Below are 60,948 nucleotides of genomic sequence, written 5' to 3' on the forward strand. Positions count from 1 at the left end.
TTTTGCCACCGCACTGTTTACCCCTTTTTCCAGATCATTTATGAATATGTTGAACAGCACTGGATGCAGTACAGACACCTAGGGGTCAGATAGATACAGTAAAGCCACCTAATGTAATAAGAATATGAATTTTCTTTTTTTCTCTTTGAGAGCAGGTCCCAGCCGTACATCCCTCACAGTTGTTACACAGCTGCGACATCTCCAAAAGGCAGAAAAGCGCCAATCTAAATACAGGAAAAACGAGTCCTATAGCACTTTAAAGACTTCATTGCAGTTCGTGAAAGCTTATGCCCACAGAAATTTGTTAGTCTTTAAAGTGCTACAGGACTCTCATTGTTTTTGCTGTATACAGACTAATACGGCTGCCCCTCTGAATCTGAATACAGGTGTGGCTGGATTTTCAAATTATCTCAGCACCCAATGGTCACTGATTTTGGAGACTAAATGGGAACTGAGCTCTTTTGAACATCTGGTCCTCACACCTGTAATCTAATAAAGAGCTATTACTCTGGAATTCAGAGCAAGAACAATGTTATTTGGCAGAAACAAGATTCATTTATTTTTAATGACTGTATTTCACATCTAGCCTGAGGATAGCAATTCCTTACACTGACCTTTAAAAAAATTAATCTGCAACGAAGCACAGTAACTTACTATCTATAGAGCACTTGGATGCATTAATTTAGAGGCCCTAACAAGATCCACATACCCATTTTACAGAATATCAGTATAATTAAAATTATGCAAATGCTCTTGATCTGGTACCAGTGTAATAATCAGGTAAATATTCACTTTCTTTAGAACAAACCAGCAGGGCCTGAGCTACTGAACTCCATCCTCTGTACAGCCTCTCTTGGCATGCACATAATGTGCCTTCATTTTGTACTCTTCAGAACTGGACAAGCACAATTTACAGTGAGGAACTGGATATGTAAGCTCATGGTTAATGTCAGAAAAATCAAAAAATAACTGTCAATTTTCTTACCCCATCAAAATCACTGAATGAACAACATTCTCTTGGTGGGGAATACAATTCATTCATTTAAGATCCAATTAATTAAATGTTCCCTATATCTCTGGTCTTGGAGGAGGCATGAATACTTCATATATACTGGGGCATATCATTTAAATTTCCTAGGGACAACATTTTATCCTTGATTTTCATTAGGGCTTTTATTAAAGCACTCACATGTACATGTAAAGATGATCAACACTGCCAAGGAGCTGAAAACTACATCCTTACGGAGTGGGAGTATTGGTGAGAAAGAGAATATAACACACTAAGTAAATTCAGGAGTCCATCAGTGTACCTGCTTTCTTGATATAGATCCTGCACCACACTCAGTAGGCTACTCTCTGGCTCATCCAGTGTTGCTGCAACAATGCACCAGAAGGCCTTGTTTCCCCACATACATTGTGACTGAGGCAACGATGCAGACAATACTTATGTGATGGAAGAGTGCTCAGCTGAACATCTGGAGAACGGTTTGCAACTCCTAGCTTCCTTTGATACAAAGGCTACCCTCAGGTTACGGAACCTAGACATCAGTGAGAGATTATCACACCACTCCATCTCTAATTTAATTGCCTCTGCTACGTTAGTTATCATATTGTATGTAATGCTCAGTCTACCTTGGAAGGACTTGGGACAATAGATCAACCAGAATGCATAATCTTCAAATTATGAGCCACGATCTCAATGATACACTACAATAATTCTATGAATTTTCAGAGTAGTCCTGAAACAGGTCAGAAAAAAAAAACTTATGCTGTTGTTCATTGCATGGGATTTGAGGATTAGATTTTAAAATAGGCCATAACCAAACCTTTAAATTTGCACACACAGCTTTGTGCAATCAATCATTCTTTTGGGGTCAAAATTTTGAGCAAGCATGTGTTGGCAGCCCCATAATCTCAGATCTGTGAGAACCAAACTTGTGCATGGAATTTTTATTCACATGCACAACTAAGGTTTGGGTTATTTCAATGCCCAAAATGGTGCAAACAGGTGCAAAGTTTACAGGGTTGCTCTTGAAAAATCAGGCTTTGGTGTTTAGCTCATTTAGCCATGGAAATTTCTCATCTTCCCTAGAGAAGAAGGTGGCCGTTCGTAAATTTCTGAGCACAAACAGAGATTTGTGTGGCAACTTAACAAAAGTTAAACTTTACAGCCATTTGCACAGGCAAATAATTGCACTGTACACACAGCCTTGAATACCACACACTGGGCCTGATCCAGCAACCACTTAAGTAAACGAAAGACTCTCTTTTATTTCAGTTGGCACTGGATTGGGCCAAGACATTTGTGTGGACAGAACCAAACTGAAAGCCACTTTTTCCTGGTTTGGGGGGCACTGGGAAGTTCCACTCACACTACAAATTGTAACTATGTTTAACCAAGTCCCCAGGTTCACTTATCCTTGTAATGGATCTTAGACATTATTTTTTGGTTGTCTCCACAAACCAGCTTCCACTATAAGTCACTTTCCTGCCTCTCTGACTGACTTTAAATTATTCTATTGAATGGGAATGTGTGCCAAGCTTTGTGGATAAGTTTAGCAAAGTTTAGTTTTTTGCTAATTTCAAGGATACACTGTTTAATAGTGCTATGTGATGGAAGGTGGTTTCATCATTAAACTAAAAGAACCCTGCAAATATTACAGCAAAATTTTGTAAAACCTACAGCACAATTAAAAATGATTGCAGTTGACTAAAAAATTCAGCACAAGACATGCATCAGAAACCCAGATTTGTTCACCTGAAATAAAATAGCGAATAATTTGAGTTTTGTCCATATTCAGGTTTCAGGAAAATAATAACGGTAATAAGCCATGTGTACTCTGAATATTATCCCAAATATTTCAGTTCTACAGGATACTCTAAAATTGTTTGGCACAAATTTAGAGTCAAGCTGTGAGAAAGAAGAAAGAGCATTCACTTAAACATTTTCAGAAGCCCCTAAAAATGCTGATTTTCACACAGTAAATCCATTGCACTTGAATGTCTGCTTGCTTTCTCAAAGGAATGCTCTTCACTGGGTTGCAGCCTGCTGTGGTCAAGTATGATGGAAATAAAAGTGTTGCTAATGGCAATAGAAAAGGATTCCCATTGCTGCTGGCCAATGTTAGTTTTAGATGGGCCAATTTTGTGGAACAGAGAGCAACAGGAGACAGTAAACTTTCTCTAAGTCTTGCTAAACTTTGAGTCACCTCTGGTACCCTAGCTGTTAACACTGGCACATCTCCATTTATCCACCCACCCCAGCTTTCTATTAACTCTGTCAGGACCGCACTGCTATTAGAAGGCTTAAGATGTAGATTTTCACACAACTCAAAGTTAAACAACTCCCTTTCCCCTCAGTAATAAATAATAACATTGCAACAAGTCAACAAACACAAATACTGTGAATCTTCCTAGGAAGCAGAGCTCTTCATCCAAGAAAAATATTCTCTTCTACTTATTTTTATTTCAGTAGCACATAAGGTATGTCTACAGTTTGAGCTGATGATATAATTCCCAGCACGAGGAAACATATCCACGCTAGCTCAATCGAGCTAGCATGATAAAAATAGAGTGTAGCCAAGGCAGTGTGAGCAGCAGGAGAGGCTACTGGCCAAGAGTATGTGCCTGTCCAAGATGCTGCACCTGTACTCAGGGCAGCTAGCACGTCTTCTCAAGCTTGAACTCACATCTCCATCTTCAAGTGTAGACATACACAGAGACATCTACCTTCATCAGGGTACCATTCTGTTAGATATTACACATCGCTGAGAGACAATTCTTGCACAGAAGAGAGATTGCTATCTACATAGAAAAGACAAAGGATGGGAGAAAGAGATATGATATGCAAGCAGAAGATTGGAGTTGAGGTACAGAGATACCAAATGACAGATCCAAGGTCATGCAGGAGGTCTACAGCAGAGGCAGTAAGTGAACGTATAGCAGGCAAGTCCTAGTCCACTGCCTTCACCCCAAGACCAGTCTTCATCCCTTAATGATAGCCAGTATTCCTAATCCTATATCAGGAAATTCTTTCTGTCTTGCTTCCTTCCAGATACTATATATATTTTTATGCGCACATGGGGCATAAAGATGGAACCAAATCTTATGTGCCCTTTTCAGCAAGTTTTTGATAGCCACAATATCTTTTATATTCAATATGTACAGTCTTATCATCAAGTTAACCATTCCTAAGTTATTTTCAGTATAATAAGAGCATATCAAGGTCTGGGAGGCAGCCTCACATGGTGCTACATAAGTATTGATTGGTCCCTCCTCACATTGCTCTTGCCTAATCAGTGTAGCTTGGCCTTCTTCAGTAAAATGCCAAGTTATTGATCCAAGACGCTGGAGAATACTCAGTTTTCAGCCTAAACTACACACAAATGTGCAGTGATTCTTACCTGCTTTTTTCCTCCCCTCTAAGTATTTATTATTGAGACCCAACAAACAATAGTAACAACTTTGCTTTATCTCATGATCCTTATCATTAAATTCATGGCCTAATACTATGACTTCTGAATCTAACAGATACTATTATTATTATTTTTCAATGTGTACCATAATCTGTGGCTCCCAACCTCGACTGCTTCTAACCTTCTACATGCTGAGCCTGGAATGTTGGTAGTTGCATTCTGTTTGCCTACGCCAACAATATTTTGCCTTTTTATGAAAACAACTTATGGCCATCCAACGTATTGACAGACAAAAGGAAACACGACAAAGTCAGACACTCAGTGAAGCTTGATAGTAGTGTGGGAGAAAAGCCTAATGCATGAGTTGCAGACTTTTTCACAGTGGCTACAGGTCCACTCACCGGATGGAGGTTGGAGCACACTCTGCTTACTGATCCACTTGTGAACCTCAGCCTGGGCTCTCTGATGGCTGTCCGCAATGACTGCACTAGTCTTGTCCCAGCTTCTTCAGGCTTGAGTGGTTGTAGGAAGGATTCTCCCATTTGTCAGTGGGCAAGCCGAATTTCTTGAGACCTTGATTGATCTTCTTGCTGCATTGGACTTTTTGGCCTTCATCTGCATCGCGGGCAGTTCTTGAGTTGGCCATAGAGCACAGCCTTCAGAAGATAATCTTGAGGCATAGGCTCCACGTACCCCAGTCAATGAGGTCTGCAAGCGTCCAGGGTAGTCTGTATAGACTGTAGGCCAGTCCTCTAAAGGATCTTGTCGTTAATGATCCATTGGTCCCAAGTGACTCCAAGGATTTTTCTGAGACAGCGAAGATGGAAGCTGTTCAATCTCTGCTTCTGCATGGAATACAACACAGCTTTCACAGCTGTAATGGAGGGTAATGAGGACCCAAGCCTAATAAACAGACACCTTTGTGTTCAGAGTTAGCAGCTTGTTGTTCCAGACACGAGGTAATTTTGCCAATTCTCACATCAATTCTCTATCAAGGTTAATTAAGCTGGTTAAAGTTGAGCCAAGATAGCAGAAGTGATCCATGTTGTCCAGAGCTTCATTACTGACAAAGATTTTAGGTGGGATGTTGGTGCCCTGTGACATGACAATTGTTTTCTTGATATTGATTACCATACCAAACTTGACACATACAGAGAACTTATTCATTATGATCTGCAATTCATCAGGTGAGTTAGAGATGAGTGCAGCATCATCTGTGAAGAGCAGATCCTGAATAGTGAATTGAGTGACATGTCTTTTGCTCTGCTTTGCTGACGCCTGCCCTTGATTCAATCAGTACACCAGACTGATAGTTTCCAAGAGTGTACTTAAGAAGAATAGAGAATAAAATGCCAAAGCTGGTAGACGATCAGACGCAGTCTTGCTTCATGCTAGTATCAATGCTAAACTCTAACGATGTTTCATTTTCATACTGGATAGCTGCTTTCATTCCCTCTTGGAATTCATTAAATAGGGAGAGCACTTTTTGTGGACAGCCAATTTTCGACAGAATCTTCTATATGCCATTACTGCTAACTGTGTCAAAAGCCTTTTGTAGGTCAATGAATACTACACAGAGAGATGCCTGTTGTTCATGGCTTTTTTCTTGCAAAAAGTACATTGATAAGGATGTCAGTTGTGAGCATCCAGCTCTGAACCCACATTGGCTCTAAAGATAAACTCTCTCAGCAAGGACTTGGAATCATTTCAGCAGGACCCTTGCAAGCACTTTGCCGACCACATTGAACAGAGATATCCTTCGGTACTTTTGCAGTCTGCTCTGTCCCCTTTATTGTTTTATAAAATAATTATGTTTGCATTTTTCAGATCCTGGGTATGTAGCCTTCTTTTTGTGCAGAGAAGTATGTGGATGTCACTCACAAGCTTTCTCCCCCCTGCCTTTAGGCACTCTGGAGATATCTGATTGTTGCCTGCTGCTTTCCCAGGAGCAATCTCTTCGATAACTTTTTCTACATCTTCAAGAGTTGGTGTTTGGTCCAGTGCTTGCATGGTTGGGAGTTGGGAAATGGCAGCTAAGGTAGTATCACAGATAATGGCATCCTTTGAGTAAGGTTCTTTGTAATGCTCAGTCCATCGGTCAAGGTGTTCTTAGCTATCAGTCAGGATAGTACCATCTTTCGTTTTCAGATTTGCTGTCTTTTTACAAATTGGACCAAATGCCTCTTTGATTCCATCATAGGTGCCATGAAGGTTCCCTCTTTCAAAGCAAAGCCAAATCTTCTTGCACAGGTCTTGACAATACTTCTGGGCACATTCTCTGGTGGCTTTCTGGATGGTGGTCTCTTTGAACTTAAGAGTTCTGGACATGGTTGTTGAAATAAAGTTAGGCAAGCTTGCTTTTTCTTTTCTATGAATGGGAGCAGAAGATGTTCAGACGCTGTGACCCAGTCAGGATGTTTTTTTTTTCTTGTTCCAAAGACATTTTTGGCAGTAGCCAGTGTCTTATTCTTGAAATTTTCCCACAAGGTGTCAGAATCAGGGTAATCAAGCTGATCATTTTCAGGAACACACTCAAGCACACATTGAAACTTTACACAAGTGTCAGAGTCCTTCATGTTAGTAATCTTGAAGTGAAGTTTGCCTTTCACCTTCACATGATGGATCTTTTAAAGATGTAACTGGAGCTTGGCCTTGACAAGGGCATGGCCAGTGTTGCAATTAGCACTATGCATTCATCGAACATGCGGTACATTGCAAAAGTTTCCATGACAAATCAGGATGAGGTCAAGCTGATGCCAGTGTCCTGAGCGGGGGTGCCTCCATGTGAGCTTGCTGCCACTGCTGCCAGCAAAATAGGTATTCAAGACTGTCAGCTCACAAGAGGTGCAAAGCTCAAGGACACGCTGGCCATTTTGATTGAGGCTACCTGTGCTGCGTTGGCCAATGAGGTTTCCCCAGTGCTCCCAGTCCTTACCCACATAGGTATTGAAATCACTGAGAACAGTGTGTCTGTTCCTTATGGAGACATTCTTGATGACTTGAACTCATCTTTTTTTCTTTTTTCTGTTTAGAGTAGTCAGGTATTGGGGTCCATCAATGCACAGAAGAGTCAGAGTCCCTGAATTCATATTCACATCCAGTCACATGATCCTCTCATTGATAAATATCAGAGGTGTACATGCACTGAGAACAGACTTCTTGACAGCAAATCTGACACCGTATATCCTTGGTTCATTTTCAGGTTTCCCAGATGAGCAGAAGTGGTAGATTTTTCATCTAATGATCCAATTTCTGAAAGTCTTGTCTCACTGAGGGCTGCAATATTGAGATCCAGTTGATGTAGTTCTCTGTCAATTATGGCTGTTTTCCTGAAGTTCATGGTCTTTCAGTACAAGTCCGATTAACATAGGGCAAACTTTCCAACAAGCAATGATTAGTTTAGAGACAGGAAAGAAGAAGTTGGACAGGCGCTTTTTTAGCCCACCTTTTCTAGGACCTTCCCTAAATTGGGGCAAGCAGGCCATACCTAAATAGAGTTCCTTGGACATCTGAGCCACTTCCAATGTCTGGGTTCTTCCCCACCAGGACGAGTGACCATTGAGCACAGACCTTCGATGTGTACGCGTAGGCAAACATACTGCCTGGATAAAAGACACAGGGCCATGAATTAAGGTGAAAAGCTTCATTCCCCACTCAAAAGTCTAAGTAGGCAGGTTGTGTTGAGGGAAGCTACGTGGAGGCAGTTTGGGCAGAATTTTTCCTTCTCAGCATTGCCGCAAGGGTCAGGTGTCCATGCTGCTGGTTCAAGACCCACTTTCCTCCCTGGCACACTGGATCTATGTAGTCTTCAGGATCTCCCGCCTGCTCACTAGGTGTCATGGAACCAAGCTCTGCAGTGAGCACATGGTTGTAGAGTCACTAAGTCAAATTCAGAAGTGATGCAAGTTGAACATCACTAAGTGAGATCTAAGGGTACTTATTTTGATGCAGTTTACATGCCGAGAGACCTAAATGGAGGAGACCAGAAGGAAAAGCAATTAGGAAGAGGATAAAAAGTGAAAGTGGAAGTGAAAGTAGCCACCTCTCCTTTAACTTATAACTTCCTGCACCTTTTTTGGGTCTCCTCAACATATAAATCACACTCACTGGACCAAACCCTAGTCTCGTTGATGTCACTGAGAATGAATGAGGATTTGCCCCACATCTTAGATTGCATTTTCCCTCACTCATGGTCTGTCCATACACATCTCCTCTGAATTCATCCTGTCATGTGCAGCCTCACTGCCATCTTGCCTCATGCAATTGGCTCTTAGGCCTGATCTACACTTACCTGGCAATTCGGTGGCAGTCAACGGGGAGTTACTCTGTAACTTGCGTAACTCCTGTGGACTGCTGTGCTTCCCTTCCACATGGCGTCTTCACTGCACTGCGCTGACGGAAACCGCGTTCCCGTCGATGCAGCGCTACATCACTTGAGGGGGTGGTTTTACAGCGTTGACTTCTGAATCGATTGAACGGGGCTACACTGACCGCTCAATCGATTCAAAAAGATCGATCTGACAGCGGTGATTTTGCCGCTGACAGTATAGACATACCCTTACAATCCACTCTCATTTCAAGCCATCACAAGGCTATACATTTCAGATCATGGTGTCTGGAACCTGAAATGAGGCCACTGAGAATGAGAACAAGAGCCATTATTTTATAGGTTACATCTCTCACATGGATGCCAGATTTTACAAGAAAAAAAATGTACTTTATTCCTTGGACCCACTAGGTTTTCAGTCATGGTACTGTACTCAACTGGCCTTGTTAATTTGTGATCTCTTTGAGTATTATGGGGATGGACTGGAACTCAGGAGACTCAAATCTGTCACCGGCTTGCTATGTGACTTCGGCACATCACGTCACCTCTGTGTGCCTCAGTTTCCCTCTCTGTAAAATAGGGATAATACCTACCTCCTTTGAAAAGCACTTTGAGACTTATGGATGAAAAGCACTGCACACATGCTAGGTATTATTATTTAAAAATGCATTTCCCCACCCACAAAATAATACAAATAAAGAGATAGTGTTGGCCAGACACCTGTGACACTTTAAGAAGAGATATGGTTGTTGAAGGGGTTGGAGGAGTAGTCGGTTACTGGCACCTTTCCCCCCATCCTCAGGAAACATGATGCCACATAGAAGAAGTAGGAAGAGACAGAAGAGTCATATTGTAGGGGCCATACTGGAACCTCCCTGGTTTCCTTTGGTGATTGAAGGAGGTCTTTAAGCTTCCTGCAGCTTCAAAAATGGTTTAGGTCCAGTTCAAGTCCAGGTGAAAGGCCTGGATGGGAGGTCTTTAAAATTAGTTGAAGCACTATACCAATGGTTAACGGCAATGACAATTCTTTCAGTATTTGGGAGGGTAAGTTTATCTTAAGCAAACAAGAAAGAGGATAAGTAAGGCTTCCATTCTTCCCTGTCCTTGATTCCTCAGGGAAGGGACTTCTAGATTCATGCCATGAAAAAGGACAATTCATCCCAGGGTTATTAGAGGCCACTGGAATTATCATTTGTCACAGAGTAAATCCGTTCTAGCTGGATGTCTGGTTCCTTTCTGAAAGGAATGCTCTTTGCTGGGCTGCAGCTTGGTAGGGGTCAAATATGACAGAAATGAAGTGTTGCTAATAATGATTGAAACAAGTTCCTACTGCTTGTGGCCCATGCTGCTTATTAGAGAGGCCAGATTTGTGGGACAGAAAGCAGCAAGAGACAGTACACTTTTCCTAAAACTTGCCAAACTTTGAGTCACCTCTGCTACCAAAGCCTTTCTGTCAGACCTATTTGGAGGAAATTGATATTATAGTTACTAATCTCAGCAAGAACCTAATGTGCAACCTGAAGCATTCTTCTCCCTTTGGTATAATTATAGGTGGTCTGGGGAGGCCTTCAGGTGATGCCTTTCCCCTTACCACCAAAATAAACTAGATTAGGTTACTGCTCTATCCAGACTACTGTAGACAGGTAACTGAGTAGCAAGCTGCTTTCTGCCTGCAATGAGGGAAAATTATTATTGTCAAAACTGACTTCCAGCTATTAAAGGTTTGAATGTCACCTCAAAAGAACTCCTTTTCTGACCTTTAAGTGGTGGTGTCTCAAGGGCTGTTTCAAGCAGGATTTGTACCCTCCCAGGGACCCAGTACTGATAGTTCAGAACATTTTTATTTGCTTTTTTTCTTTCTTTCTCCTCTCCCCGCTTCTCCTCCCCCTGAATCATCACTGTTCTTTCAAAAGGGAATTTGTGGGAATATCAGCACCTGCTGGATTAATCTTTCCAATAACAACTCTTTTTGCTGGGTGCATAATTTAATTTAATCCAAACAGTCTTTTTAACATTGTAAACAAATTCCTTTAAATCCTAGGCACCAGTTATATGTTCAGAGCCAAGATTATCCGACATCCGAAAGAGGTAAATCATGGATGAAGATGGGGCCTTACTTAAAACAAGAACTAGGATGGGGACACAGTCAAACAACAACATGTAAATAAAAACTGGAGACAGATGAAGGTCTCGATCCTGCAAACCCTTACACGTGTGCTTAAATTTAGTAATGTGAGTAATCCCACTGAAGTCAATCTGCACATATGCTTAAAGTTACACATGCCATGCAGGATCACAGCTAACGTGTCAGTCCTACAAGATATTGATTGTATTTCTGGGGAGCCGAGTGTGACAGAACTAACAATATCTCAAACAAATCTTGTGGAATTAAGATAAAATCTTTACTGAATTAAGTCAAAGCTTATTGAATGGGTTAAAATCATCAGGGTACTTAGCACTACAAATGCAATTGTCTATGTGCTGTTGTGGTACTTGTATGTACCCTCTCTACTGGGGGGGGAGGGGATGATAATGATCTTCCTCTATTATCAGTCTTTGAAGCCAACCCCCAAGGGAGATATGCATATACTGATTCAAACTGGGTTCTCCAGAGATCAACAGACAAAAAAGAGACTTTTGAATAAAAGCCTGGATTTTAAACAGACTCAGGGTCTTTTTACTAATCCAGCAACCATTCAGGATCCCTGGTCCACAGAGGGCCCCCATCCTTAAGGGAGGATTAGAAAATTTTGGCCTACTGATGTCTCATAAGAACATAAGAACTGCCAGACTGGGTCAGACCAGTGGTACATCTAGTCCAGCATCCTGTCTTCTGACAGTGGCCATAGCCAGATGCTTCACAGAGAATATATTGAACAGGTAATCATCAATGATCCATCCCATTGCCCATTCCCAGCCCCTGGTAATAGCCATCCTGGCTAATAGCCATTGATGGACCTATCCTCTATGAAGTTATGTAGTTCTTCTTTGAACCCCATTATAGTCTTGGCCTTCACGACATCCTCTGGCAAGTCGTTCCAAAGATTGACTGTGTGTTGCATGAAGAAATACTTCCTTTTGCTCGTTTAAACCTGCTAAGACTGTTGTGCTTGTTCTGAGCTGAAGCGCTGACATAACTACAAAGAAACCCCTAGGGAGGGGGTGATGCCTAGTGGCTTTTTTAGTATGTGTTTAGGTGGGGTTTTTTAAATGTTTTCTCTGTAACACTTTTTAGCTTAAGAATAAGGTAGGCCTAGAATGAGCTGTGTGGTAACTTATATCTGTAGCAATCACTCTGTGAGCTGTTTTCGAAGAGAAAGCAAGCAGGTCTGTTTAGGCAAATTATCTTTGTTGGGAAATACACAGTGAAGGCAGGGAACTGCTCTGACTGGACATATGCTGGTCAGAAGGGAGTGAGAAGTGGGCCTCCACCCAAGAAAGGCAGGAACTGGAAGTCTGGACCACTGAGGGGAAATACAGCTGCAGTTTCCCTGAACTGTGATGCTGAGCACTCTGCTTCTCTGCTGATTTCAGTGGGGTTTGAGGGGCTCAGGTCCCATCCACTATCAGAATTCCAAGCCTGGAAGAGACCTGGGCTCTGGAATGGATTCAAGTCACATGTGATATATTTTGAGTGGCCTTAATTCAGTCCAAGTGTTCTGTAACAGCCACCATCATCTATTCTGGTTACTACAGTTCATATGGACACAGTTCATGAGATGCACTCCTCCCCCTCCTTTTATTAGACAAACTTCTCTGATAGGTAGCCTTTTATTTTTTACAGCACTTTAGTGGAGAATAATTGCAAACCCCAGGTTATTTATGGAGTAAGCTTTCTTTACAAGACACAACTGCCAGGGAAGTGTGAATTCAGGTATAGTGCCCTGTGTCTGTTCAGCCAGACAACAGTAATCCAGCAGGCAATAAGGCAAGGGAAAATGCACAAGACTCCTTTTAAATGTCAATTCATTGGAAACTCTTCCCAATATATTTAAAGGAAATCCAGGCCATATTGCATTTCAGTGAATCATAAAGTGATCAAAACTAGTAGACAGGATTCTTCTTGTTGGGTAGAACAGCAAGAAAAAGTCCTTTTTCTGCTAAAACCTGTTCAATGCCAGGTCCTCATTAAAGATTTGAAACTCTACTTGGTGCATTAAGAAATATTAAGCAAAACAACAACAAAACAGATTATCTTGTGTCAACTCTCAATTGCCATGTTACATTTTTCTCATGTATATTGTGATAGCACCTAAGGGTATCAGTAGGGTTGCCACCTGTCCAGGTTGTCCCAGGATTGTCCCTTTCCTGAGGTAGTTGTGTTAGAATATCTGTAAGGCTGCTCAGTACACACAGCCAACTTTCCAGTTTTATAGACTCAGGATTGTCCTGAATGTCCCAGTTGTTTGTACGTTGGGGATGGCAACCTTTGACTGCCATAACCCGTTGTGCTGGATGCTGTACAATACATAAGACAGCACCGCCCAGAAAAGCTTAATATCAGCTCCTGGTAGGTTGACTCCTGTGTCCATACAAAAGTCCCAATGGACTTTGGCTCCATGTGGAACAAGGATCAACCCATATGGATATCATTACAGGATCAGAGCCTAAGAGACAGAATAATGGCAGAGGGACACAAGAATAGCAAGAATCATAAAGACATTGGACAGTTATATGAATATGAAGAATACCTAGTTATAATAGTGAATGCTCACAAATATTTTGGAAGGGATATAAAACCTCATCCTTCAGGACTTAAGATCATCTCTAACTATTGTAGGTTAGGGTGAGACTAACCTTCATGAGGAACAGCTTATCGCACATCTGCCTGTTATGGCGTTTCTTGTAACTTCTTCAGAAGCATTCAGGGCTGGCCATTTTTGGAGGATACTGGAGTGTATGGACCATGGGACAGATCTAGTCTGGGCATTCCTATGGGGAAAGGATGCAACATATTTTTATATGGAAAAAAATGGAAGGTATTTTTGCAATACAGATCTTTCCCAAGAAGCACCTCTTGGAAAGGAAGAAAAAAAAAGAGTTGTGCAGAGGAAGGAGTATCTTCAGTTTGCACAAAGAATTCTCCTAACTCCTCACCCAGCTGACAGGGATGATGGTAATTGGCATGCCATTGTAAAATGGGGTCAAAAGGAAAACACAGGGAGCAATCCTAGCTCTCCAAGAAGTAGGAAAAGAGGCTCTGCAATCCACAGTGGTGACATGCCATGTGTAGCAAACAAAGATCCAGCACAAACTCATCTTGTTACATTGTTGCTCCTTCCCATTACTCCATTTGCTTCACTTTAGAATTGCCCCATTGGGCATGGTTTCCAAAAAGTCATTGTTCAACACACTACCTTTCCCTGCCCTTGGGTTCCTCAATTGATGATGCCATTGAACCAGAGGCATGCGGGGAACACTATCAGTTTTTTGCCTGTGCTGCGCAGCTGGTGAAGAACGGTGGGAGCAGAGTTTTGCTACGGGAAAATGCTATTAAAAGCCAGATTATCTCCCCTTGGATTGATTCTTTTGTGCAATGACATCTGATTGTAACTGGCCAACTGAGAATTACTTCAGTGAGTCAAGTGACTCTCAGTTGGCATAATGCCATTTTAGCCAATGTTTATTGCACCCTTACTCCCAGTCCCAGCAAAGAGACCATGTCAGTGGACAGATCATGGGCAGGAGAGATAGTGTGCACACTACACTTTAACATCTGGCATACTGTCTCTTGGAATAAGCGCAGAGTCAAGAGTCAGGAAACTACCCAAGCCCCAACCAGTTTCTACTCTGAGATCTGGTTGGCCGGGACAGAATGTGGCCCTGTGTATGCATGCCTTCCACATCTTGCAGGTGCATACTGATGACTTTGATCTAGTGGGTTTTATCTGGTGAGGCTTTGATAGTTAAGCTGTTCTGAATCTGAGCATGAAAGTGTGTGTGGGGGAAGGGGAAGGCGGGGAGGGGCGGGGCGGGGCAGGGGGGCATCAAGAGGAGGTAGGGTGTTAGACCAGTAGCATATGAAGGCATCTGCTCTTGACCCCACCCCTGCCTTTTACAGCTGCCAGGATGAGTGACTTTTAGGCATTTTCTAGTTTTATTATTTTACAATTATAATGAAGTAGCTGGCACTTGGTCAAATCGACTGCTGACAACTGTCCTAACTGGTCCCTCTCATTCACAAATAAGCATTCCCAGCTCTTCAAGAAATACATTAATGCGTTTTTTTAAAAGGAGGCTATGCGACCTGCTACAACCACAGCACAGCTGTAACTAAATAATTAGAAAATTCACAAGGGTTAACTTTACAGGCTTGTTAACCTGGGTGCTTTATTAAAAATATGTACACAAAGTACCACAGCAACCAAATCTAACAAAGGTGAATATGCGGCTTTGGAATCCAGACCACTTCCTTAAAGAAATTCTCAGAGCCAGACCATTTATCAGTCAAACACTGAAGTCATTTAAAGTCTTTTCTGGGGAACCAACATTACAATATATCAACATTTTTCTTCTCAAGATGTAATGATTTCACACAAGTATTATTTTGCTTCTATGTGTACTACCTAGCCTCATTTTTTTTGAGGGGAAAAATATGTTACTCCCTGAAAGGGAAAGGGCAAATGTTAACTAGCCCTTTCATCTATCTTGATGAGAGTGCAGGCAAAGGAGACTAACTGAATTCATTTGTGGGGCCAGAACCTCAAATGATGTAAAGTGGTGGAGCTCTGCTGACCTCAGTGGAGCTATGCTGATTTAGAAGCAGCTGAAGACCTAGTCCACAAAGTTGCTGGTTCATCCTTTGCTGGACAGAAAGGATGGTTCTGTAGTTCATATTTTCTTTTGGTATACTTTTCCCTTACACGCTGTTGCATGCTTATGGAAAAATGAGTGCTGTAGCAACATTTTCCTCTCTGAATGTGCAATCACAGTGTATAGTATAAGGAATCCGTGGAAATAGTAGGAACCAATTCATGGAGTAGATGTGAATCAATAGACCCTTTATTTATAATGTATCTGCATTCCAATTTATCACTTGCAAATATCCTCTATAATAAATAAGGCAGGGAAATGGAAATGTTACAGTAAAATTGTAATAATTCAAGTCTAACTCTACACATAATAAAGTTGCAGCAGGATTCTGTGCTTTTGTTGCCACTAAGCAACAGCAACAACTGATGGTCTTAAGTTAACAAGCTAATATTTCATCCATGGATACCAGAGCGTTAATGGCTAAATATGCCAGTTGAGGGAATGAGCACATGTGCAGTGATTTGCCTGACACAACTTCTGCTGTCATGGCCTATTAAAACCAGTTTACATGTGCATGTCGAATTTGATGAATATGTATGTGACCTCTTTCATAGCTATCATTCATTGGACTATAGCCCTCATGGCAGAAAAAAACAGCACCTCTCATTAAACACAGCTTGAGTTACAGGCATGTTATGTTAATATTTCTTCAGAACTTTAGGGGGTTTTCTTGTTCTAATAAATCTTCAGAATAAAATAATTTAAAAGTATAATTAATAAAACTTTCCTTATTTCCCCCCTAACTGTTTTACTTGGTGAATTTGCTTTGAAATTTTCTTTAACTAATAGAAAGGACATCAAACAAGTTTATGGATAACATTCCACTGATGGCATCCAACTCTGGCTTTTCTTATATGGATTAGTGTAAGAAATTATATACTTAAAATAAGAGAAGAATGAATGGGTTTAAATAAAATGTGGACTTCACCTGAATGTCCACTGAAAATTTGAATCATACCTAAACTGAAACTTCATTGTGCTTCAGACATTTTTGGATAACCTTCCCTCTCTTCCCCCAACGCCCTGCACTTTGCCCCATGCTATTTTTCAGTTTTTGAAAAATGAATTTCCTGCTTCCAGCTGGAAAGGGAATTGAAAGTTGCAAGAGAAGCTGTTCATGTAAAATTTTTAACTGAGATTGTGAAGACTCAAGAGGTTCAGAGAAGTATCTGAGCTTCTGGGTGTTTATGTGAATCCAAATGAGCCTCTGGATCATTTGAGGTTTCCCATAACTATTTAACTAGCTTGAGTATAATTTAATTAAGATGCAATTAAATTATGCAATCCAGATATTGCTGAGTACTTACACACACATGAAGTCCCTTTGAAATCAAAATTTGTGTGAAGAAGGGTTTCACAAACTGGCCCATAATTTGGAGATGCTGACATCTACCCCTTTGGAGAGAGCTCACACACAAGGCCCTAGCACTACATAAGGTCCACCTTGAAGATTATATCCTGCTCTGTAACAACAGTGTAGATCCATGGAAACACCAAGAATTATGCAGTTTTATACTACTATAAACAAGTAAACGAGATTAGAACTTGGCTATAATGGTTTAAAGGGGACTTAAATGGTGCCTAGGACCAGGGTAGGCTCCCTACACTCCAATAGGTATGAATGCCTCCTACACTGTCAATATCAGAAATCAAGGTCAGCACAGATATAACTGGAAAGGTCATTTTCCCTAGGTTAGCAATAAGGCATCATGTCTTGTGACTTACTGCACATCCCTATTATCAAGAATCCCAAACTAACTTGACATATTCACTAAATCTACGGCCCAAATTTGCTCATTGTACTGATAAAACACACATGTTGAGTCCAGTGGGAGCGTGGCATGGGCAAGGGGAGCAGAATTCAGCCAAGGATGTATACTATCACTAAAATGGCATAATGAGAGATCTTTATGATATGGGCATTATATGCCTTCTGGATTGAACTAATATATGATTAGAGAAACAGTTTTCCACTGGAAACTGCAGCTTCATCAAGAACAAAGTGTTACATGGGAACATGTTAATTTCTAAATAGTTTTCAACAGAAAAGTTGCAAAAAGAATGGTTTCTACTTTTTCATTTCATTTTGATAATGTTTGAATTTTTCTTCAGTAAAGTAAAAGTGTTTAGTTTTGACTTCATTTCATTTACTTTCATTATATATAAAGTAAAAATATATTAAAATAAATATATTATTTAATATTGTATATTAAAATGTTTTGATATCCAAACTAATTTTTTGGATTTTCCAATCTGCGACAAATTTACAAATTTCAACTTTGTTCCAATTTGGAACTAAAACAAATATCAATTTTCCAGGGAATGGAAATTTCATTTTCTGATTAGCTCTGTCTAGGATACAGTAACATAACAAACATTTCCCATGACCAAAAAAATCCAGTTTTGAAGAAAAAAAAAACACACCACCATAGAGAAGATAAAAGAAAAATTAACTAGTAGAAACTAATAAAAATTCACTAAAAGGAAAAATTTAGAAAAGAGCTGGCCATTCAAATGGCCCGGCTGAATCATACAATGGGCTAACTTGTTCCATGAACCAGATTTACATCAACTCTGGGTCCAGTCTAAGAGTTCTAAAACAGTAAAAGGGGCCAAGCTGCCTTGGCTGAACCTTTTTTAACTTGACCATTTAATGGCTAAATATTTCCTAAGGTGGCTTTGTTACTAAGTAATATTAGTTGATATGGTAGAACTGCTCTTTTTATAAAAGCCTTGGCTTTTTTAAAATGATGTTTCAGATTTTTCTTACAGAAAAAAAGCTAAAGTATTAATTTATCTAGAATGATATTGATGGGCAATAAGAGAATATTTCATGCAAATAAAATTCTACGAAAAAGTGATGGGAAACTAGAAGGGTAAAATCAGCCACCAGCTGTTCCTCTCCACGAATGCAATGAAAATATATACATTGACAAGGGAACTATCAAAATTTCCTGCATAGTTCAAACAAACTGTTAATGTGTGGGTAAGAAACAATAAACTGAGAGAGAAACACTGGGGATCCTGTTCTACCATCTCAGGAAAATGTAAATCTCATTGGAAGTCACTTGTATTCTGCAGCACAAAAATAAGACCCAATGAAATAAATCAGTCTCCACGTGATTTTTAACAAGGAAAGTAGTTTTCCTGCATTCCTCCTCAATGGGTGAAATTCACCTCTGTGCAGAGGACCAGCACAAGGCCTATGCAACATTCAAGTCCAAGTTAAACACTGTATGGATCATCATTCCTTTAGACCCCTGATTGTGATGTCCCTTTTACAAATTACTCGCAGATATATCTGGAGTCCCCAGCCCCTACCTGGAGTGTGGTCTTCTCTTTTTTCAGCTACTTAGAACAGAAAAAAGCTGTTAAAAAAGGGGGCAAAACTATTTTTCTTTTTAATATATCATTTTCAATTTCTCCTGAAATTTTGGAAAATGTTCCTTTTTGCACTGAGTGTCAGAAGTTTGGACAAAGCTTACCAGGAGACAAAAATAAGAGATGACTCTTTTTGAAAGAGCAGCCTTGAAAGTAGGTTCTTCTGAAGCCAATTTCTAAAATAAAGCTATGAATAAAGCCAAAGCTGCACTACATTATTGGTGTGCTTTTGCCATCGGACTTAAATACTTTCCACCCTAGTGTGAAAAGATAGTGGAATTGGAAATGTGCGAAAGTGATCTGGAAATACCACTGCTGTGCAAAATCCTGCATACTTCTTGACCTGTACATCCACTTCAAGAGTATGTTTCAGGTTAGACAACTTCTGTGCTGTAAGTTAGTTTTGTGAATGTAAAATTAAGGCTGCATGTGCATCTTAAGCAGTGTTTAACTCATAAATTCCATTTTTTGTATCGCTAAGAGTGCAAGAATGACACTATTTTTTTTCCTGAATTCTGATTGCTAGGGACACAGGATATTTCATGGCTGTTCATGAAAATCTTCACTGATTCAAAGAAATAAAATTGACATAATTCACCAATATGATTAAAAATATAATTTGTGGACAACAGAAATGAATGACAAAGTCAGGAAACTACTCTAGTTTATGCCATGTCCTGATATACAGATATAGCTCAGTATAGTATGTTTCTTTATTATTGGGAAAAGTCCATATCAAATAACAGGACATTGCATACTTTCCATATCAGCTCTTACTTAAATAAGGTAATATCAAAATAAAAGGTACCTCTTGTGTTCCCTTGTGGGCCAGGAGAACTATCACTATTGAGACTTTGAAATGTGATATACACTTTCCTTTAAATAGGTGGTTTCTGGATGCATATCAAGATAATTCAGATAAAACTAAATTCAATTCAATAGAAGTCTCATCACCCTCTTGTGGAATAAGACACAAAATAGTTTAAAAGACCCTCTGGTTAATCTTCTGTACCTACAGTTAGACCCAAACATGTAATCTCTGCTAATATCACTTATTTACATATATATTAAACACATATAGCATTAGGCGATAACTATGTATTGACAGAGCCATGAAGATTAGTGGTTCCTTTGAACTCATATTTCTAAAATAAGTAATTTTTAAAATAAGTACTCTATAGTTTAATAAAAATTCTGGTTAGGTTAGAGATTAAGTAGATATACATTTCTAAGAATTCCTAGGAAGAGAAATCCTTCTCTGAGAAAATATAATAGTTGGAGGGGTGTAGGTGTAAGAATATAGTCAGTCTTTCAAAACTGTTGCAATCTAAGCACAAAATGTACACACTCACCCTTTGATAAAAAACCTGAGATCAAATAAATAATAATACTATTTAACTCTTATACAGTGCTTTTCATTGGTAGATCTCAAAGTATTTTACAAAGAAGGTAATATCATTAAAGTGCAAATTAAATTAAATTAAAGCATGGAGCGGTGAAGTAGTTTACCCAAGATTATCCAGCAGGCTAGTAGCAGAGCCAGGGACAGAATCCAGGTCTCCTGAGTCTGAGCTCAGCATGCTATTCATTAGGCCATAGTGCCTCTCCTAGTACTCCTAGTAACAGCTTACCCACTTACCAAACAAACACATGCACAAAAACAAAGCAAGAGAAATGGGGGGGGGGGGGGAGCCACAAATCAAAACAAACACAGTTTAGTTGCCATAAGTAAATGGGAGAGCAGAAATTGGTAAACTGAGGTATATGCTGAAACCTATATTAAGTGAGCCCTGAAGGGAACAGGAAAAAGTGAGCATTTAATCTATATGGTCTTTTCAAATAAAAAAATTGTATTTGAAAAACTCTAGTGAACCCCATTAAAAAAGATGTAAAGTATTTTAAATACAAATATATAAACATTTCTATACACATACTTTGAACTACAAACGTTTGGTTGAGATTTTCAAAAGTGCCCAGTAGCTCTCAGCTGCAGAGTCCAGAGTGCTTTTGAAAATTTGTCCCTCCATAAATAGATTTGGAAAGTACAAAAGGCCCCTATTAGCCTAAGCACTGATTTGTCTGCCAGTTGCTTTCGTCATAGATTAAACATACAAATGTGAAGCTTGTTTTGTTTAACTGCTGTCTACTGTGTAAAAAAACTTAAAGCAATAGCCAGAACTACACAAACTTTCTTGCCCAGGTTGTCTGTGTATACAGCATGTCCCTTATGGGCACTGAAGCCAAAGCAGTGCAGATGGCCTGCTAAGTGACAACTGATTCTGGGAGGTCTTTGATTACGTTGGAGAGGACGTTACGTAATTTAACATTGTAAAATGCCTGGGACTATTTTAAAGTCTGTAACTGAGGTCTGATCATCTTCCACTTTCCTAAGTGTTGTGAATTGTGGAGTTGTGAGTAACTCCAACGCAGTCAATGGTGTTCTGCTCGTGTAGAAGAGAGAGGCAAGTCAGGCAGACTGATTTGACAGACAGGATCAACAGACAGATACTAAGTGTCACTAAAGAACTGGCAAATTTGCAGCACATTTTCCAGCGTATCAGAGTCAGGGTAAAGAAACCAAAGATAATTTGGGAACTCTCACTTCTCGGACTAGAAGAGGTTAAGGGAGTCAATAGTCTTATATTTTGGCGTTAGGAAACAGCATAGCACTATTTTCATATAACTGAACCAATCTCTTTATTTCACAGTCCTCTGCACAACATGCATGGTAAGATCTAGTCACATTAGTAGAGCAACACATATGCATGTGGTCCCACACCATCTACCTACCTCCCAAGGTAGCCACACAATGTAGGACATGTACTCTGGTATATCTGGGTAGCATTTCTGCTGGCTTTGAACAGCTTTCTGCTTGAAAGTAAATTGCTAACCTCAGCCTTACAAAAGGGTGACCACTCCTGGCCACGCTGAAGGGCTGGTGAACATGCTGGCTCTGAGACAAATCTTTCCAATTTACTATACACCTCATGAAGCCAATAGAGTCAATGCAAGTCATCACAGAACTCAATGCTAAATGTATATCAGGCGCATGTACTACTCTCTTCTACCTCTATTCAATTCAGATACCATTCCTAACACTGTACAAATTGCCTAGACCCATAGTTCCCAATCTTTTTGGCTCGAGGGCCACAAATATAATTTTTACAACCCTGAAGGGCCACCAGTCTCCGCCACCAGCCTCCCTCCCCCCACTGCAACCAGAGGGAAGGAGTTCAGTGAGGAGGATCTCCTGTCCCCTTGGCTGCAGCACGGAAACCGTGCGCTCCACCTGGGTCTCTAGGCAGTGGCTCCCTTATGCAACCAGAAGGATGGGAGATCATTGCTCCCCTCCCTCTGGTTCCAGCAGGGACCCCGTGCCTAGGGACTCAAACAGAGCACTTTGCCATGCTCTCTGCTACAGCCAAGGGGAGGGGAATGCTGATCTCCCATACCCTTGGCTGCAGTAAGGAGCCTGCACCGGCAATGTGCTCCACGTGGGTACTTAGGCAGTGGCTCCCTTCTGCAGTTGGCAGCAGTGGAGCCATGGCCACGCTGAAAGACCCCGCGAGCCAAAAGAGAATCACCCAATGTATGCTAATGAAAATTTTGCCACGATACATCTTGGGGCTCTCGTTTTTTAAATTGAAATAGGACTCCTTTGCCAATGTCTGTTTCTAACTGCACTGCTTCGAATGGGCTGATGGACTGAGTCTGAGAAGGAAGGGGAATTGTGGTGGCAGCAGAACTGTGTGCCAGTCACTGTTAGGCAAGTTTATTTTTTCCATGGAAGTGATATTTTAGTAGCACTGCGTTCTGTTTTTAGTAGATAGATGCCTTTTGTATGTAAACAAAACATCAAGATTTATTATGGCTTGAAAAGAACTAAAACCACAAACTTTCTGTACAGTTAGTCTAGACATGCAATTGTACCCAGTCTTAAAGAGACATTGACAAGGTTGGTAGGCCTAAAATGCCACTTATCTGATCCGATCCTCAGAATTAGTCCTTCTTCACCTGCCATATTCTTGGGGGGGGAGGAGGGGGGAGAGGCTGAAAAGGAGCTTCACAGAAACTTTGAAGCTCCTTGATCCACAGGTTACTGAGCACTAGATTCATCCCCAAGACCAGTTTAGCAACTCACCGCCATAGCAGCCCTTGGCATCAGGTTGTGGAACTACAGGGGTCTTCACCTCTATCATCCCCCGCTGATCACCTCTTTGGCCCTGCAATGGCCCATTTCTGTCCACAATTTATGTGGCCTACCCTGTAGCCAGGATACCTCTTTCCAATTTGGCCCCCTTCCAACATAACAAAAGTCCAATTGAAAATCCACATTAACAACTAAACACACTGTTCTTCTGCCCTCTCTAGCTACACTGAAATTCCCTTATCTACACCCCAACTCATGGGCACTGCAGAGTTCCTTTTTTGCTCGTTAGGCAGAGCACACTGTCTTCCAGGACTTTTCCCCTCGAGGCCCTTCTTCCTGAAGGTTTCCCCATGGCCTCTCTTCCCCAGGGACTTCCCAGCTTCTTTTAGGGCCTTCCACAGGAGCCTAACCTGCTCCCTGTGGTTCTCTCCTTCCTGCCATCACCAGGTTCCTCTCAAAGAGCAGATATTTACCCTTACTTCACTGCTGGGTCTCCTTCCTCACTGAGTTCTCTTCACTTTCTATGTAGTCCACCCAGACCCTGTCACAGCTGAAGTCATTGAGGGCAATTAAGCCACCACGTCAGGATCAGTGGAGGGATAGATGCTATGTCATAGGCAAGGCTGATCCTGACTCCCCTAAAAGAACAAGCCAGCCTATGACAGACTTGTCTCCGTGTTGTCAACTTTCATGATCTTACTGAGAGTCTCAGGATTTATGGTGCATTTTTTACAGCACCAGCTCCTGGAATGAAGAGATTGGGTGAGAGTCTCAGCTTTCATGAAAAGAAAAAGTAAGATTTTAGCCCTCATGGTGGCAGTGAAAAGATTGCAAATGTGAAGTGAGGGCACCCTGAAGGCTCACAAAATAGGAAGCAAAGCAAAATAACCCCAAATGTATTATTTTAAAAAATATTGCATGATTTTTAAGCCAACTCCAGGTTATTATGGGGCCTGACTCATGATTTTTGAATGCTTGAGGTTAGCGGTACTGTTATCTACTGTGAGGATTTTTGCACTGGTGTCACTACAGTGTAGATATGCCTCCCAAGAGCTGGTTTTTACAGCAGTGCAGTGCGGCTACATTACAGGATTGCACTGGTGCAGCTCTGGCCCATGTGAATCAGTGCAGCTACACTGGTGCAAAAAACTCCTACTGCAGACAGTCATGGCTGTTGAAGCTGGACCAGCAGCAATGGCCCCTAGCAGCTGAAGATTGTTGGAATGCAGCAATGCTCTGGCCACATCTCTTTTCTCCTGGCCTGACTACAGTAGGGATGGAAGGTGATGATGGCATCAGAACTGATATACTGGCTCTATGCCACTTGAGAATTCTCCTATGACAGAGACATCCCATTATAGACAGTTCTTAAACACTTATAGTGCAGTAGTACCTATGGGCCAACCAGGGCAGGGTCCCATTGTTCTAGGTGCTGTACAAACATGTCAAAAATACCAGTCCAATACTGCTCCAAAGAGATTACAGTCCAAAATCCAGGAAAGCCAACTTTAGGATGGCTTTTTTTTTCAGATTGAGGCAAAACAGCTTTAGCAAGGACCAGAATCTGGCCCATTTCCTTATACACTGGCAGCAGGGGTGCAATTTTTATCTCAGTTCACATCTAATATTCTGGAACATATTTTCCAACAACAGTAGTACATCCTTGACTGCAGCTAATTTTTGGTGGGTACTATCAATTCCTATATTCAAAGCTCCGGAAAATATTTTCCAAAACCCATTTGGTCAAAAGACAACTAGTTGTCTGGCAGCCACAAAACTCACATTCAAAATCCTGGCAAATATTTCCCCAAACACCAATTAGATCTGTGACTAACACTCTAGACCGGCAGCTAGGATATCATCTACATTCAGACCTCAGTAATATATTTTCTAACAATGGCATTCTGGGCAGGAAAACATCTTTAGTTGGCTCTCCGACTGCTTGTGTGCCTGAATTCCTTGCTGATTCATTGGCCCTTGGGACCATCTTAAAGTCAAGCTGATGATAAAATTTAGTTAACCTGGCCCTGAGAAAGATCCAGGCTCTAGCCTCTTAAATGGTAAGAAACAGGCTGTGCATCTGTAGTATCCATACATAGTGGAAATCACTGAAAGTCACTCTTCACCTCACAGTTAATCAGTGTAAGCTGCAAGTTTTATTCATCTCTGCTAAACTTATAATGATAACAGGACACTTTGAATGATGTTAGGTGTGTGCTCTCCGTATATATGCAGTAATGTGAGCTGGAGTTACAGATGAATGGTTTAGGGAATTTTATATAAATTTCTCAGAAGAGCCTCTCTCTGTTAGCTTGTTATCTCTAACTGGTAGCGGTGAACAAGCAAAAAAAAAAAAAGCGAGGAGAACTGACATCTCTTACATGTTAAGATCATAATAACTTGATTATGTAGGAAAAGGCAGGTTTTCTAGCTGATGGGATGTGTTGATCTGTTCTATTACAGAACCAAAGATACTACATATGCTGGAGTTTGAGAATGACTACAGTGTGAATGAATAAGATTTTGCAATTTTTGGCATCTTAATTCATTATCAACTTGTATTACAGAAACATACACATAGTAAGCACCTACAATCCAAATATCCAGGGCAGACCAAAGGTGGGAGATGTAAAGAGTCGTGGCCAACTTGACACGCTAGGTTTATGGCAGAACTGGGAACAGAATCTCTTGTGTCTCCTTGACTCCTATGCCTCACCCACTGGACCACACCATCACATCTCTGATAAGATTCCTCTTACTTTACACCTAATAGTAAAGAACAGTGAATTTAGAAGTCCTTGATGTGCCTACTTGCAGATGCAATAACATCAAAATACCTCTTGATGCAATCTCTACATTCTCCAAGACATGGTGTCGTGCTACTTATTGTGGGGTTAGATGACAGCATATATTTCTATTGGTCAAATAACTTCCTCAGACTTTTTATTTTAAAGGAAGCAACTCAGTAAAAAGCTGTTGGGATGTTATTGAAACCTGACAATTCTGCAAGAGCTGCTGGTTGACATTGCCTGGAGCATTCAGAAAGACTTCAGCGTTATGGTTAAGAGCTTGATGCCAGCCATGCCAAATGTCTGATGGACACAGAAACATCTGAGTCTGCTGACACGTGTAACGTGCAATCTTGATATCATCCTTTCCACGTTCAACCCAGCCTTTAAACTTTGGAGGAAGAGATGAGTAAGCCATGTGAAACACTTAGATGCTCAGGAAAACCTGGCTAGTTTGGTTATTTTTCCATCTCAGTTTTCTCTCTGATTGCTTGTGGCTGGCACAGAGATAAGTGATTCATTATGTGCATACCTCCTACTCCCAAATATCCCAGTTCATTATGCGGTTGACCTCCTTTCAGAGTAATTTAAGTCTAGATGCAGCCTGTCTCCCTCAAGTTATTTGAATAGCATTCATTCCTGGCCTCTCCCTCTGGGCTCGGTGTGGCCATGTGGGCACAGCCCTGTGTTGGAGATGGTGCAGAGTTTCACTGCCCCAGAGGGAGTATTAGGACAGAATGCTTCCTGGAGGTCCATGGTGTGCAGAAAAAGTGCATACCCTGCTACATCCGCAGACCTACCCATTAAATGTTTGGATGAACAGTGTATAAGGGAGCAGAACCAGAGTTCAACCTCCTTCCCAAACTCTTTAGAGCACCATGTACCCCAAGGTACAAGTCGAGGAGTAGTCCTTACACTCGCCTATGCATTGAGACTCAGTTCTGCCCAGGATTTACATGGACCACACTAGAAAGTGGGAAGCTCCTTTCACTCTTCCCCTGAGCATCTAAGTAAAGGTTAGGCAGCATCTAGCCCTGTGGAATTAGAACACATCTCTTGGATGTACGTGGGCCTGAAATTTGAATATGGAGATATTGTGCCCACAAGTGTCTGTATATACTTTTTGTCTGAGGCGCTAGCAGCAAATTTAGACTTTAAGTATAGGTAACTTTGTATGGCACTCTTGCACTGCTACAAAGGTTCCAAGGGCTTATAGCAAAGGCCAAGATCTGCTACATGCTGTTCAAGCTATTGTGATCTGGCACTCAAGGTATTACATGGAAAGTACATCACACCTAACTGTGTGTTCCATCTGGGCCTGTTGTGCTCCCTTAAATAGTGGAGCTCAGGAACACGTACTGAGATTGTAGGACTAAGTACGTGGTCTTCCTTCTTCATATGGTCTTAAACAAAGAGAGTCACATTAGTAGTTTGTACCAAATATCATTCAAACTGAGCTGTCTCTGGACTTTACTTGAGTAAAGAATCTGTGAATGTAAAGTCCCATGATGTCACTCTCTGGTGCATGATGTACCTTTTATGGCTAAAAATGTTATCTAGAGCTTACCATGTAGTAAATAATGGTACAATATATAAATAAAAAATCTGAGTTGATGACCTCTGGCCCTTGGAGAAATGTGAAGATGTTTGACATATATTTTTGTTGCTCAGTGTATGACCAAAGCATAAATGGAGTTAAGGAGCAATCTCGAGGAGTGGGTCTCAACCTTTCCAGACTACTGGACCCCTTTCAGGAGTCTGATTTGTCTTGCCTACTCCTAGTTTTACCTCACTTAAAAACTACTTGATTACATAATCAAACAAAGATACAACAGTGTCGTCAAGCACTATTACTGAAAATTGCTTACTTTCCCATTTTGCCTGTATGAAATGTTTAGTTTGTACTAACTTCGCTAGTGCTTTTTATGTAACCTGTTGAAAAACTAGGCAAATATCTAGATGAGCTGATGTACCCCCTGAAAGACCTCTGCATCTCAACCTATACGTACCCATGGTTGAGAACCACTGATCTAGAGAAGTCTGGGTTCAGCTATTGGCCAAACAGTTAAAAATATCTGACGACTCTTAACTCACCTTCCTCCTTCTGCCCACCCACTGTGCAAGGGTTCATGGAATACAAGATTTTCCTTGGCCCGCTGCTTGTCAAAATAAGTACCTATTTGCAATTCTCTAAACCCTGGGCCTAGAACAATCCTGGGTAAGGGGCAGGTCTTCCCTTTCTACCTACACTCTGTGGAAAGAACATGGAGCATGGTGGAGTCACAAAGAGCTACAAGCTGACCTTTTAGCTTAAACATATTTATTTCCTTAAGGTGGGCTGGCACTGTAGCTTTTTCACTCAGTGAGCTCTGCTGAAGTACAGTGCAGGCTCTTCTTCCAGCAGATTTAGCGATCTTCAGTGACCCTGTAATGGGGTTGCACCCACCTCCCATGAATGCCCCCTTCCAGTTGGGTGTTTCTGCAGTCTTTAATCAGTTCAAATAGTCTCTCAACCCTGGTATTGGGTCATGCCCCCAGAGCTTCCTCCCTGGAGCCTCTTCCCTCTTTCTGTCTGCAACTGTTCTATCTTCAGTTCCAGCAGCCAGCCAGGAGCTCTCTCTTGCTCCCCTAATCCCTACCAACAACTACCTTGGATTCAGTTCTAGCAGCTAGCCAAGAGATTTCTCTTGCTCCCCTGATCCCTGCCAGCAACTGATCTTTCAGTCAACAAAGAACATCATCCACAATCCTTCAGCTCCATGCAACCACTGAGTGACCCTGGCCCTGCAGCTCCTTTTATGTGAGTCTGTTGGGCCCTGATTGGCTGCTCCCTGCAGCCTCGCTTATTGGCTGCTTCCTCATAAAGTCCCTAGGCTGCTTGGAGGACTTCTCTTTTGCTCCTTTCTAGGATGGGGTGTGGTAGGACCTTGAGGCCTCCAGCAGGCCTCTGGGCCTAGTCTATCCTGTCACAGACCCAATGTTTGAAATTAACAAAACCAAGATTCAGTAATTATTAATTAGTTAATAATTATTATAATATTATTATTATGTTATTTTAAATCTTAGCAATTATTGCAATTTTCTTGATATTCAGATTATATCTGATGAAAGCAAAATTTCTGTGGTATTCCAGTAGCCTGAAATCACCTGAGAAGGATTTGTAGAGATGACTGGTAGTTTTAACACTATGGAAAATAAAAGTTGTCATTAGATTGAAAGTTCTTTGGGTCAGGGACGGTCTTTTGTACAGCACCTAGCACACTGGGGTTGGGCTCAGGACTGAGGCTTCTAGGTGCTACAGCAACACAAAGTAATAAATAAATAATATTAATAATAATGGAATTTGCCTCTTTCAAAGGAAGTAATAAAGAAATAGACAGATTAGTCTCTCCCTCCTCCTTCTTTCATCCCCCCATCAACTCTTTTGTTTATCAAGTTGGGATCCCTCCTTTGACAGATTCCCAGAACACTTCTCTGCCTTTGAAATGATATATCCCATTTTTACAGCTTAAAAACTATACTGAGCAGGAGAAGTACTAAACATAACATTTTAAGTAAACTGGAGTCTACAACTACAGATAGGGTTGATTTTAATTTGTTTCAGTAAATCTTTGAAGAACAGGAGCACAAGATGTTTGGTTTCCTCATAGTCAATGTCAATTCTGCTATGTTAACCATTTGCTGACGCTGCTCTGAAATGGCTGTATAAAGGAAGTTCTCACTGCTAGTGAGGCCAAGAAAGGAAAATGAATGTGTTTGAAAGGCCACAAAATTATTATATTCTTTTCTCAAGTTTTCTCTGATAGAAAGGGCAATTTTTACAGGTAGAAAACTGGTGTTTGTTATAGTCCTACTATATAGGCAGACTGGCTTTCCCATCTCACTTCAAATTCCACACCTACCACCTCCAGACAACACAAACTCTACTGTCTTGGGTGGTGAGAAATTTTGATTTTCAAAAGTTAGACTAACTCCACTCCCTTCAAAGTCATTGAGAATTTTGCCATGACTTCAGTGGAAGCAGGCAAATGCTGAATATCTTAGAAAATCCCACCTGGAAATGACTGAGCTCTTGTTTCCTTCAGGGAAATTTATTATGTTGCCACCAGATCTAAGGTTGGACTGATTGGATCTACTTAGGAGATGATTGGATCCAAGCCAGTAAATCTATGAGGGCTTTGGAACTGATTGAAAAATCCAAGAAATTGAAAGGATGCTGATTGCACCTCCTCAGTAGAAAAGCCATCTTTGTTATATGAGACTCAGGATTCAAGACAACTGGGCTAGATCCTCAGCTAGTGTAAACTGGCATAGTCAATGGAGCCATATTAATTTAACTAGCTAAGGATCTGGCCCAAAAATGTGCAACTGGCAGTAGAATAAGTAGGTACATGCAGTTTGGGAAACTACAAGAACTTCATCAGCCTTGTGAGCTCCTCGGCCAACTTTTTTGAAACTCTTGGATGCAAGTTATCCTCACCTGCTGATTTAAAGACTTTAGTAACCGCTGTTTAACATCCTCCTTAGTTAATGTTGGAATGAAAGGTATTTTGTCATCATCATGTGATGTGTCATCTGGCTTTTTCTTAAGTACAGAACAGAAATATTTTCTGAACACTTCTGCTTTTTTCTGCATTATTATTGATAACTCTACTATTTCCATTTAGTAATGGACCAATTGTTAGAGTTCCTTTTGTTTCTGATATGCTTAAAAATTCCTTCTTATTGTCCTTAAGTCTGCTAGCCATAGATTTCTCCTTGTGTCCTTGTTCTTTTCTTAGCAATTTTCTACAATTTCTAGCTTCTAATTTATATTCATTGCTATCAATTTCCCCTCTCTTCCATTTGTTATATATAGCTCTTTATTTTTTATTGCTACTTTCACTTCCCCTTTAAGCAACTCTGGGTTATTTTAACCAGTGCGGCCTTCTTTCTTGATTTTGAGATTATGGATTTTTGGCATCTAGTAAAATGTTCTTAAAATATTTCCAATTATTCACATTTTTCCATTTAATTTCATTCTCTCAGCTGATTTGGCTCATAATTGTTTTCAGCTTTTTGAAAATAACCCTTTTAAAGCACCCAAGTATATAAATATTACTGGTTGGGACTTTATTCAGTTTGCACACAAAAAACGTAATCAAGTCATGATCATTTGCACCTAAGCAACCACTAACTTCTAGTTCTATGATTAATTCCTTTTTATCTGTCAAGTTGAGGTTTAATATAGAATTCCCCTGTGTTGGATGGAACACTTGAGTAAGGAAATTGTCATCTATAATTTTTAGAAATTCCATGGCCGTTTTAGTATTGGCAGCATGAGACCTCCAGCATATGTCAGTGAGATTGAAGTCCCCATAAATATGCAGTTTTTTCCTTTCACATTATAGAAAGATTTATCAGGAGATGGTCATCCTATTCTCTAGTGCAATTTGGTGGTCTGTTGCAATTACCAACTAGTACCTCATCTTGTGCCTTGTCTGTTAGAACATTGATCCGTAAGCATTCCAGATCCTTTGCTTCTCTGCTGTCAGGGACTTGGAAACAGGTAATATCATACCTATGTGATTTTCAATGAACTGAAACTCAAAAAAGAATCCTATAAAAAGTGGAAACTAGGTCAAATTACAAAGGATGAATATAAACAAAGAACACAAATATGTAAGGATCAAATTAGAAAGGCCAAGGCACAAAACGAGATTCAACTAGCTAGAGACATAAAGGGTAACAAGAAAACATTCTATAAATACATTAGAGGCATGTGGAAGACCAAGGACCGGGTAGGCCCATTACTCAATGAGGGGGGAAAACAATAACCAAAAAGGTGGAAATGGTAGAAATGCTAAATTACTTTTTTGTTTCTGTTTTCACCAAAAAGGTTAGTAGCAATTGCACGTCTAACACAGTGAACATCAGAGAAAATGAGGTAGCATCAGAGGCTAAAACAGGGAAAGAACAAGTTAAAAATTACTTAAACAAGTTAGATGTCTTCAAGTCACCTGGACCTGATGAAATACACCCTAGAATACTCAAGGAGCTGACTGAGGAGATATCTGAGTCATTAGTGATTATCTTTGAAAAGTCATGGAAGAGAGGGGAGATTGCAGAGGACTGGAAAAGGGCTGGTGTAGTGCCAAGCTATAAAAAGGAGAGTAAGGACAACCTGGGGAATGACAGACCTGTCATCTTAACTTCAGTATGCAGGAAAATAATAGAACAAATAATTAAACAATCTATTTGCATACACCTAGAAGATAATGGGATAAGTAACAGTGAACATGGATTTGTCAAGAATAAATCCTGTCAAACCAACCTGACGTTTATCTTTGACATGGTAACAAGACTTGTGGATGGGGGGGAAGCAGTAGATGTGGTATATCTTAACTTTAGTAAGGCTTTTGATATTGTCTTGCATGACAGTCTCATAAACAAACTAGGTAAATACAACCTAGATAGAGCTGCTATTGGGTGGGTGCATACCGGGTTGGAAAACCGTTCCCAGAGAGTAGTAATCAGTGGTTCACAGTCAAGTTGAAAGAGTGTATCAAGTGGGATTCTGCAGGGATCAGTTCTGGGTCTGGTTCTGTTCAAAATCTTCATCAACGGTTTAGATAATGACATAGAGAGTATACTTATAAAGTTTGCAGATGATACCAAGCTGGGAGGGGTTCCAAATCCTTTGGAGGATAGGATTAAATTCAAAATGATCTGGACAAGCTGGAGAAATAGTCTGAAATAAATAGGATGAAATTCAATAAGGACAAATGTAAAATCTCCACTTGGGAACAATCAGTTGCACATATACAAAATGGGAAATGGCTGCCTAAGAAGGAGTATTGCAGAAAGGGATCTGGCGGTCATAATGGATCACAAGCTAAATAATTTGAGTCAAAAGTGTAACATTGTTGCCAAAAAGCAAACATTCTGGGATGTATTAGCAGGAGTGTTATAAGCAAGACACAAGAAGTAATTCTTTCACTCTACTTCATGCTGATATGGCCTCAGCTGGAATATTGTGTCCAGGTCTCGGTGCCACATTTCAGGAAAGATGTGGACAGAGAAGATCACCAAAAAGATAAAAGTTATAGAAAGCAAAACCTATGAAGGAAGATTGAAAAACTTGCATTTGTTTAGTTTGGGAAAGATAAGACTGAGGGGGGACATGATAACAGTTTTCTAGTACATAAAATGTTGTTACAAGGAGGAAGGAGATCAATCGTTCTCGTTAACCTCGGAGGATTGGACAAGAAGCAATGGACTTAAATTGCAGCAAGGGCGGTTTAGGCTGGATATTAGGAAAACCTTCCTAACTGTCAGGGTAGTTAAGCACTGGAATAAATTACCTAGGGAGGTTGTGGAATCTCTGCCATTGGAGATTTTTAAGAGCAGGTTAGACAAACACCTGTCAGGGATGGTCTAGATAATACTTAGTCCTGCCATGAGTGCAGGGGACTTGACTAGATGACCTCTCAAAGTCCCTTCCAGTCCTGCGATTCTGATTTTTGACAGATTGTCACTCCCCCTCTTCTTCTGTGAACTCAATCCTTCCTAAATAGGTTATAAACAGTGATTTTAACAGTCCAAAAATGTGAATCTTCCCACCAGTAATACCACCTAGATTGAATTTATTCACATAAATGAGCAATTTCAATTCCTATTGAAGGACTCTAAACTATCTAAACTCCTACATGCCACAAGAGACCACAACTCTGATACCCTTGACTCTTCCAACAATATTGTAAATCTGTCCAGCTATACACTCAACCCAGCAGAAGAATCCGTCTTATCTCGGGGACTATCTTTCTGTCCTACCACCTCCACGTACATGATACAATTCTACGGTGACCTGGAATCCTACTTTCACCGCCTCCGACTCAAGGAATATTTCCACCACACCAATGAACAACACACTAACCCAGAGATCCCTTCCTACCAATGCTACAAGAAAAAGAATTCTGCGTGGACTCCTCCTGATGGTCGAAACAACAGACTAGACTTTTACATAGAGTGTTTCCACTGAGGTGCACAAGCTGAGATTGTTGACAAGCAACACCACTTACCCCATAACCTCAGCCATGCAGAACGCAACACCATCCACAGCCTCAATAACAACTCTGACATCATAATCAAAGAGGCAGACAAAGGAGGTGCCATTCTCATCATGAATAGGTCGGATTACGAACAGGAGGTTGCCAAACAACTCTCAAACACCACATTCTACAAGCCACTACTGTCCAATCCCACTGAGGAATACCAAAAGAAACGAAAACATGTACTTAAAAAACTCCCTAAAGAAACACAGGAACAAATCTACACAGACACATCCCTTGAGCCCCAACCAGGGTTATTCTATCTGCTACCCAAGATCCACAAACTTGGGAATCCTGGATGCCCTATCATCTCAAGCATTGGCACTCTCACAGCTGGACTGTCAGGCTATATGGACTCTCTCCTCAGGTCCTATGCCACCAGCACTCCTAGCTATCTTCGTGATACCACTGACTTCCTGAGAAAACTACAATCCATCGGTGATCTCCCAGAAAACACCATCCTAGCCACTATGGATGTAGAAGCTCTCTACACCAACATTCCACACAAAGATGGACTTCAAGCGTTAGGAACATTTTCCCTGATGATGTTATGTCACAACTGGCAGCTGAACTTTGTGACTTTGTCCTGACCCACAACTATTTCAGATTTGGAGTCAATCTATACCTCCAAGTCAGTGGCACAGCTATGGGCACCTGCATGGCCCCACAGTATGCCAACATTTTTATGGCTGACCTAGAACAACACTTCCTCAAAACTCGTCCCCAAGCACCTCTTCTTTACATTGATGACATTTTCATCATCGGGACCCACGGGAAAGAGTCCCTCGAAGAATTCCACCGGGATTTCAATAATTTCCACCCCACTATCAACCTCAGCCTGGACCAGTCCACACAAGAAATCCACTTCCTGGACACTACAATACAAATAAAGGATGGTCACATTAATCCCACCCTATACTGAAAACCAGCTGACTGCAATACGTATCTTCATGCCTCCAGCTTCCACCTTGGACACATTACACGATCCATTGTCTACAGCCAAGCCTTAAGATACAACCAGATTTGCTCCAATCCCTCAGACAGAGACAAACACCTACAGGATCTCTATGAAACATTCTTAAAACTACAATACCAACCTGGAGAGGTGAAGAAACAAATTGACAGAGCCAGACAGGTACCCAGAAGTCACCTACTACAGGACAGACCCAACAAAGAAAACAACAGAACATCACTGGTCATCACCTACAGTCCCCAGTTAAAATATCTCCAACACATCATTAAAGATCTACAACCTATCCTAGCGATGATCCGTCTCTCGCTCAGGCTGTGGGAGGCAGATTTATCCTTGCTTATAGCCCCCCAACCTGAAGCAAATACTCACCAGCAACCGTACACCATACAAGATGAACACTAACCCAGGAACATACCCCTGCAACAAACCCCATTGCCAGCTCTGCCCACACATTGACTCTAGTGACACAATCACAGGTCCTAACCACATCAGCCTCACCATAAGGAGCTCATTCACCTGCACATCTACTAATGTTATATATCCATCATGTGCCAGCAATGCCCCTCTGCCATGTACATTGGACAAACAGGACTGTCACTACACAAAAGGATAAATGGACACAAATCAGACATAAAAAATAATAACATCCATAAACCAGTCGGAGAACACTTCAACCTCCCAGGACATTCTGTCTCTGACCTGAAAGTTGCTATTCTCTCACAAAAAAACTTCAAAAACAGACTTCAAAGAGAAACTGCTGAGCTTGAAATCATCTGCAAACTTGAGACAATCAAACTGGGTCTGAATCGGGATTTGGAATGGTTATCTCATTACAAGAAGTAATTACCTCTGATCACCCATTCTCACCTCCTATTCAATGGTTGTAATTAGACCTCAAGTACCCTGCCTTCATCCACCTCCCTCATTGTTGTCACTGCCCTTGGATATGTATACGTTGCCTCCTATATATGTTGCCCCCAGTATGATTTCTATTACTTGCATCTGAGGAAGTGGGTTGGAGCCCATGAAAGCTTACACCTGCTGAAATTAAATTTGTTAGTCTTTAAAGTGCTAGAGAACTCTCGTTGTTTTTTCAATTCCTATTGTTTATTACCAAGGCTCCCAGCATTGGGGTATAGGCAATTAAAAAAATTATTCTCTTCATTTCCCTTGGACTTGATTAATTTTGTTCTTTGACATCTTGATTTTATACTAAATGAATATTCATTTCTCCCCCCTTTTCACACTTCATTTTTGCGGTTTACTTAATGCCCTCCTAATCTAGCCAGCCTATCCCTGAGAGGATTGGTTCTCCTGTGACTGAGATGGAAGCAATCAAACTAAGTAGCCCTCTCTCCCCATAGCAGCCCTCCCTCCCCATAGCAGCCCTCTCTCCCCATAGCAGATTGGCCAATGTACCACAAAACCAAAACCTTCCACCTTAAACTATTTACCCAGCCAGCAGTTCACATCCAGAATCTTGTCTTCCTTTACTCATTGGACAGGAAACATTTCTGAGATTGCTTGGGCATTCTCTCCTTCAGCCCCAATAGAGTTCTCTGAAGCTGTCTATAAACTGTGAGGTAGCAAGTGAAGCAATGTTGTTAGGCTAATATGCACCATCACCAGTGGAGCCTTGCTCACTGATTTCAGAAGCCTATCCAATCTTGCAGTCACATCTTGTGTCATGGCTCTGGGAAGACAGCACATCATCCTGGTGTCTGCCTGTCCCTTGCAGAATGTGTTTCCATTATTCTTAGCACACAACCCCCAACAAAGATTATCTATCTTCTTTGGATGGTTGGAGATCTCTTGATAGGCATGATTGACAGTCTTGTGGGTTGGGTTGAACAGCCATTCTCAGGTATGCTCTTTACAGCCCTCTGTTTCATTCGACCAGCTATATCTTCAGAAACAACTTCTGCCATTTCCATATAGAATCTGAAAATGACTGGATATTTCTAGCTGTATGGAATTCCTCCTGGTCCCTTTCTCTCTGATGAGCACAGTCTGCTCATTTTCATCTGCTTCCAGTCATGTAGAATGCTAGCTGGTCCTTTTGCCTCTAGGGGTTATGAGATGCCAAGTCTCATCTCTCTGGTTTCCTCTTTCTCTGGTTCCTTGATCACCAGTACCTTTCGTTCTTGAATCTAGGGTGGTGATGCTTCCTGAATTTGGTTACCCAAGTACTCTTTGACCTCACTGATGATCTGCGGTGTCAGTACTTGTCCTTCCAAACCACAAATCTTTTCTTCCAGCATAACCACCAGCTTGCACTTCATAACCAGGAAGTCTCTTCTGGCTTCAAGCAGGAAAGAAACCTTTTCAGGTCACAAGCATGGTTACAATGCTATTGAAAGTAGAATTGTACCAAGGCAGAAAGCATCTCACATACTCCTCAAAAATCCCATTTGCTGCTCCTGATCATCTGCTCAGGCGTCTGCCAAGCAACTGACTTCTGCACTAAGCCTTACTATTTAGCTCCACCCACTTGCTAACAGGGATGGGTTAACCACTCAAAGAGTTCAAGCACTGGGCTGATCACAGATCAAGGGTCCCAGCCATATGTGCCTCACAGAGACACACAAAAGACAGACCAGTCTCACCTAGTCCGTACGAGGACCGCAACACCCAGACACATGACCCTCACAGAGAGCAAACAAAACAAACAAACAGACCAAACACACAACTCACTGAGACCCTCTATCTCCAAGCACAAGATCGGCAGCTATCATCTCCCAAACTCCCCCATTTGCCTCTCTTTGCACCTTGGCAAGCTAAGAACATTGATTTCTATATGGGTAAATGTAAGGTCATATACAACTAGGTAAAAAGAATGTAAGCCTTGCTTACAGGATGGAGGATTCTATCCTGGGAAGCAGTGACTCTGAAAGAGAATTGGGGACTATGATGGATAATCAGCTGAACACAGGCACACAGTGCAATGCTTGGCTGAAAGGGATAATGCAATCCTTGGATGTCTCAACAAGGGAATATGAAGCAGGAGCAGGGAGGTTATGTAACCTTGGTATTGGCACTGCTGAAATACTTTGTCCACACTACTGGTGTCCACACTACAAGAAAAGTTGGAGAGGGTTCAGAGAAGAGTCATGTGAATAAATAAAGGGTTGAAAAACATGACTTATCATGACAGACTCAAGGCATTCAATCTATTTAACTCAGAGAAAAGAAGGTTAAGGGATGATTAGATCACAGTCTACACAGATACATAGTCTGTGTATCTACCTGGGGAAGAGCAACTTGATAATACAGGGCTCCTCAATCTAACAGACAAAGGTATAAGAAAATTCAATGACTGGAAGTTGAAGCTAGACAAAATCAGACTAGAAATAAGAAGCATATTTTTAACAATGAGGGTAATTAACCTTTGAAACAATTTACCATCACTGGAAATTCTTAAATCAGGATTGGATGTTTTTCTAAAAGATATACCCTTCAACCATAGCTGTTTGGCTTGAAGCAGGAATTAGTTCAGGAAAGTTTTATGGCCTGTGTTATGCAGAAAGTCAGACTAGATGATCACTTCTGTCCTTAAAATCTATGAATTTGTCTCTAGTTTCAGGGTTATTTGGACCAATGCTTCTTAATCTTTTCCATACTGTCATCCCATGTTACCACAGAAAAAAATATTTCAGAACCTCCCTCATGTCTACTCACCAAAAAAGAGAGGATGATCATGCTCCCCAGATTGAGAACCTCTGAGTTAGTATCTGAAACAAGTCAGTGTAGTGAACAAACATTTTTATAGAATAAATAAGAAGCATACCAAGTTACAAGGAAAGGTTCAGACTTTTCTTTAGAATAAACATCTGGTGTAACTCTTGTGGCACCTGATGTACAGTCTATGTTTTGGATTAACATTTAAATTGTCATTACCTTTTCCTACAGTCTGCATTTATGAAGAAAACACATTTTCTACACAGCAATTTTCAACAATGGGATTAGGTATTACTGGCAGACAACATAGTTCAAAATGATATTCCAAGCTATATGATGAATGAAACAGTTGTTACTCTGCTCTGCCTCTTTCTAACAGGAGGACAAAAAAATTCTTATGCTCAATGGTAAAAAAAAAACAAAAAAAAACCTTAGAAGGCAATCTACCTTAGTGAGATACAAAATTTACATGAAAAATGGATGTAACTAGAGTATTTACATTCTTTAGTCATTAAAGAGAAAGAGGGCGCTTACTGACCTATTTTTCTAAACAACAAATTGAAAATCCTCTATGATAAAATCTCTCTGCACTGCGATTTCCACTTCTGTCAGATACTACAGGAAAATGGCATATCTACCTATGCAGTGACTGATTTGTGTTCTTTGCAATTTAGATACTCAGCCTCTTTTTCAACTCTATATGTCTATTACATTTGCTACAAATTGTATTAAGTGAGCATGTGTTTGGGGAGACCAGAATTACAGCCTAGAAAGCCAGATAGCCCAGGGAGATTGTGTTTCTCTACCCAAATGTTTAGAACTAGGGCTGTCTGGGTTGAATTTGGAGCTATTCAGAATCTGAAGCCAGGGTAGATTTGCTGAGTCTAGGTTTGATTCTTGCTGCTGTAAAAGGCTCTGAAGCCATATATGATGTCATTTACGCAAGTGTTATAATATTGTTAACTCCACTGATTTAAAATATGTATATTATATTGTATATTATACATAGTTGAAGCACTGGAATTACACCACCATAACACTTGAGTGAGTGAAATCAGAATTGGCTCAAAAGCCTTTGACAGTGGAAGGAATAATATAACATTTAATGATATTCAAGGATGTAGTGAGGAAGAATCAAGATAATACTTCTATTAACTTAGCTAGGGGCAGGGTTTTGCAGTATATCTTGAGTGATACAGAATACATGTTCCACTTAACACTCAGATCAAATTCGCTACGACTTTTTTTCTGAAATTTGGTGCCACTGATTTTCCATATTATAATAACCACATGCAGCTCAATTCTCAAACTACTCTGGAAAGATGAAGGGGTGAGTCAAACCTGTTGATACAGGAAGTTTAGTTATTAATACCGAATGCTTACATTATTAAGCTATCCCATCCAGCAATAAGATTAAGGTAATTAATCTGAACAGTAACACATGGAAAAATAGCAGCTTGTACACTGCCTAGGAAGTTCATTTAGGATGTGTGATGGTTCAACATGTGTTCTGACAGAAATCAGTTGTCCAGTTTATGAGAATGACTACTGCAGAAAATATCAATGCCAAGAGGGAAAAAATTAGTGAAAGCTGCTTGAAACATCAAGATGCAGTAAGCAGGACAGAGCTACTGATGAGTGAGCTCAGGGGATACAGTATGGAGATCTCAGGGCTGAGTGAAGTGTCGTGGTCAGGAAAGGATAATAAAAAGACTGGAACATACACCATCTGGTATAACAGAAGGGAGGATGGGAAACATCAACAGGGAGTTAGAATTGCTAGGAAAAGCCAGACGGTGAAAGCATTGATTAAGATTATTTTCTTGATTAGGTGGTACCCTTTGATTTATCTGCTGGTGAAGGAAGAGCAACTAAAATTGCTGTGCAAGAATGGTGTCTACTTGGGAGCTGAAACAATCTGAACCTAGGAGTTGCAGAAATTCGGCACATAAAGCTGGTAGAAAGGGTCAAGCAGAAGCAGAGGTCACTCATGGATAAGGGAATGCTTCACATTCCAGGGCAGAAGAAACTGTTACAATTTGTGGCAGCGTAATGAGTCACATCTCTCTAAAGGAGGAAGCAGGATGTGTGGGGACACTGAGGACCTGTGGGGAAAGACATGAAAGCAGCAACATCGTATGAGACAGGAGGAGAAATTCTGGAAAAAAAGAGGAAGTATAAATGATCACTTAGGGGGAAAAAAAAAAGACCAGGGGCCAGAAAAGCAACTGGTGTAAACTTGTGTAGCTTCATGACTTTAATCTATTCCTGTTTGCACCAGCTGAGGATCTGGCCTGTTATTGAGGTGGGGCTGAATGGTGGAGGAGTGAATGCAATATTAGTGAATCAGAGTAGAGGCAAAGGGACTGCTAAACAATAGACCCAAAACCAATAAAGGATAAGTGTGAGTAGGAGCAGTGCAAAGACCATCCTTATTACAGTAACTTCAGTACCTACCTAACGGAATGGTGCCACCAGTTGCAGATGAGAAGCCAAGAAAGAAAGACAAGGAATTCTGAGAAAGGAGTTGGAGAGCACACTATTACTGGTATCAAACTATCAGTGGGTAACATGAGAACAATATGACACTAAAGGAGACAGCGAAGCAGCCAAAAAAAGAAAAGGCACTAGAAGAGTGGCAAGGAGATATAGAAAAGGACACCACAAAGAAAACCACAAGGTCTGCTTAAAATAAGATGCTGAGAGAGTATATTTGTAAAGCTCAGGGGGTGTAAGCGGTATAGTGGGACCGGTGGACTCCCTCCTGCTTCCCTCCTGCTTCCCGCCTGACACTAAAGTTGTGTGAAAAAAATCTTGCTGTCCCAAATTCTGGAGAAAAAAAAAAAACCCAAACAAAGCATGCCTTTGGTGCTTTAAAATAAACAAGCAAAATGCTTTTTTGTGTTCTAAGCTCAGCTTGTTTCTCAAAACAGAAGACGTTTTATATAACTAGAAAACTACAATGTAAAGAAAATCCTGGTTTTTGCATGTGACTAGTCGGAAAATGAAAAATGATAAATTTCCTCAGCTTTACCCACCAATACACACCTCCACCCATTTTTTCACAGCTCACAAATCTCATCAGCAGATTCTGACCAACTTCCATTTTCTCTAGTTAAATTGACTACAGGTTAAATATAACATACATAGGGTAAGTACATTGCAAACTACAATATATAGTCAGATACACTAATGCAACGGAATAGACTGGTATAAATTCACATCCTTTTTCCTTTGATCTAGCTGAATAGGAAAAGCACCAAATATTAAAAGTATTACATTCTGCTATTCAATAAAGTTGTGCTGAATAGAATTATCACCTTGAAATTACAGGGTAAAACTCCCTATACAAAAACAGATTAAAGACAAATTAGACTGTGGGCCAGGTCACTATGATTGTTAATTAGTGATAATGGAAATACAATTAGCATAATGAGTTCCAATTACTGTGTATGGAGAAATATGAGCATACTGCTTTCATAAATCTTGGTTCCAGGAAAAATAAAATGCATCTGGTTTAACAAAGCATGCCCTTCTCCTCTGCACAAAGCTTCCTGGTAAATATCTTTTTATGAAGCTAAACCTTTCTTCTGATGGGTTCTGATTCGGAAAAAAATGCGACAGAATGGATTACCCTGTCTGATAGCTGAGCAGTTTTGTATTAGCTTGGCTTCTGTTTTAAGCTTCCTAGAAAATCTTACCATCTGTTTCCTCAATCCTGGGTTAAACAACAGAAGACAAAATCATAGACCATTACATCAAATGTACTTATTGTCTTTGAAATATCTAGGGTTTTTTTTGCCCCCTTTCCTCCTTTTCTGCTTCTGATAAGCTGTGAAATTGGAAAGCCAATTATATTCACATATTTACGCAATTCTGAACAGCTTTTCAAAACTCAGTGCAAAAATGAGTTGATGAAAAACAACAGCTTTACAAATAGCAGCAGCAGAAGCATGTCTGATGGTTACTTAATGAAGATTTTTTTACAGAGTCGCTCACCATGGTGCAGATATTTATTTCCATACCAGCCTGACGTCTTTGCTAGAGTAGGAACAAACTGGCTAGTTCTCATGTATAATCCACTTGCCTAACTTTAAAGAACATTGTAGGATTATAAATACCTTCCAGGGTTGTGTGTTTGGGCTCCAGGAGAACTCAAATAAAGTCCAAAAGAGCAGTATGCTTATAAACCTGAATACATGACACTACTCGAGTTCCTGTAGAACCCAAAATTTTGACTGCTGGCTGGCCTACTCTGTCTCATGACTGAATGAAGTTGGGAACAGCCTTTTCATCTGGTTCTGGGGCAACAGGTCTATGAGCCCAAGAACAGAAAGATGAAGGCTAGCCATGTGTAAGGACTGTAGTTTTGGTTGTGTATGATTTTAAGTGGGTTTCCAAGTCCTTTCTATTTGCACTTGACCTTCAGCCTTATACTAGAGGGGAAAGCAGGAAGAGAGAGAAAGAGAGTTAGAACTACCCTGAGTGATTAACAGAAGGGAAGGTAGGGATTGCTCAGTCAGTCATCCAGAACTGCTTGTGATATTGGGGTACATTAGATTCATCCTGGGAGGTATAAGGGTGATAATAGGAATTGTAAGTAGAAGAAAATAATGAATGGTTCAACAATAGATGAACTTTTTTGACATCTGGTAAACAGCAGCTAATACACGTAAATTTGTTTATTTGCACCATGTGGATTACATGTGTTTGTCTAAATGTAAAGGGAATTCTCCTCTCTCATGATGATGATGATACTTACCATTTAGACAGCACAATCAGGCCATGCCGCATTTGGGGGATGGGAAGACCCAGAACATAGATGCACTGTAATTCAACCATGAAAATACCATGATAACAACCATTTGCACTGTATTTTCAGCCCCATAAAGACTATGGCCACACATGCTAATGGTTATTTGGCAGAGAATTCAGGGCAGAGCATTGAGAACGGATAGCAGCCTGCTCTGGACATTCAGCTTGTTGGGGTTGGTTGTGGCCTATCTCTACCTGCAGCTACTCAATGGGACTGTGTGAATTCTGCTCCGGGACAGTGTGGAGAAGAATCCTATTGGTGGTGAGACTGTTGCCTTAATAGCTGCTACCTCTTTCATAGCTTGAATAAAGCTGTTTTCATAGACAGTTATGTACTCTGCAAGTCCACTTTGCCCTCTGTCTTCTGTTCGTATTGGGTACTTCGGCAAAACAAGTGGGCAGAACTAGCATGGAATCTCTCTCTGTTCATGGGAAAGTGTAGGCAAAACACTGGAAGAGAGTCTTACTAACATACACCACCCACAAGAAAGCCAGGTCTGGTCCTTTGGTCCAACCTGTCCACAGAATTACACCACGACTGGGCAGGGGGAGATCAGAAATACCTTTCTCACTGGGAGTAATGTTGGCACCATCACTTCTATGACCCTGCTGTCACCACCCTTTCTGCTTCAGACACATTCCCTTTGCCCTGTGACAAATATTGGGTTTGATCTTCCAACCCTTACTTATGTAAACAGACCTTCCTCTTGTGAGTAGCTCCATCATCTTCATGTAAATTCATTTGCAAGATTAAGAAATGCAGGACTGGGCTATAATTATTACCTCAGTGTTTATTCCTAATGGGAAACACTGTGTGGTATCAACCCTTTAACTATTGCTACCATTATTATTATTATTAGAAAGTAGTAGTTGGAGTTCTAAAGAAGATCATTGGGCTAGGCTCATAATAAGAGACTGTTCCTGCCCCAGAGAGTTTACAATCTAAATATACAAGCCAAACAAAGGTGGGCTGGGAGGGAAGAGAGACAGAGAAACAGCTCTAGCTTTTGGAAACGATGCTTAGAAGAATTTCTTCCTGAGCCCTGAGAATGTTATATCAGCATTTATTTTTTTCACCTCAACAAGTATAGAAATACCCAGGGTGAAGTTAAAATAATTTCTGTCAGCTCTAGACCCCCCTAAACTATGTAGGAAAACATCACAAAGATAGGGGCAAAAGTGATCGTGACTAGCACGAGGATAGACAAGGTAATAGGTTCCTAGGTGAACTACTACCACCAAATCCAGCTTAACATCAGTCTGGCTAATGGCCAATACTAGTTTTCCTCTAGTCCAAAGTCCAACCATAATTGAAACTGCAACAATAAAACATTTTTAAGCCTTTCAAAAACTGGCTACTATTATTTGCTCAAATATTAGATGACAGCTATACTTCTCAAAACTTTCTCCAGAGTATAAACACCTTGACGATGCTGTCTGGCTCTGTGATACTGTCATAGGGTTTACAGTCTCTTCACTAAGACTAAACAAGTAATGGAGCCGCATTGGGCCAAGAAAGCCCTACCTCTCAGCAACTGCAGGGCATGCTCCAGATGGAGGGCCTGCTTAATAGGGGACTCTGACAGGAAAACAGGGGGAGAGTGAAGGAGAGTGTGGATGCAGGCATTCAGCCAGCCAAGCTGGCTGACTGTAGCTTCTGGGACAGAGGGAGCTACACGGGAAGAATCTGGACTGTGGGTGAAGCCCAACCAGGAGGTCCAGAGCCTAAACCCCATTTCTCCCCCTGATTCTCCCTGAGAAGGGGTAGCAAGTGGACACTGGAAAGCCAGCTGGGAAGACCCAGTTGAGACCGTGGGAGCAATCCTCTGCTGAGAGGGAAGATGAGTGCCACAGCCATGCCCCAAACTGAAGAGAAAATAGGGGGAGGTAGGAAGTGCCTAGGGAAGGCTGGTCTGTTGTACCAGCTAGAGGGATCGAGACTCTCCTTACCTCTTCCCTTTTGGGCCCTGGGCTGGGACCTAGTAGAGAGGGAAGGCCAAGACCCCATTACCATTTTCCACCTTCCTTTGCCAGACTGGAGGAACCTGAGGAGCAACAGGGGACAGTGGACTTTAACTCAGTTGCTAGGCCATCAGATTGCCTAGTAACACCATCCCAGCACTCTGAAGACCGCTGAGCCCTGGCATAAGGGGTGAGAGCCAGTCCTGGTTTCTCCTTCTGAACTCCCTGTCCCAGTCTCCCAAGAGACAAGAACACTAGACTGGAGTGAGACTTGGGACTGGCTAGATGAAGAGAATGGGACTGGGAAGAGGAGCTAGGGTGGAAAAGAGGCAGGACTGAGACAGGGACAGGTTTGAGGGGACAGGGAAGAAGTGTTCAAGTTTGGGGGGAACAGGAAAAGAGAGTCTATACCCACTAAAGCACACACCCCTCCAGAGCCTGGACTGGAGCCTAAGATTATTGAGACTCACTATTCCTGGGCTGTCAGCAAATACCTGTGAAACCCACTGGGAAAGTGTTTGTCTCAGCCCCATCCAGTCCACGCAGTGGATGACAGCCTACTATTGCCGTCAGTTACTCTATTAGCTCAAGAGGCAGAGAGGTCTGTACAGTGGATCTGAAGGTTCCAACCCTGCTGACGAACCATGTGGGTATCAATATGATGCCACATGATGGAATATCTGTTTTTTCAGTTTGCTTTTTTGAAAACCTAGGAAATTATACACACACACACACACACACATGACCAAAAGAACCCAGTGAACTAAGAGAGCTTGATTAAGGCAAGAGTCCTGTGGAAAAAACAGAATGTGTTCATGTAATTAAATACTGTATTATAATACATACACACAAAGAGGCTGAATTAATTTTGCCCAGACAACTTTAATTCTTGCATTTCCTAACATTTGAGTGCTTGTCTTAGGAATCATTATAATTTTGTTTTTAAACAGTTTTTTGAGCATAATTATTTATAATTTGTAATATGGTAGCACTTAGAGTCTCCATCCAAGGATGCTCTAGGCACTATGTCTATTTGTAGTAGGAGACAGTCCCTGCAATAACAAACTCACAATATAAATAGACATCTGAGGCAAAAGGCGGGAAGGAAAATGGAGGCACATAGGGGTGAAAAAACGTCTGTAAGATTACATCCAGCAGGTCAGTCCTGAGTCCCAGTCTTGAGCCTTATCCACAGGAGTGCAATGCAACTAAGGTAACAACAGCTGGTTTGCTGAAAGCAACCAAAAACTAGCAGTGTTTGGTTGTGGTGGTGGAATAGTTCCTCCTCATGTGGCAATTTGTTACTGTGGTTGAGCTGAAGAGTTTAGTGGGACAAAATGAAAATGAGTCCCTGAGTTAGCCTAACACTAATACTGACAGCAGCACGACTTCCAGTGGTCCATATTCTGCTCTAAGTTATTCTGGTGTAAATCCAGAAACTCCATGTTACTCTGGATTTATAGCACTGTAACTAAGAGCAGAATTCAGTCAAATATTTCCATGACCCAAATGATCTCAATCAAAAAACTAATCCTATGGCAAGGAATACATACAGTCATCACTTCCAAGAACAACTTTCAAATAGCCCATCTCCTTGTGGTTGAACTGCCCATCTCCTTGTGGTTAAACTGAAGAAGAACTCTGTGCAAGCTCAAAAGTTTGTGTCTCACCAATAGAAGTTGAGAAGTTGGACCAATAAAAGATATTACCTCACGCACCTTGCATCTCTTCATGTGCAATATTCATTGTTGCTTAGTATAGTAAGTAATGCCATAAGTCCATAGAGGTCCAATTTAAATCTAAAATTATTAGAGGAATTTGTTTGACTAACCCACCAGTAACAGAGATAGAAATAAGACATTTTGATACAAATGATTCTAAATTGCATTCATTACAGTTCTTTTGAGTATAAACTGTCTGCTTTTGTCACTTTGTAGAAATTAAAGCCAACCATAAAATATTTTAAAAGCCCTCGACAAATACAAGCGTTAGACCTCCACCCCTCATCTCCTTCACATGCTGTTCAATTTAGTACATGTGTCAATGAATACTTACCATTCCCTGAATAGCAGTTCCCCCTTAAGTATGTTTAAGTACTGATAAATTGCATTGATCTATTCTGAGACTGGGTGGAACCTGTGCTATTTGGCTTGTGATTGGTAAATGAACTTGGAATATTTCACCCATGCAGGTGAGATTACATCTTATTTAAACTGAATGGACAAGATCCTTTGTTGCACCCTGTAAATCTGATAGATACTGTTAACCTTTTCAGCTAGCTCCTATGGGTAATCGTCGTAGAATAGTGATTCTCTATTGTAATCGCTGAGACTCAAATCACCCAACATAACTATGTACACGCTGTTGGAATCTATGAAATCGGCAGGTTGGCTACAAAAGCACCTTTTCCCAAACTGCTTTCTGATTTATGTTGAGCTGTCAGGAAGCTTATGGTAGTACTGAACTCTGTTTAGAACTTAAAAGACATGAAACTTGGCAGATACTGAACATAACTCAGATTTAGCTATTTCTTGTTTGTTTTTTCCTCTGCTGTATCTTCAAAAACAGATTAGCTAACACATTCAGGGGAATGGTGTAAGGGATAAACTAAGTGCACAGTTTGCACACAGCATCCTATGAGATGTCTTCTAGCCCTAAACTCCTAGATTCTGTGCTTCAGTGCTACATTTTTCAGCTGTGCCTTGATCTTTGATGACATAGTTTTAACTTAGTAATGTGCCCTCAGACTGCCTCAATATCTTAAAATTGCAATATTCACTAAAAGAAGGACTTGCCAGGCCCATCATGTCTTAGTAATTTGAGATACTTTTTCTATGGGCAACTGTGGTGTTATTTTCCAAATATAAATGAAACACAGATTATTAATGACTGCCCATCAGGCCCCATAATTTAATGCAGGGGGTTCAATAGAAAAGTAACCTGCCCAGCTCTATTATTGGGGAGAAGATGAAGAAAAGTTCAGAGTTTGGTGAAATTTCCATGACATATCTCCCTACTCTAACACACACACACCACTCCCCACATCTACCATAGCTAGTGTAAAAAACTCAAAAATTGCTGAAATGTTCCACCTTATAGAAACCACAGACTTCTAAATTATAGCTTTTGCATTCTTCAGTTTGGAACTTTATGGCATTTCATACTATTCTCTTGCAGTGAGCATTGTCTTTAAGGGACCTGAGCCTTCAAACACCTCTCCCATGCTTAATTTAATACCTGTAAGTAGTCTCACTGACCTCAAATACTCCGTGAGCTGGTTGTAGTTCTTTGATTCTTGGGCTGATTCTACATCAGCCCCAATCCCAGTACAGTTTTGAGAAGCCTAAGAGGAAGCATAGCCTAAACGAGGCCAGCTGCTAATGCATCTCAGGCAACTGCCTGCCTGCTGAGAGTAGTCAGTGCAGTAGTCCTCTAGCCCTTCCCTGTACTCAAGGATAGAGGCTGGTACAGGAGCACCAAAATACTACCTGAGTACTTTCTCACACTGGTGAGGTCCAGCCACTTCCAGCCCATTTGTACCATCAGTCTGGTGCAAGCTGGGCAGAGTAAGGCAGAGAATCTGGCCCAAGGTTTCTACCACAACATTAGCGTAGCTGTATTGACCCCTTGCTGTATTTTACATTCACAATTTCCTTGTTAAACGGTAGCAGCATGGAATGTGGCTGAGGTAATGTTGTATCAGAAAAACTTAAACTTTAATAATTTCCTGAAATTTAAGTCCTTGATTTCGCAACCCTAACACTGCATTCATTCTGTTTTTAGTATTGAATACGTTATTGTGTTAACTAGGTTGATTTAAATGACACAGGTATCAGTTTCCGTTCACAATCTATTGGCTGCACTGTGTATCAAGGCACTGAAGACTAAATTCTGCCCTTCCACCTCCTGCAGCCACATGGAAGGCTAAGGCTGGTCTATACATATATGTAAAGTCCACATAGGTACGGTGCTCAGGAGTGTGAAAAATTCACAAGCTGACCTAACCCCCAGTGCAGACATAGCAAGGTAAATGGAGCCATTATTCTGTTGACCTAGCTACCATAATTTGAGGAGGTAGATTAACTACATTGACAAAAAACTGCCTTCCATCACTGTAGGAAGTGTCTACACTATGCACTACAGCAACATAGCTGCAGCACAGCATAGTGCTACACTACCCATAGTGTAGACATGCCCTAAATCAGTGAAGAATTGATCCCACTACTATCAGTAATAATTTTATTACTTCCACTTATTTTGATCTTGTTTTTCCCTAAGTATTAGAAACCTGCTCAATGGAATAAGTATCTTTGGTGTCTCCCAGAATAAGGATTATGATTTGCTAATCTACCTCCTCCCCTTTATCCTAGCTTCCCTAAAACAGCCTTGTTCAGTCATTGTTTTTAGCATTTCAAGACTCTAGTGCAATACTGCTGCACTGCAGCCTCTATCTATGCTTACGTGGTATCTCTGATATAACTTGTGCCCTTGATACACTCTGATAGATCTATGCTGGTTTAGAACCGTGGGCAGTGTTCCCAGCAACAGAAAGGCCACTGGGTAAAAAGTAGTCACACTTTTACTTGCTCCACTTTGGGGATGCACAGAACCAATGCATTCCCCAGAGTAGCCAGTATTTGCTAGGAAGGAGCCTGGCATAAGCCATTGGGGACGCACTAACTGGCATTCCTTCAGCAGCCTCATATTAAGTCCCAGCTAAATGCCAAAGCTGTCCACCTTCACAGATAACCTGAGGGAAGCAGAAGCAGCAACAGTAACAGAACCTGCCCACCACAGTGCTGTGGGCATTGCTGGAACAGGAAGATATAACTTACACCTCTAAGTGCCAGTGCTAGTGACTCTTGCCCAGAGACTCCTACATCAGCTGAAAACTGTATTTTTATACTGCTTGCTTTTTATATCATGCAATATTGTTTATCTCTGTAGAACAGCCCTTTTATGTTTTGCTTTCATGATGTTATAGATGCACATCATAATATTGTAATGAAAGAAGCCATCCATGAGGTGCATTGCACCATGCTTAGATTATGTAAATATTTTTAATGATCTAGCAGGCAAATAACAAATTTAAGAGAAATATAATTATCTTTAAATCCCTTGCATTGTAAATGTTTGCTTTTAATCCTTCACATAACCTTATTAAAAATTTCAAGATGGATACATTCTCCCATTGAATCTGACAAACATCTGGTTTACAATAGAATCATGCGATGAAATTCCATCCAGAATACCATTTGTTCTTCAGTTTGTTTTCTCCCACTATCATTCATATCACAGAACTTCTGTGCTTTGTCTGGGACATCAGACAGTACAACAATATTTTTTATTAGAAATAATGCATGGTTCTCTCTTTTATAGAATTTAAATTTGCTATCTCAGGTTATGTGTAGTCAATTATATTGACAGTCTCCCTTGTGAGATCTGCTGACACTTGGGTTTAATTGTAGTGAACTTTGAATTCCCATCTTAAGGTCAGTTATTAACTATTGATGGATTCTCCTTTTCTCCACATAATGCTAAAGTATTCATACTAACCAAGATAGATGGGAATGGCGAAGAATTTTTTCAGAGCCATAGCTGTATGAGATATCTTATACTCCTCTTGTGACAAAGCAAAAGCACTTGTCTAAAGGTAGTGATCATTCACACTCAGAAAGAAAATGGAGCAACACAACAACACACCACTGACTCCCTCCTTATGTTTTTCATACTGTATTACTTTTCCAGAAACAAAGTCCCATATGGTACTCATTAGAAAAGAAACATTTCCTTGGGCAACAACCTTGGATACCAACCTTGAAAGCAAATGGAGTCAGTAGGCAAAAGAACGACCCAGTGTGCAAACACACTAGCAAGTTACGCTGATAAACAACTGTGGTGTTTTGGGTTTCCCAGAAGGAAAAAATGTGCCCCTCAGAGATTTATAAACACATACATAATAAATGGGAGGCTGAAGTTTAAACTGTTATGAAGCATTCTCTACTCTGCTTCTGAGGTCCTCTGTGATTTAAAGAGCTGACATTTACTGTGTGCAAGCCTATTATTCAGAATGACTGTTTGTGTATAGACAATATTTTAAAATGGCTTGCTGTAGATGAAAAATTCTTATTAAGTCAGAAAAACAGTTTAAGTAGGTAACACTCTCCCAGTTTTGATGGCTATAAGTCTCACTGCCTTGCCATATGAAAAGTGCAGGAGATGGAAAAGCCTATATACGCCATTCTCCCTCTGCCATCTTAGCAAACAGGAGAACTGGGTTTGAACCCACTGCTTCATGGTCATGGGAGCACAGCTAGATTTCAGTGAATCTCTGGTGCAAGGTCAGTAAATTGTGGACTTCAGCAAAAGCACTAGGAATGACCACACATACCAGCAGATAGCTAAAAAGCTGGCAGCTCTGCAGATTTTCCAGACAGGTGATCAGTGCAGATAGTATATTAAGAAGCTGAAGAGCGAGTCCCAGAAAACCAGGGACAAGAACCACACCTTGGGCAACTCGCCAACGCCATGTCCATTTTATGACTTTGACAAGGTTCTGGTTCTGATGATCTGGTCAGCAGGGGTGGTGCCTATTGTCTCCTGAATGAAGCATGGGGACCAATGGGAGCCCACAGCAGGCTCCAGTAAGGAGCGTGAAGTGACTCTTTTAATGAAACCAGTCCCAGAGCAGGCTGTGGATCAGGATCAAGAGCAAATTCTCAGTCCCTATCATCCTAGTAACCCTTCTCTGCACCTGTTCCAATTTGAATTAATCTTTCTTAAACATGGGAGACCAGAACTGCACCCAGTATTCCAGATGAGGTCTCACCAGCACCTTGTATAATGGTACTAACACCTCCCTATCTCTACTGGAAATACCTTGTCTGATGCATCCAAGGACCCCATTAACTTTTTCCTAGCCACATCACATTGGTGGTTCATAGTCATCCTGTGATCAATACACCCAGGTCCTTCTCCTCCTCTGTCACTTCCTACTGATGCATCCCCAGCAGAAATTCTTTGTTATTAATCCTTAAATGCATGACCTTGCACTTTCCACTATTAAATTTCATCCTATTTCTATTATTCCAGTTTACAAGGTCATCTAGATATTCCTCTTTGATATCCCAATCCTTCTCTGTATTGGCAATACCTCCCAACTTTGTGTCATCCGCAAACTTTATTAGCACTTTCCCACTTTTTGTGCCAAGGTTTCCCAATCATTTCTCCAAAGCACGAGCGGGGTGTTTGTTTTTTCTCAGCACTGTGCTGGGTATGGACTGGAAGAAAGCTGCATATTTTCGTGTATTTGTGTGTAGCAATAACAACGTAAGCCACAAATGAGCTAACACAGCATCATGTTAATTCCCTCACGTATTTTGACCTAATCCTGGCTGCTGATAGCTGAAAAATTTTCCTGAAGCGGGAACTCCAGATAGTTAATCACATTGTGGGGAAGAGCATATTTTTCAGGACCCCAGGATAGCCAAATAGTCCACTCCACTCACCAATATGTTGTTCGGTCACTATACACATGAATACTTCAGTTGCATATACTGCAGGTTTCCCTCCAGCAGCTTGGAATAATCTCTCTCTCTGACAATAGGGCACCACAAGAATAGTTATGTCTTACAAAATAGGAAAGGCCTGAAATGACAGAAAAGTCTTTTGCAGCAAGGGCACCATATGCACCCGCACCCTTCTCCATATGGCAATTAGTTATGATTTTTTTTTAAAGAAAAGTTTATCATTTTAAACTTACCATTGTCTCTGCACTTCTGTCACGGGATTAACAAGGCTGTGTTCAGAGACAGTGCATGGACTGAAGCATCCCCTTCACAATATGTGTTGGTTCACTTTAGAAATGTTATATTTTATGCCCTTGAGAGTCCACAATAATTAATTCTGGGCTCCTCCACTGAGCTTGTTTAGACAATAATCCTGTTTCTTGCCCTTTTTCAGGACTTCAACCTATACTGCCTGCTATTTTTCAGGAACTTGATCACTGGCCCAACGTACCTTCACAGACCATTCCAAAAGGAAATGTTTCCGCAATGAAGTTATGGTCAATGTTCTTGAAATGGCCGACCAGCAGGTCCAGTACTGGAAGAAGAGGAATGAGCAACTATAACTAGCACATGCTGACAGACAGGAGGAAGGGCTGCGGCTCGTCACCCAGGTGGAGGACAGGGTTTCAGCGGGAGAGGAGGCACTTGCAAAGTTCCTGGAATAGGATCAGAGGCTAAGGGGGAGGACAGAGCCCAACAGAAAGAACAGTTTTGTTAATGCCTGTCCATAGTGGTTGCAAGAGCACCAGCTCCTGCTGCCTCCCCTACACCACAGCATGATCACCCTGCAACATAGCTTCAGTCCAGCAGCAGCTTGGACGTTTCCATGTTGGGGCAGCCCATGCATTCAGGACACACGAGGGGCCAGGCAGGGCAACTAAATACCAGGCCACCTTCCTTTTTCTACCTCCCTCCAGTGGAAACCTCCACCTCCACTCCCTTGTTGCCAAGTAAGGGGAAAACGTGTAAAGACAGGAAACAAGTACGTGGGCCAGGAGGCATGCTGTGGTCTGGGGATTGTATTGGGCATTAACTGTTTCCCGCCCTTTTTTGTGTGTGTGGTTTTGTAATGGCAGCTGTCCTGCCCAAGACTGTCTGAGTGTTTTACTATTTTAAGATATATTCATAAATAAAGCATGTTTTCAAGGAATTTTACTGCTATCACTGCATCACATCATACAATCATGAAAGCCGAAAACACATCCAGGAGCAATTAAGCATTATTACGCCGATGGTATTCCTCTATTTAGCTAGGTACAGCAATTAACATTTCAATAGATTCTGCACTGGAGATCTAATCTGTCCTTCTGAGGTACTTATCCCACCCTCTTCACCATAGTAACTAAGCACCTCACAAACTTGAATATATTTTATTCTCACCATTCCTCCATGCAGTAGGGAATCACTATTATCCCCATTTTGTAAGAGACAAACGGCATCACCTTCTTACTTCTCCAGTTCTGCAGGAGTCCATGTGTTTCAGTTCTGTGGTTTCAGGTCATAGCTGGTGGCAGGGGTAGATTACAGCTGCCCCTTGACCCTCCAAAACTTTGGATTTGCTACAGACACCCATTCTGGGCCCCCACCCACCCACACAACCAATTTCATTATTCATCATGTCGTTCAGACTAACATTGCATGGCAATCAAGCCCACATCCCCCAAATGTGCCTCCTCCCCCAAAATATAATGAGCCACTTTCCTCCCATAAGCACATTCATACAGTTCCTATTCCTCCTCTTCCATTGGACCAGGTAAGTCCATAATATGAGAACACAAACCATCCCTGACTTCTGCTGCTCAAGTGCAACTACACTATCTGGCTGAGGGTACCAATCCAGTGTCCCCTCGCTGTCATTGGTCCATTCAGGTGGAAATGGCTCATCTTTGGCTTCACAAAGGTTGCGAAGAGCACAGCAAGTCACAGTAATGCAAACAGCATTGAAGACACTGGCATCCAAACAGGTTTGTAAACACCTCTGACGTGATTTTAATCTCCCCAAAGCACATTCAACAACCATTCTACACCAGCTGAGAGTGTAATTAAACCCTTTTTTTGGCCAGGGCCTCTAAAATCAGGGTACGATTTCATAAGCCAAGGCAAAAGGGAGCATGTAAGGTCCCATAAAATGACAATGGGGACTGTAACATCATTTATGCCAATGTCATTCAATGGCAATAGTGTCCCAACCTGTCCATAAATGTAGACACTCGAGCAGCAAAAAACTCTGGCTTTGTGGACTTTTCCTGTACAGCCCACATTGACATTCATAAATCTGCCTCTGTGGTTCACTAGTGCCTGCATAACAATGCAGTGGTACCCTTTGTGGTTTATGTACACATGTGCTCCTTGAGGAGGGCAAACTATGAGCACGAGTCCCATCCATGAACCCACCCATGAACAGTTAGGACACCCTATTCTCTCAAAGACAGCAGTTACCTCTGGAATATCTTTAATGCCTGCCACCTTGAAGTAAACCACATGCCTGATGGCCTCAGTTACCTTTGCCATCACTTTACCCACAGTCGACTTTCCAACCCCAAACTATAGCAGTCTGGGATAGCCAGCTTCCAAATGGTTATAACAACCATAGCAAGGATGACCTCATGTGTGTCTCTTTATGATGGAGGGTGGGGGCAAGATGCTCACAAAGCTCCAGAATAAGCTTTCTGCATGAAAAATTTCTGGATCCATGGTTGGTCATCCCAAGTCTGCATGAAGATGTGGTCCCACCAGTCTGTGTTTGTGGTCCTGTGGCAGAAGCAGCAGTCTACGTAGGAGGCATCAGTGGCTATACCAGTTATGCTGTGCAGCATCTGCCAGTGCAAGTCTGCTATGCCAGTATACTCCACTTCCTCTGCCTCCAGCTCCATCAGGAAATATATCAGGTATCTTTGGTGGAACAGAAAATGCTGCTGAAATGTCCATCAGTGCCTCATGGATGCTCTGCCAGTTTCCCAACACAGGAATGAAAGCGCAAGCAAGAGAACTTCATCTACAGGCAACTCTTCCATGCTTCTGGCTCCTGCAGCTGGGAGTGCTCAGACCAAAATGACTGCTTGTCAGGCTGTGCTGGCAGGCTGTTCAAACTTCCTGGAATGTGCAGAGTGGGCAATAAAGTTTTCCTACAGTGCACCATAGTCCTAGGGCTAGAGAGGCCGCATTTCAGGGGCGCACTAGGGACTCTGGGATATGGTGACGTTGGCTTGGGTCTGCACACTGCATTGTAGGTTCCAGAACCCTAGGTTCAAGCGCAGCTTAGAAAAGTCTTAATGTGGGTTTAAAATACAGTGTAGATGGTACAGTGTAGGATTCCCTAACACAGGACAGCTGACTCGAATCCCACTAACCCTGGGCTTACCTGAAGCATAGATATACCCTTAGCGTGAGGCAGGCTAGTGCAGGGTAGATTTATACTCCACTTTGCTGTGAGCTATGTGTTGATGAAGACAAGGCCTTAGAGTCTTGATTCTGTCCTTTAATAATAAATAATAATCCCTAGCTCTCCTATGGCACTTTTCATCAGTAGAGCTCAAAGTACTTTATTAAGGAGGCAAGTATCATTATCCAAGGCCCATAAGTGAAATCCACCTCCGTGTCAGGGCCAACGTGAGACCTACTCACCACTTACATCCCAGGTAAGACCTGAAGTGATTTTTTATTTTATTTTATTTTTTTAAAGAGAGAGAGGCCAAGGAATTACCAAATAACTATTTTAAATAGATAGCTGCCTACAGGATTGGCTACATCTTTAGAATATACAACTTATTCCACAAGACAAACCATCTGTAATTTACACTCATTATATTTCATTAAAATGCCCATGTATCTGGCTAAATGAACCTAGACTCATATTTTCAAAGTTGGTCTATGGGAGCCTTATTGAGAAAAGCATCCCTATTCAGGACAGCACTTAAGCACATACTTAATATCTCATTGACTTAATGTGCTTAAGTACTGTCCTGAATAGAGGAGTATAATTGAATGCCTTCGGTTTTTGGTGTTCAACTTTAAACACCTATAACCAGATTTTCAAAGGTACTGAGCATTACCTGCTTCCACTGATTTTTGATGGAGCAAGGTTGCTAGCACTTCTGAAAATCAGATCACAGGTATCTCAAGTCAGAAAACATGAGCCCTAATTTTGGTCAAACAACAGATCACTTTTGGAACTCTGTCACAAGTGCATCCAGACTCTGATATACACTCTTTGAAGATTATAGACATCCAGAAGGATCAACATTACAATACACAGCCTGCTGGCAACCCTCCTAAAGCTTATATTATTCCAAATTTTCCACAGTGGAGATATAAAGTCAAAATCAAAACGATGGACTACAGTTTTGTGAAGAGTACTAGGGCAAAATTCCAAATAATGACGAAGAAGAAAATTAGGAGCAATTGTTACTCTGAATAATTTTTTGCAGTTAATAGGTTAAAATGACTATTTAATATCAATAGCAGATCAAGAAATATTTAATATTTCATCTAACACATATGAAAATGAGAAAAAAAGCAGGCAAATGTCAAAAGATTTATCTTCACATCCGAGAATTTCAGATTAGAAATGGAAAAATATCTGTTTCTTTCCTCTATAAATCACACATATTCTGATATACAATATTTTTAAACACTTCATATGAAATATTAGTAATTCAAAACAGATTTAGCAGGTTTTAGGGATTTCCACTGAACAGATAATTTATGAGAACTTTTGGTTCTTAGCTTCATTGTAAATGTAAAATGGAATCTACTATTTGTGGATCAAGAAACAGTGTATTACCCAAACTTTGGCAGCCATTGCCATAAAACGCACAGCCCTCAATCATCTGGTTTAAGAGACTTTCCTAATTGTAGAGTCTGCATCGTAGCTATTTTTCCAGTTATGCCAAATTTATTTAAAACATAATATTACATGCCTAATTTATACTTTTTAATAATTTCTTCAAAGGTATCATATTTTTTAAAAATTAAAAATATGCAGTTATTGGTAGCTCTTCTAGCAAATGCTACTTTTTTTTAAATAGAAAAGTAAGTTTGACTTAAAAATGGAAAGTTGAAACTCTAAGAATCTAAGAACCTAATGCTGGGATCTCTTTTCCCCAGCTATTTACATGTATCTCTCTTAAATAGGAGTGATGCTCATATTGTGAAGTCAGACTATTCCTTGTGCCATACTACCATGGTTTTAAATACTCAAGCTACCATCCCCTCAATGTAAGAGAAAAGGATCTTCTAGCAGGTTGATTTCCATGAAGGGCCCTCAGCTTTGAAAACTACTTCCCACCACAGTCCTAAATAGTTGAGGTGTATTGACCGTCTTGGTACGTTGCAAGGTTTATCAGTTCCTTAGACTTTTGGGGAAGATGTGGCGAGATGGGGATTGATTTTTATGAGAGAAAGGGAATCTTTTTGGGTCCTGTCTTTGAGGGGGATGTTGAGGGGGATGTTGGGCTTGTTTGCTATTTGATTAACTGTTTCTTTTAGTCTATTGCAAAAGCACCTATAATGTGAGATAGGAACTTCTATATATATAATAAATAGTGAAATAAATTAATAAAATTCATTCAATTCGTAGTTTCACACTAGGAGTTAAGGGCCAGATCCAAACACTCCCATTAATTTTAGAGTCTGTTTGGTCGTGTTATAAATCTCTGTCCCATTGAAGTCAATGTCGAAACTCCTAATTATTTCATTGGGACCAGGACTAAGCCCTGTCAATAAGCACAGATGTGTCATCAGAAGTTGAATAAAATGAAATTCAAAGAATGCATATTTGGTAGAAGTATGTAAAAATAAGAAGTGTGCAGATAGAAAGAAAATCTGAAATCAACTGTCTGCAGCTCTTAAAAATGAGCTGGTTTCATGTTGGTAACCCTTTAAAATAATGGCCTAATCATTATTAATCCCTTTGATATTTAATGTAATAACATTAATCATGATGAACTCATCTGGTATTAATGTGAATCTCAGACATACTTCTTCACATACCTGCACATCATTTTGGGATTAGAACTTCACTATAAAATTTTTTCCCATCTCCTTCAAAAAGTGCTGAGAGCAGTTGTTTTGTGACATTGACAGAACTGTAGACAAGTTTGTTCATAAACTGATCACACTTGCCACTTCTACATGGCAATACTTTACATTTTCAAAAGCCTTGTGCTTACATTAATGAATCTGTCTTCAGATGTAGGTGATTACAGCACATTTCACAGAAGGGTGACTGAGGGAAACGTAGTCTGGCACTGGCAAAGATGGCATTAAAACTTCCTGCTCCCGACCTCAAATTCACTATGCCAGATCCTGCTGCCACCTGTTATGGGCCAGATGCACAGCTGGAGTAAACTGGTGTCACTCCATTGAAACTGATTTATACCAGCTGAGAATCTGGACCTCTAAGCAGCTTCCATTACTCAAAGATCACTAGAGAAAGATCATTTGTGAGTATCAAATAAAGAGGTAAGGCCTGAAGATGTCATATGAACACTAAAACAACCACTGGCATGGACTGCAAGTATTTTCTACTGTATCAACTTAGCAATACACAGGTGTTAGTCTAATGTTCCCTCATTTCCTCTCATCTTTCAGAGAGAAATAGCTTAAGATAGTAGCATTAATTACCTGAATATGGAGGGGATTTTCAGTCCATGGAGGGTGGCGATATCGAGAGAGGGTAGGCAAAGTTGACACCTAAGGGTAAACGGAGAATCAATTTACATTAGCGGGTAAATATGACAACATCTCTGAATCAAAGAAGTGTAGGCAATGTCTCCGCAGTTTCCAGTGATTATGTGTACCATTGGACTAACCACAGAACTTGTTACAGTGTTTTAATTATTACAGTGTAATTCATCTGACTGTATTGTCCCAGACAGATTGCACTTCCCATTCATACATGTACTATATTGGCTGACTTTCATTTGTTTCTGACTTGCTTGGCATCTTGTTAGTTAAGTCATTCTTTTAAAGCACAATATCCATTTAGCGCCTATCCTCTGAACTTTATTCATTCATTATTAACAGTGAAAGCCAAAGTACATGAGAGATGTTCAGTCCTATCGGCATTTCGGATGAAAGTAATGTCTCGGTATATTAGTGGTACACACAGCACTATCATACATAAAATGCTGCCCAGTCCTTCAACAAAGCAGCCGTATCCCAGAGTCTAATAGGATCACTTACTTCAAATGTGAAACTACCTTCTTTGAAATATTTGTTTAGATTTCATAAACATATGAAGGTTCTCAAACTCAAACAAAACCTCTAGCCTTCAGTCCAAGCTCTGACTCTAAAGAGCTTTCTGTTCAATCAGTCAGTGCCTGAATCCAGGATTTTTTTTTCCAGTTTCCTTTTTTTGATAAAAATAAACATCATCTGGTTTTGACTGTAGATAATGAATCATATTAAGCATTTTAAAAGCACTATTCTCTTTTTGAGACCTAATTTCAGACCTATTAACACTTTAATGTGAAACAGAAGCACATCATTTCATTAGGAAAAAAATAAGGCCCTTCTTGTACCATATGTTGTTTCTTCCTTTACAAAAAATGCTTTTGAAATCCTAGATTGAGCAGCATCAGAGCAGAATGTACATTTGGCACCAAGACATTGCATAGGTGAACAAACCTTACGTGAGGGGAATTAACTATTTATTTCATGCAATATTAGTTTTTTGGCAAGCCCTCCTTCACGTTCCTTGCAATAATAAATGATCCAGCTTTAAAAACCAACTACTGCAATGTAAAAGTGAAATCCTTTTGGTAAAAAATGTGAAATGTTAATACACCATCTCTACAGAATTGCCTTTGATTGCACCAAGAACAAACAACCGCTTCTTACAACTGATTCAGCAAATTATGTATTTATTAAATAGGTAAAACAAAATTATAGCTGTCCCTTTTCAATATTTAAATTCTAAAAAATGATAATGTCTTTAAAATACACAGAACATGAATGCAGGAGCTGGTGTGATAGGAGAGAATCT

At 40.8% G+C, this 60,948-nt stretch overlaps 1 long non-coding RNA gene across 1 annotated transcript; it reads right to left on the bottom strand.

Annotated features, from left to right (window-relative positions):
- Positions 1-13,650: 13,650 nt before the first annotated feature.
- LOC137164216 (uncharacterized) lies at positions 13,651-59,656 on the bottom strand. The gene is made up of 3 exons (XR_010922970.1): positions 59,586-59,656; positions 38,617-38,669; positions 13,651-13,674 (listed from the first exon to the last, which is right to left on the bottom strand). It is a non-coding gene; the product is annotated as an uncharacterized lncRNA (long non-coding RNA).
- Between the last annotated feature and the right edge of the window lie 1,292 nt (positions 59,657-60,948).

This window comes from Emydura macquarii, unplaced genomic scaffold (genome assembly GCF_026122565.2).
Source record: "Emydura macquarii macquarii isolate MOO-44397 ecotype Brisbane River unplaced genomic scaffold, CSIRO-AGI_Emac_v2 contig_2676, whole genome shotgun sequence".
Classification (NCBI taxonomy): Eukaryota; Metazoa; Chordata; order Testudines; family Chelidae; genus Emydura; species Emydura macquarii.